This window comes from Hevea brasiliensis, chromosome 14 (assembly GCF_030052815.1).
Source record: "Hevea brasiliensis isolate MT/VB/25A 57/8 chromosome 14, ASM3005281v1, whole genome shotgun sequence".
Taxonomy (NCBI): domain Eukaryota; kingdom Viridiplantae; phylum Streptophyta; class Magnoliopsida; order Malpighiales; family Euphorbiaceae; genus Hevea; species Hevea brasiliensis.
This window is the reverse complement of record NC_079506.1, coordinates 11,361,712-11,420,473: the sequence shown is the minus strand read 5'-3', so window position 1 is coordinate 11,420,473 and position 58,762 is coordinate 11,361,712. Positions and strand designations below refer to the sequence as shown.

Below are 58,762 nucleotides of genomic sequence, written 5' to 3'. Positions count from 1 at the left end.
GTGTACTCCACAAGTATACGGATCATTCAACTAGTAAAAAAAAAATTATCATCCCACAGGGATTTGCTATTTGAGTACCAAACTATAAAAGTCACGGTTATTTAGGCTATCGATAATGTATGCCAAAGAGTAAAATAAGAGATGCAACAAATTAAATTGCGAAAGTAAGGAAATTATAATAAAATAAGCAATCAAATCTCTAAAAACTATACTAATTTACTAAAATTTCAGCAAGTAACTAAAGATTTAATTAATTAATGGCAAAATTGATTCTAGAGTTGAGGTTCATGAAGTAAATTTCATTGGGATTTGGATAGGTAATACCAAAATTAAGAGAAATACAAGTTTGAAGGAAGTTGATTTTGATTTCTTTTAATTTCTCTTTCAAGCAAACTAAAGAGTGTTTCAAAGGAAACTAAACCCCATTCTCATTCGATGTTTAATTACCCAAAACCCTTTAAGCTCTTTAATCAACTGGAAATTCCTCTTAACCCACTAGTTTATTTCTAACACTAGGTGATTAAGTTCATTATCTTGATTATCTATCATAAATTTTTACCTCTCGGTCCTTCAATTTAAGATTAAGAACAAAACCCAAATGGTACCAATAATGGGTATGTAAATAAGCACACAAGATAAGAATAAAAACTTATATATTAAAATCTGGCTAAAACCAGTCCAAATCCACAAATAAAATGCAAATCATTACACCCAACTCTAAAATCTTAAGTATCTACTTACTCATGCTTATATTTATAAGTAGAAAATATAAAATAGAGCAAGAAAACATGAAAATAAGACTAAAAATAAAAGAACCTAGAAGAAGAGAATCTTAATATCTGAAAATAGAAGCTGGAAACGTCACTTTGCAGGTGTCCTTCCTTCAAAAATGGCGTGGTTTCTTCTTTCCTTCTTCCTTTGAGTTTTCTCTCTCTTTCTCCTCCTAGTAAAAATGAGAATATGATGCTTATATATCCCCCCAAGCTTTGCCCTAAAAATGGTCTCTAAAGGGATAAAGACAAAAGGTGTAAAAGGTATGAAAAGAGAAAATTTTTCTATATTAGCAAATCTGCCAACGTCATCCCACATGCCTCATGTTGATTTAAGTTATTTTCAACATGCCTCATGTTGATTCGAAGAAGGAGCCTTTAGATTCTGCACGACCAGCTACACGAGGCATGTTGAAGTCTTTGAAACTTTTGGCAAGTTTTGTTCTAAAATCTCTGTCTACACGATCCAGTGTTGAATCTACATGCCTTATGTGGATTCCTACTGGCTGACTCTTATCTTCACACGACCTTCAACATGGGCATGTTGAAGCCCTTGAAAATCTTAGCTGGTCTTCTTCCTTAGGCAAATTTTCTTCATTTTTTACACTACTTTAAGCTTCCAAATCACTTTGAATTTCTTCTATATCAACCTTTTTGTCCTTAAACCTTATTAAAACCTATCAAAAATATTAAAATTCTAAAAATCAAATATAATGAAACTAAAATTAACAAATTAAATAAAATAAGCACAAAAAGCGTAAAATTACTAAACTAAAAAGGGCAAAATGGATGCAAAATTACTCTAAAATACCTATATAAAATGATTTTATCAAATTCCTCCAAACTCAAACTTTTACTTGTCCTCAAGCAAATTAAAAACAATTATATGTAACTGGGTAACTTTTTCTTAGATTCATGAAAATCACTCATCCAACCTTTGAAACTTACCTCTAGCCACTGATAAACCGTATAACCACCTTCAAGGTATGAAGAATTTAATTCTCACCAAAGTTATCACTGCTTAGCCTCGGGTCAATTATTCATTCCATCAAACCCAAACCAATCAATTACATAGAGAAATTATGCTCAAATAGGCTCTAAAACAATCCATACGCCTCAAATAATGATAGAAATAGTTAAATGGATGAATAATGTGCCAATCCCATAGGCAAACCAACTAATCTAAATCTTCACTAATGTAGCAAAACACAATCAAGAGATCAAAATGACTTTTAATGGTTGCAATGGGGATAAGGGGTAATAATGTGGTTAACAAAGAAAAGGTATAAGGGAAGTAAAACATGAGAATAATTAAATTGTTGAAAAGATCAAGATACACTTTTTCTTTTCTTTTTTTTATTTTTACTTTTATTATTATAATTATTATTTTGAATCAAATGGAAGGAAGAGCTTTACAATAAATCACCAATGCTAGCATACAATTTTTGAAATTCTTTTAGGGAATACATAAATAACATTGAATTTTATATTGCAATTGTCCCTTTTTGATCCATCCCCAAACTCATTTCTTTGTATACTTGGGTGGTAAATAATTTTGCGCAACATGATATGATTGCTAGCTAATTTTACTTTAGTACTTCTCCCACTTGATTGTTATATGTCATTCTTTTTTTTTTTTTAGCGCATCTATCACTTAAACAAATTATTCTTACGAATGGTAGGTAAGTGTTTAGGTTTATGGCTAGGTAAGTTATGGGTACCAAGGAAATAAATGGTATAAATGAAGGATAAAATTGGTTTCAAAAGGAAATTTTAAAGCAAGGTTGGTTAAGGCTAAAAATATGGGTTTAAAATTCAAAAAATGCCTTGATCATTTCTCTTTCCAGTGAATGCTAGGATTTCACCTCAAAAGGTTTAGAAGGCTTGTTCTAGGATTGGTGAAACACAATTAGTTATTTCATACTCTAGAGTTTTCTCTAAACACTCAAAACTCAATGTAATTAATTGGGTGGCCCTTGGCTAAGAAGATATAAACTTAGATAAGAATCTTATAACCTTATACCAATCCAAAACTTTCAATCCATCAAACCCATCTAGAGGCAAGCTCAATCGTTTTTCAAAATGATTATCAACCTTCTAAGAATTAGGTAAAAATTTATTTTTTAATGTATGCATGATTCCTAAAATGAATGCAAGAATTAAATAAAAATAAAAAAATGAAATAAAAACTATACATAATCTATATGATATCTATATGCAAGTGTATATATTTAAATGGTGTAGGTGTATGGTGTTTGTGAACTAAGTATAAATGAAATGCAATGAGATGCAATTTAATTAATGCAATGAATTTATGAATATGCTTAAAAAAATAAAATTTTTGTAAAAATTTTACAAAAAATTTGCCCCTCTCCCAAATTCAAATGAGACATTGTCCTTAATGTCTAAAATGAATGCAAAGATGGACAAATAATGAATAAACTAATCGGCTCATACAACATGTACAATTGGGAATTAAAGCTAAATAAGAACAATTAATTCAAAATTAAGCTCAAAATAATATGAACAATGTAGCTCAAAGAAAATATGTGAAAAAGTATCCCAATTATATCAAATTAAATAGAAGTGAGTGAGGTGAAAAAAAGGAAAAGTGAATTGGAAAATTTTAGATTTTAGGTTTTTAGGTGAACATGTGTGCTGATTGAGTAGCATGAGGCATGTTGAAGTAAAGGTAAATTGGCACGCCCTGTGCTAAATGTTGATCAGCTGACATTGGGTACTAGCATGGGGCATGTCATGCCCCTTAAAAATTTCAGTGGGTTTCAAAAATTTTGCAATTTTCAGCAATTCAAATAGCTCACATGATAGCATAACCCTTAGTATGAGACATGTCATACTCATTGCTATCAAACCTGATATAAAACTCAAGATTTCACTCTAAAAACCCAAAATTCTAAAAATACTCTACCAAAGAATAACCAAATCAGTATGAATTAGAGGGGGATGTGGAATCAAGGAATGATAATAAGGAAAGAAGTGATCCAATTATTCTCCAACCCTGTAGAGAAGCAAAGCAAGGCAACTGTGAATTAGAGGAGAAGGAAAATCGAATATTTGGGAACAGAACTTGAACGTTCCAAATTCACAAAGCTTCAATAAAATTCAACATGTGGAGGCTGCCATTAAGGTCTGTTGAGCCTCTTATTTTCATCACCATCACTAGATAGTCTATTTGTTGGAGATAGGCAAAGCACACACACCAGCAATAACCAGGTTATATTTCTTTCTTGTATTTTTCCCTTTTCATTTGTTGAATCAACAGTTAAACTAGATTAGGGTGTTGATGCCCGAGTGTAATAGCTCTGAATTAAATTAATAAGTCATTAGAATTGTTACTCATTCTTTCATGCTATTGAAATGTTAAAAAGATGACATGATTTGTGTCTAACTAATAAAAAATTAGTAGAGTATGAAATTTTAGTATGAGAAATTGGGGATTGATGATTTTTTTTTTTAAAACAAAACTTGTTACTCTGCTGATAATGCAATAGCTATCAATGACCTATATGTGAAGAGTTAGCTAGGTGGAGGAATTTATGCATTAAAAGAGACTTTGAGGTGGAACAAGATTTATTTTCTAAGCCTGTTTAATCTGCCACTTCCTAATAATAAAAAAATGATTTAACAAGTACTTGCATTTGTTTATATATATATATATATATATATATATATATATATATATATATATATATATATATATATATTTTTTAATTTTTCCAATTCATTCAGCTTTGTATCTTCATAGGACCTTCAAGATTAAATACTTCAACAATTTAAATTTCATCTATTTGCTAAGCTCAACTAGGGGACTTGTGTCTTGTTTACGAGCTTACCTAAATTATGTTTGCTAAAACTAGGTAAAATTTGAGTATTTAAATATAACAATAATCTGAGCCTTATTTCTCCAAGGGTAAGTGAAATATAATTAAAATTTTATTCTTGAATATTGCTTTGTGATTTTCTTTTTGGGCTGTTTATATGAAATTCTAGTTAATTGAATGATACATAAAATTCTTGAAATTGGTGTTATTATAGTTGTTGCATATGTAATCATTCTGGATTTGGAGTCAAATATCTATTTTATTATTATTAAATCAACTTTGGCTGTGAGGTTGGAATTGAGGTTGATTAAATACACACTACCATATTCATAATTTAGAAATTACGATGTGGTAGGTCGAACCATATGCTAATATTTTAGGCATTCTTTGTGATGCTAGAGGGGAAAATAAAATAAAATGAGTTAGAGAATGGATTTTACCTATCTATCTTTGTATTATTATTATTATTATTATTATTATTATTATTATTATTATTATTATTATTATTATTATTATTATGTGTGTGAAACTTTGGATGGGCGCTTGTCTCAATTGAAAATTGTTTGTTGAAATTTGCGTTTGAATAAGGAAAATGTCCATTTTACAACAAGGAAGATGTTGTTGAATTTTTGGCAAGAATTGGAAATGGTTAAAATTTTTGCAGTAGAATTGATAATAAGAAAGTATAAAGTAGAAATGTCAATTATAAGTGATTTGAGAGCAGTGTGGACCTGATCCTCCATTTTGTAATGGAGGTACGTAGGCAGCCTTCGGGTGCAGTCCAAAGTAGGTTAATTTTAGTTTTCTTTATTTTCAAAGTTTTCTTTCTATTTCTTTAAATTTTAGATCTGGAATAATATTGATGAATTTTCCTTGTTAATTATTTATGTATCTCAAGAGAGTTAAGATATTACAATATAAATTAAATAGATTTTCCTTGTTAGTTATATAACATGAAATGGTGGATTGGTTATGACAAACTTAATATCTATTTGATCAACGAAGTTTGAACATGGACACCATTCATTAGTAAAAAAATATAGACACACCTCTTGCTTCAACTCATGAGCATGTTTGTTATCACCGCCTCCAATCTTTACTGCTAGCAAGTCCAGCATTCTCCTCACGCTCTCTTCTACGGCGCTTTAGAACACACACGGAGCATAGGCAATCAAGTTATGGCGCTTTCTGCAAATTAGAACTAGCTATGTCATTTAAAGCAAAGAAAGATTATGATACAACATTTTGTGCAATCTAAGACACTGCCTAACATGTGAGAACAAAGCAAAAGCAGGGTGCACTGACACATGGGCCACATGGAGTCTGTTTGATGTTTACATTAGATTTTATCCAAGTTTATTAACACCAGTTAACAACTGGACTACCCTGAATAAATTTCACAACTATAAGATTTAATCATCCAAAATATCTCACAGGACCAGCAGAAAATTGAGCATGAAAACAACAAAAGAAAGATGAAAAAATTGTCCTCTGCTACTTGTATGACCATTCATCATTTCCTGCTGGATTCATCTGCTGCCAATGTAGATTTACCAAATAACCTCAATGAGACGTCTAAAAGTTGGATATTCAGAATCCGGGAATTACCATTTAATTTCAAGAATTCCCAAAATATGTCTAGAACAGTGGAGGAAAATTTCATATACTTCGCATTAACAGAAAAACAATTAACCCGTACAGAGACATACCCATCACGCCTTTTTGTCTTCTGTTTCGATTGACCGTTTTTACCATGTCCTTGACTTGATGCTCCAATGTCCTACTCCCCTTGAGGGCCTTCAGCACCTGGCACAATGAAAATGAATGATGCTCAGGCTACCATGGTAAAATGAAGCCAGACAGCCTTAAACCAGTGGAGCACAGCATTTAACAATAAACAACAAGAAGAAAAAAAACTTTCCTAAACTATCTAACATAGACAAACCATGAACATATGAATCAGCTGTTTCAGCTGTCCACACAAATCCCACTATGAACAAATTGCTGTACTTACCAATTGATAAAGGATCAGAATGAATCATGGTTGACTTATGATGTTTTGGGATGAAAGAAGGGTTACTTTGTGGTAGCAATCGTGAACTTTTCCTCTGATAGCATATATGATTTGGCACTAAAAAATATCTTATGGCAATGTTTCATCCGATTTGCTGCCATATATATTGCCCTGCCACATTAGTTATTTCTCGGCATAGTTTGGCCCCAACAACTCCTGCTTAAGACCCATGCAAGCAAGCTAATGATAATTTTGAAGGAAAACTAATGGAGGATATAATTATGTCACAAATTAAAATTTATATATTTTCATAAAAAAAGTACTGATATATTGCCTAAAGCACTGAAATTCATTTTTTTATAGTGTTATCAAGTCCTAAAATAATAGCTATTCCTCCATTTTTGACGCTATGATTTATAACAACAAAAAAAGACCTAGGATAAGTAAGACCTGGTATTTGTGTGGTGGCAATGTTTCCGCGTGCCAACCAATAAAAGGCTATATTAGTGTCAAAATGGTAAAAATGATAAAAAAGGAAAGGCAAGTTTACCAAATGAGCCTTAGCAGACAAATAAAAAAGATTTGATTGGGAAAGAACACTATCATAAAACGCATACCACTCGAACCTCTTGATTGTTCAGCGAATAAACCAGCTGCAGCTCATGAGGTCCAATGCATAGTCACCTTTACTACCATACTTATAACAGTTGTCCCAAATGAATTGAACATCTTTATAGACATCTTCAATATATTTATAACCTTTTTCAAGATTTCTGCATATTGTTACAAAGTCCGTTGGTGTATCAATTATTTCAAAATAATCCTTGTTTTAAATGATCCCACAAAAAAAAAAAAGCCAGTTGGACAATTGAAATTACCTTACAGGAATGCTACAGCTATTGAATTTTGTGCCTTAACAACTATAATAGATATAAGAATGAGTTTAATATGTTATTGACATTATGGAACTTAAGGTGAAAAGCGTATGATGTGAGAATCAACCAGGCTAATAGTCCATTAAATCATTAAACATTTAAACTTCTTATCAAGAAATTGCTAAAAATTATAACATCTAGTATTCTTCACCTCATGGACTGAATAGATATGCAAGTCTAGGAATAGGAATAACAGGGCCTTTACTTGACACTGCATGGAAGATTGGAGAAGCTTTGCCCAATTTGCTTTCCGACAATCAAATGAAATTTGCATTATTAAACCTGAAGGCAGGAAAAATTGAAGAAATTGGGGCTGTTCACATGAAACCCGAAGAGCTGCCAGTCTTTTTTTATTATTTATTTTTTATTTTTTACTCAACACGTTCAAAATGGCCTAATGAAGATTTCATGGTGTAGATAAGGTTCCAGTGACCTCTGTGACCACCTTCTTCTCTGCTGATGTTTTGTCGAGTTCGTGTATTAGCTGTAGACTTAGTTTCCCCAAAACTTTTGATTCTTCTTTCTTTCCAATTATTGGCTAATAACGGAGGCTTGGGAGAGTTTTATAGTGGCTAAATTATGGAAGGAAACTGCATGCAGGCACCATTGGCATCAAAAACGTCATGTTAAGAGATGGACAGTGCGACACTTTCTCTCCACTTCTTCAATTTTGGGTACTTGGGTGAAAGTGTACAGCAACTTACTTCTTCAAGGTGAGAACATTCTGTGGTGATAAAAAAAATGGCTTGAGAAAATGGAGTTTGGTTAAAAAATTGGCTGGATTGGGTTCGGCACCACTATTTTTCTCCCTCCCCCTCTTTCTCTAACCCGTAGATGCTCCCCCTGTTTCTCCCCAAATTCTCGACTCTTTTTTTTTTTTTCTTATTTTGCCCCTTTCTATTACAGCTTGAAGCTTGGAGAAATCTCTAGACTTCTTTCTTCCTTTTATTTTTTTATTAATTTTTCAAAAATTCAAAACTTAACAATTTATTAATTTATTTAATTTACTTTTTTTTTCAAATTCTGTTGTCACTAGAATTAGGGCGTTACTGTTCCTTATTAGTTCTCATTTCTTTCTCTTCTCACCTCCATATAGCCTATTTAATAAAAATCATTTCAATTAAAAAAAATTAATATAATTATGATTCTCCTAATGTTAGAACCAGGATGTTAGCAATATAGTTTTGTCACCAATTCAGGTTTTGACGTTGCTTCTTCTGAGGAGTTGCATTTTTCCTCTAAAATTTGCTATTGTTAAACTCATGATCTTAATGTTGTATTCACTTTCTCCAATCGGTTTTGGACTAGTCGCTGAATTCTATGAATTTCGTTGTGCCATGTTAGGGATCTTGCCTAGATACAACAACAAAGCCTTTAGCCTTGCCTAGATACTTAAATATAAAATTGAATACTGCTGTGAATTGTATTATAGCTCCCATTTTAAATTTTCCGACTGCTATGGAAGTTAGCTGAATTCTGCTTAATGTTTGTTCATTTTTAGTTGCTAATTTTGCAACTCTATTTTTATTGTGCAGAAGCATACAAAAGCAGGAGGTGGGAAATGTGCTGATGATTTGCGGATCAAGAAAACTACTAATCCCATGATTGTTATCAATCTAAAAAAGAATCTCTCTCCACGGCTACAATCCAATGAGTAATTCTGTAAAGAAGCCAATAGAAAATTCAATTCCTGTTGTTCCTACACCATAGGCATTTGACAGCCTTTTTAGTTATTTACAATGTTTATTCTACTAGAGAGGTTTTCCTCTAATGTGATGTTGTTTTTCCTCCTCCTTATTTTATCATTTCTTTAGCTTTCCATTTTAAGCCTGTTATAACTATAAAGGCTATTTATTCTTCAGGTTAGAGAGTTGTAGTTTATTTGCAATGTTTATGTTAGTTGATTTGGAAGTGAAGAAGGTTCAGTTTCAGTCAATCATTAGATTTGGAAGTTAATGTAGTAGTGTGGATGACAGAATAGATTATATGTTCACATAACAACATAGTATATTGCAATATTGATTACATTACGTATAACGAAAATAGTATTTATCATTTCACATGTTTTTTCCCCCTGATTTGAGCTCAATTATTCTCCTGTATAGTCATCCTTCTCTTTCTAAAATATGGAGCGGCAGGTTGTTAAGAACCAAATGAGGAGATGATAGAGCTGCAAAAGATTGCAAGTATTTGTAATAAGAGTAAAGCAATTAAGAGTAACAGCAAACTAGAAATGAGTTATACCTGTAGTGAACGTGAGTAGGGTTTGGCTAAGAGGAAGCGAGAAGAGATAGAGAGATTTTGATCGAGTGAAGAAGAAGAAGCCTCCTCTTCCTCTTCTTCTTCCTCATTATTTATTCTTCTTCTCTTCAAGTTGTTTTCCAATATTCCCCGTCATCCTGATGCCCTTGATTTCTGCTTCCCCTTTTATTTCTACTATATATAGGATGTACCCCACACTTCATAGTATACTCCTCGTCATCGTCAGTGGTGAAGCAAAATGAGGCCTTAACGAAACACTCTTCATCAAAACGTGTCCTCAATCCATTGAATGAAAGCAACAAGTGTGATGAGTTCCAACACCACGGACCTTCATAATAACCATCAGAATTCATAAATAAGATGAATTTATTGTGTCCTTGTCTATTTCCAGAGTCATATATGAAATCCACTCTACATTTAATTCTTCACTTTTATCTGCTTTTTCATTTTCATCTTCATGTTCTAAGAAATGGAAAGAAATTGATGCAGATTCCAGAGAGGGGCAACACTTGCAATTAAGTATTTTAAGCATGATGGAAGCTCTGGTAAACTTTGAAGACTCTCAGATCTGGTTAAAACAAGCATGGCACAATGTCACGCAATTCACTCAAAAATGCCAACGTTCCTGTCATATGATGGGAAGCTCCTGTGTCAATAATTCAAGGAAATATCCTCTGCGTACCTGTCAGCCTCTCATTGCCACCATTCTAACAAGAATTCAACATGCCCAGCAAAGCAGCCCACTGCTCTTCATTTAATCCACTAAGACCCTTTCGATTTGAATCTGTCACAATTCCACGCCCACCATCAACTCCAGTTGCTTGTGTGGCGTTGACACGAGCAAGTCCTCCCTTGCTACGTCCTGCTCCATTGCCACGCTTTTGACCACCTCCTCATCCAGTAGAAGTTCCACGTGGTCTATTACTGGTAGTGTGTAATCCGCAAGTGCACGGGTCACAGTAGTATAGTTTTAAAAAATGATATCGATCCCACAGGGAATTGTGCTTAAATTAGAAATAAAAGAATAAGCTAATTAGAATAGCAAAATTTAAAGATATTAAAAATGAAATTTAAAAATTAAAATTAGTATTTGAGGAATTTAAACTAAATCAAACAATTAACTAAATTAATTAAACTAGATTACCAAAATTTAATTTGAAATTTCTATTTATGAAATTGGGAGGAATTAAATCTAAATTCAATAAAAATTAAAGTAATTCTAGAGATTGGATTTTCAATATTGTTTGCATGTGGTTTATCCCTAATTTAGCCAAACATATGAGTATTGCAATTTTGAGGGAAATCAATTCTTAAATTTTTTTTTTTGAAACCTTTTTCAAGCATTTCAAAGTTGGTTTTCATTAAATCAAACCCTGTTTTCACGGTATTTCAAACCTAACAAAAACCCTATTAAAGCTCTAATTGATTTTTAGAAAGTTCCCCTTAATCCTCTTAGCTTATCTCTAACACCAAGAAAATAAAGTTTATTGCAAGATTATCTATCCCTAATATTCACTTTTCAGTCCATCTATTAAGGATTAAAGCTTAACTTAATGAGGGCCCATTCATCAAGCAAGGCAACAAGCTCACAAGCAATAAATCAAAATGTAACAAACCTCATTTAAATGACTAAATTAGTTCAAAACCACAATACAAAACAATACTTACAAACCCATCTCTAGAATCTCCAACAACTACTCACTAATCATAGTTTCAAGACAAACCCAAATGTATAAATGAAGAAATAATGGAAATCTAAGTTAAGGAACAGAAAAACCCAAAAAATTGCAGAAGAATCTGCTGCAGAAAAGTGCAGAACGAGCCCCTGCTACTGCTGGAAAATGACTGCCCGTGCTCCTCTCTCTCTCTCCTTCTTTCTTGCCAAAATTGCCTCCCTTCCTCCTTATGGAAAGAAAATGATAAAGGAGACTTTATATGAGTTAAGGGTCTGCCCTAGAATGGGTAAAAAGGAGGAAGGTTCCAGAAAAAGTGAGGTATAAAGTCAGAGTAACGAAAATGCCACGTCAGCCATTTCCAGTAAAAACGACATAAGCTGAATCGGTTGTGTCGCGGGTTGTGTCGCAGGTTGTGTAACTCTCGGCCTGAATATCTGACGATCGACACAACCGTTTACAACCTGCGACATAAGCTAAAACGGTTGTGTCACAGGTTGTGTAACTCTCGGCCATTTTTTTACTCAACTTCAAAAATTTTTGCAATTCAACTCCAATCTCCTCCAAATGGCTACTCTGATCAAAATACATCAAATTTCTCCAAATTTAACCTACAAAACAAATAAATTTCAAAAATTAAACTAAGAAGTGTGAAAATTGTAAAATTGACTAAATATATGCTAATATCTATAATAATAGCTATGAACAAGGGTAAATTATGTGCAAAAATTACCCCTAAATGATGATCTAAAATGCATGCATCAAATTCCCCCATACTCAAACTCTTGCTTGTCCCCAAGCAAAATTTCATTAAAATTCATTTGAAAGGGAATAGAATCAGTATTTGAAAACACAAAATTCACTAATCCAAACCACCAACTTACCTCTAGCCACCAACATTCCAAATTCCCACCAGCAAAGCACAAAGAATGAAGCAATCACTCTCAACAATTACAAAATAGCTAAGAATTAACCATTCAACCCAAGCAACAAATACCAACCAGCTACAAGAGTCAATTGTGCCAAAACAAACCTAAATGAAATAGATAGCCAATGTGTCTCAAATAGATGGTGAGTAATGTATGGAAGATTATATTGCCAAACCCATATGCAAGCATAAAAGATCTAACTCTACTAATGTAACAAGCATTTTTCAAAGAATCATTAGGTATTTTTAAGGGTTGTAATGGGGTCCAATAGGGTAAAGTTTTGGTTAACAAAGAAAGGGAATAAGGAAAACAAAATATGAGAATAATATTAATCATGAAACTCAAAGTGCATCCAATATTCTTTTTTTTTTTTTTTTATCAAGAGGAAAGAAATTCACAATGAATCTTAAGTGCTATCACAATGATTATACAAAGGGACTACTTTTTATACTTATTTTATTTTATTTTATTTTATTTTGATTTTGTATGTCCCTATTTCATGTCACACCCAAAATTACCTTTGGGATATTTTGGTGACCCTTTTTTTTTTATCAACTTTTCATAATTACTCTAGCACTTTTCAAGATGTTTCAATCCTCCGAGTTTTTTTTTATGCACTTAATTGCTAAAATATTATTCTCATAAATAGGTGGTAGCGTTTAGGTTTAATGGCTAGGTGAATGATTTGAGTTCCAAAGAAGTTAGGGAATTAAGGTTCAAGGGGGTTTGCAAGGGTTGAAATGAGATTAAGGTAGGTTAAGGCTAAATGTGAGGTTTAAAATATGAAGGAATGCCTAAATCATATTCTTATCAAATGCAAGTCAAAAATTTCGCTTTGAAAGATCTAAGATGCTTGTTTTAGGAATGGTGAGACGACAAGGACCATTTTCTTCCTTAAAGGCTTATCCAAACACTCAAAAACTCAAAATAACTAATCAGAATATGCATACCTAGATAAATATATTAATTTTCAGCTATTAAGTAAGCGAAAGAATAATGCTTAAGACTTTGTACCCAGCTGGAACTTTCATTCCACTAACCATCTAAAGGCAAGTTGGATTGCTCGAATAAGCGGCTTCTGGAATTCAAAGACTAGTTTAAAAATCCAAAAATTTTAAATGAATAAATGAAATGCATGAGTGTATAAATGTATAGTCAACCTATATGTAACTAAGTATGCATGACTAAGTGTATGAAGCTATATGCAAGTGTATATATGTGAATATGTACAAGTATGAAGTAATGAATGAGTATGTCACTATATGCAAATGAAAAAAGAAAAAGTAATTTTTTGCAAAAAATTTACCCTCTCCCCCATACTCAGAATGAACATTGTCCTCAATGTTAAAAGAGTGCAAGGAATGGGATAATTTGGCTATATGTGCATAAAGAATTATTACCCTGTTTCATAAGTGATAGCACAACCTGTGTTGAAAGTGACACAAGCTGAGATGAGAATTGTTACCTCATTGAAGTGCAGCCAATTTAATTAGATAAAATTTGGACAGCTGCTGCACTCATTGCAAAAGAAACAGTGCGATGGAATCCATTAAATCAATTAAACTCAAAAAGTTGAAATAGGGAAGTTAAGCTCAAAAATGTAACCATCAATTGTAAATCCGAAGTAGCACATAAAAGCAAGTGAGCAAAGGAAAAATGTACTGTATGAGGAACTAAGCAATGTTTCAAGTAAAAGAAAAAAACAACACAAGCAAAATATTATCTAAACAAGTTAAAAACACTAATTAATTAAGCAACTAAAAATAAAGACATGAAATGTAAATTGAAAATAAAAGCTGGTCAGTCATGTATGAGAATGTCTTTGCCCTTGCCATCTTGTGGAGGTGGTGGTGCTTTTGGTGGCTGCTGTGGAGAAAGGATGCTCAAAATGGTTACTTGGTTAGTTTCGATTTGCTCTAGCTTAGCTCGCATGACTTTCAACTCGTCTTGCATTTCAACATTTCTATCCAAATATATATCAGCTAAATCCCTTAATGTTTGAAAAGAGACATCAGTCATTTGCCGAAAAGAGTAGATCTCATCATTGAGATTCTCCATGAATGTCAGAAGGGTGGCCATGGATGATCCAGAAGCTGTTGATGAAGCAGGTTGGGCAGCTGGTATTCTAGAGATTGGATTTTCAATATTGTTTGCATGTGGTTTATCCCTAATTTAGCCAAACATATGAGTATTGCAATTTTGAGGGAAATCAATTCTTAAATTTTTTTTTTTTTTGAAACCTTTTTCAAGCATTTCAAAGTTGGTTTTCATTAAATCAAACCCTGTTTTCACGATATTTCAAACCTAACAAAAACCCAATTAAAGCTCTAATTGATTTTTAGAAAGTTCCCCTTAATCCTCTTAGCTTATCTCTAACACTAAGAAAATAAAGTTTATTGCAAGATTATCTATCCCTAATATTCACTTTTCAGTCCATCTATTAAGGATTAAAGCTTAACTTAATAAGAGCCCATTCATCAAGCAAGGCAATAAGCTCACAAGCAATAAATCAAAATGTAACAAACCTCATTTAAATGACTAAATTAGTTCAAAACCACAATACAAAACAATACTTACAAACCCATCTCTAGAATCTCCAACAACTACTCACAAATCATAGTTTCAAGACAAACCCAAATGTATAAATGAAGAAATAATGGAAATCTAAGTTAAGGAACAGAAAAACCCAAAAAATTGCAGAAGAATCTGCTGCAGAAAAGTGCAGAACGAGCCCCTGCTGCTGCTGGAAAATGACTGCCTGTGCTCCTCTCTCTCTCTCCTTCTTTCTTGCCAAAATTGCCTCCCTTCCTCCTTATGGAAAGAAAATGATAAAGGAGACTTTATATGGGTTAAGGGTCTGCCCTAGAATGGGTAAAAAGGAGGAAGGTTCCAGAAAAAGTGAGGTATAAAGTCAGAGTAACGAAAATGCCACGTCAGCCATTTCCAGTAAAAACGATATAAGCTGAATCGGTTGTGTCGCGGGTTGTGTCGCAGGTTGTGTAACTCTTGGCCTGAATATCTGACGATCGACACAACCTGCGACATAAGCTAAAACAGTTGTGTCGCAGGTTGTGTAACTCTCGGCCATTTTTTTACTCAACTTCAAAAATTTTTGCAATTCATGTAATGGCCCGGCCCACTAGTGATATTGTCCGCTCTGGGCTGAAGCCCTCACGGTTTTAAAACGCGTCAATAGGGGTTACGAACCACCAACTTATAAACCCAGCATCTCTCCCGTGTTTTGTCGATGTGGGATTTGCCTAGGGTGTTACAATCCACCCCCCTTATGGGACTCAGCGTCCTCGCGGAGGTTTGCCCCACCATCGTTCAAGGTTGCACGCAGAGAGGCTCTGATACCACAAATGTAATGGCCCGACCCACTAGTGATATTGTCCGCTCTGGGTTGAAGCCCTCACGGTTTTAAAACGCATCAATAGGGGTTACGAACCACCAACTTATAAACCCAGCATCTCTCCCGTGTTTTGTCGATGTGGGATTTGCCTAGGGTGTTACAATTCAACTCCAATCTCGTCCAAATGGCTACTCTGATCAAAATACATCAAATTTCTCCAAATTTAACCTACAAAACAAATAAATTCCAAAAATTAAACTAAAAAGTGTGAAAATTGTAAAATTGACTAAATATATGCTAATATCTATAATAATAGCTATGAACAAGGGTAAATTATGTGCAAAAATTACCCCTAAATGATGATCTAAAATGCATGCATCAATTACCCCACCATTTTGGATAACCTATCAGTTGGAAACAGCTTTCAGCATCATGTCCCTCTCGGTTGCAATTAGAACAAATTGAGGATTTGTCTTTATCCCCTCCTGAATTTCGACTACCTGCTCGAATTGCAAAACTCATAGGATTGCCTCTTTCTTCCTTGGTTCGTGTCATAGTTTGCACCCGCTCTTGCTGAACAACCATAGCATAGGCACGATTCAAATTGGGCAAGGGTTCAGTGCTCAAAATATTAGAGCGCACTGTTCCGTATCCTTCTTCATCCAAGCCTATCAAAAACTGATGAACTCTCTCTTCTTCACACTTTCTTTCCAATTCAATGGTAAGATTGCATCTGCAGCCTGCACAGATACACACTGGTATCTGATCATAGTTGTTTATTTCATCCCATAACGTTTTGAGTCTTCCGAAATAGGACACGATCGGTTGACCTTCCTGCCTACAATTCGCCAGATCCGATCTCAGTTGCTGCATTCGTGGACCATTCCCAATCGAGAACCTCTGTTTAATATCCTCCCACAGATCCTTTACATTCTCCATGTGAGAGATGGTCGAGCGAAGCGTCGGTTCAATGGTGTTAAACACCCAAGAAACCAGCATAGAGTTAACCGTCCACCAATCTTCGAGTTCCAGTGAGTCATCTGCTGGTTGCTTGACAGATCCATCAATAAAACCATATTTCTTTTTGGCCCGCAATGCAGTCCGCATAGCTCGCGCCCATTCTTCGCAATTCTCGCCCTTCAACTGAACTTGCGTAATCAAGTTACCTGGGTTGTCATTCGAATTCAGTGTGTAAGAACTAGAAGTTTTCTTCCCTAATCCAGAACTCTCATTTTTCTTTTCATCAACTATGGCTCTGATACCATGTAAAAGAACTAAGAAATTTTGGAATAAGAATTCTGATGTTTATTGCCTCAGAAATTAAAGATATATATAAAAAATTACAGCTAACAAATAAGTTCCTAATCAAGCTAAACTACCAAAATTATATCAGAATCATACAACAAAAGGTAAGAACAGATATGCACACAAAAATTCCTAAACAAATGTCCTAAATAAATGCAAAATAAGTGACAGCTAATAGCTGTCTTTCCTATACTATCTTTCTTATAGTTGTGCCAACTTTCACTTTGCGGTTTGGTGTATGGTATGCATTGGAGTACTGAGAATTATAAAACACTAAAAGGTCAAGGAAATATGTTTTTGGTCATTATAACATAAGTTCAAGAATATGATGTATTTGTGTGAGTACCATGAGATCCATTCTTCTTGTTTAAAAGGATTGCTAGTGTTTTATTTAAATTTTTTGGATCTTAGATTTTTGTGGCTCTGTATGTGTATCTTTAGGCATCCACATTGCACAAATTTATTCTGTGCATGGTAGATGGTTATTTTAACAACAAACTTAATGCTTAGTAGAACAAGATTAGATGGTTATTTTAACAACAAACTTACTTAATGCTTAGTAGAACAAGATTATCTTTTTATTATCTTATTTTCCTTTGTATGTCTTTGTTTTCAGGCTTCTGGAAAAGATGGATTACCATGTGGCTCAACATCATTCAGTTGCTTTTCACGGGATGCTACTTCTAATACCAAAGGGGAAGTAGATGGTAATTCTAGTATCAAAGGGGAGACTGACCAAGAGTCTGTTGGAGACCTTGGTATTTACAATCCACCGACTAGTAGTTACAGTTATTACTACCCAGGTGGGATATTGAGACGGTTATATATTCTTCTTGTATATAATCTTTTGGAGTTGTGATAAAGTCAATTAAATGGAATGCCATAATCTTAGTTAAAAGTACTCATATAATAGGTTTTCAGTAAAGTTGAGACTTGAGATGTCTGGTAATATACTCCTCAATGTATTGCATAGGATGATGTTAATCGGCCTTGTGATTAAGTACTCATATTTTGTAGTTGACTTCCATATAGTCAGAATCATTTTTTAGGCTAATGGTGCAATAATGTGAAAAATGAAAAGATAATACTTTAGCACGTCTTCAAGCATGATAATTTTGAAAATATTAAGTTACTTTACTTTGCTTCAATTAAAGATTTTTTTTTTCAGTTTGATTTGCAGCTCTGAAGTTTATAATTTGAGAATTAGATTAATTTATGGTATATTATTTCTTAAACTTACTCTTTGTTGCAGAGTATAATGGATCCTTCACACAAATGGATGATCATGGTTATTTTCAAGCAGATGGATCTCATAGGTTATGTTCTTCTGACGTATACTTTCATTTCTATTTGCAAAAATTAGGCAAAACTATGTCTCGTTCTGCTTGGCTGATAAGGGTAGTTTTGTATAATTGTGTCTTGTTGATAATTGATACTAGTGTATCGGTTGATCACATCAGGGATGCAATCAGACAATGGATCACTAGTCTATTATTTACCGGCTATAATCCATATGCTTCTGGGGCAGTGGTTGGGGTAGATGGGCAAAGTGTTGGTCAACAAGCATATTTTTCTTCACCTGGATACCTTCCACATCCTGTTTTCTATGGATCAGAAGCCATGCCTTGCTATTCATGGGATTCAGCATATTTTAGTGATGTCTCAAATGGCAATACTGGTTCTCAAAATGGAAAATATGGATCAGCTTCTACTTTTGCCAAGTCCAGTGGTTTTAACTCTATGAAGTCTAATGACAATACTGCTGGCAAATCCTCTAAGTCTACAAATACACAAGCAATCAGACCTTTAAACAAGGTATGAAATATTCTTACTTTTTATGTCTATATCTTTAAACTTTCCCAAAAAGAATTGATTTTGAAGTTTGTTGTGCTTGTTGGTCATCACTAGTTTCAGTTTTGAGTGTTTTTGCTGATTTAACTCTTTTTGTTACAGGTGTCTGCATTGGGTTCTGATTTCTCAGCAGGTCTCTTGAAAGGATACCATCCTGTTGGAAATTTGCCTCCTTTTGCTATCCAAAAACATGGTCCATTCCCGCATAATTGTCCTATGAACTATAGACAGAACGGAAGGATATGGAATGGAAATGATAGAAATAAATCTGGAGACAGATTCTATAAAAACAGTGATTTTGAAACCTCAAATGAACTAACTTCTGGTCCTAGGGGCTCTAACAAATTTCCTTCTCTGGAGACTGCTGTCAAGGAAGACTTGGGAATCACTGTACAAAGAGATCAGTATAACAAACCAGATTTTGAAACTAAGTACGCAGATGCTAAGTTCTATGTTATCAAATCTTACAATGAAGATGAAATTCATAAGAGCATTAAATATGATGTATGAGCAAGCACTCCAAATGGCAATAAGAAGTTAGATGCAGCATTCTGTGAAGCAGAACAGAGATCTTGAAAATAATGGTAGGCGGCCGGTAACTTTTAGCAGAGACACTCAAGAGGTATCTCCTTTGCTTTAGAACTCAATTGTCTTCTGATGTTTCTGTTGTGAAAGCCAGTCTGCTCTACATTTACATCTTCTAATTTGTTATATTATATTTTAAGAAATATGGCTAGAACTAAATACATATTGATTGTCGAAAATTGTGTTTACTTCATGGTAGTACTGCTTTACAATGAATATTTGTTATACCTGACCTTGTCATGTTGGGAATGGAGCAGAAATATTTTTAAGTTCATGTTAACCTCAAAAAAAAAAAAAAAAAAAAAAAAAACTACTCTCTATTTTTGAAGTTCGTGGTTTTGAGAAAAGACCTGTTCTCTTACACAACAGCTTCTATTTGTGGAAGTCTTCTGCAATATGCTGTGCATATGGTTCCCCTGCATTAAAAACTCAACTTAGCAGAGTATGTTGCCATTTTTCTGTTATTTTCAGTGGTTGTACTATACAATTTAGGCTTGATATTTCAATATATCTGGCAAAAGATGCTGCTAGAATAGAAACTTGTGCATGGTGGCCTCTGTTCTTGTTGAATATATTAAAGGTTGGATTGACACGATTTGTGATAATAATTTGCAGATTGGACTTTAGCAAGGTTTGGAAATGCTGAATATATTTAAGAGTTATTCAGCTAAGACCTCATAATGTTAGATGACTTCAATTTCTATGAAAATCGAGAGAAATCTCTACACACTAAAAAGAACAATAAGCCTGCAACTTTGCAAATGGAGATACAAGAAAATGGTGAGTTTCTGCAAGTTCACTCTCGAAAACTAGCCTTATAGTTTTGTCAACAATTCAGGTTTGACCATTGCATCTTCTGAGAAGATGCATTTATTCCCTAAAATTTGCTATTGTTAAAATCATGATCTTATTGTTATCAGTTTGGACTAGTAGCTGAATTCTATGAATTTTGCTGTGCAATGTTAGGGATCTTGCCTAGATACAACAACAACTAAACCTTAAGTCTTGCCTAGACACTTTAACTAAAATTGAATGACTGCTGTGAATTATATTAGTGCTCCATTTTAAATTTGCCGACTGCTATGGAAGTTAGCTGAATTCTGCTTAATTTTTGTTCATTTTTAGTTGTTGTTCCTCGTCCTTATTTTATCATTTCTTTAGCTTTCCATTATAAGCCTGTTATAATTATAAAGGCTATTTGTTCTTCAGGTTAGAGAGTTGTAGTTTATTTGCAATGTGTATCTTAGTTGATTTGGAAGTGAAGTGGGGTTCAGTTTCAGTCAATCGTTAGATTTGGAAGCTAATGTTGTAATGTGGATGACAGAATAGATTATATGTTCACATAACAACATATTATATTGTAATATTGTTCACATTACATATAACGAAGATACTATTTATCATTTCACCTGTTGTTTTTCCCCTGATTTGAGCTTAATTATTCTCCTGTATAGTCTTCCCTCTCTCAAATGACAATAGAGCGGCAGATGATAGAGCTGCAAAAGATTGCAGGTATTTGTAAGAGTAAAGCAATTAAGAATGCTAAAAAGTAATGGCAAACTAGAAATGAGTTATACCTGTTGTGAAAGTGAGTGGGGTTTGGTTAAGAGGAAGCAGGAAGAGATAGAGAGAGATTTCGATCGAGTGAAGAAGAAGAAGAAGCTTCCTCCTCATTATTTATTCTTCTTCTCTTCGATTTGTCTTCCAATATTTGAAGAAGTGATTGGCATTCCTCGTCATCTTGATGCTTTTCATTTCTGCTTCTCCTTTTATCTCTACTATATATAGGATGGACCCCACACTCCATAATTCTCTGCAGATGCACGAAACGGTCAGCTTTGAAGCAAAATGAGGCCTCAACGAAACACTCTTCATCAAAACGTGTCCTCAATCCATTGAATGAAAGCAACACGTGTGATAAGTACGAATGATACAGACCTACATAATAACCATTCCAATTCGCAACGTCCTTATCGCTAAATAAGTTGAACGCATTACGTTCCCGCCTATTTCCAGATTCACATATGAAATCCACTTTAAATCCACGAAAATGAATAAAACCGCTGGGACGAAGAACAACGCAGAAAGAAAAGGCAATTAAGTGACGAAGGTCAAGTTTGAAGGAAAGCGAGGATCCTTTATTCTTATACCTCATCCTTTCTGGCACTTCACCTCCTGCCATCAATAATGTAACTTTCTGACCCAACAGGTGCGCTTCAAAAACATCCTCCATTACTTTCTTATTCAATTTGACGCAATTACAAAAATCAAGAAATTTGCAATCTTCAGATTCACTTTTATGTGCTTCTTCATTTTCATGTTCACTTTTATCTGCTTCTTCATTTTCATCTTCATGTTCTAAGAAATTGAAAGAAATTGATGCAGATTCCAGAGAGTGGCAATCAATTGCTTTTAATAATTTTAAGCATGATGGAAGCCCTGGTAAACTTTTAAGTCTCTCGCAACTTCTTAAATTAAGCAGTTTCAACTTCGAAAGTTGTTTGATGCTTTCAGGAAGACTTGCTAAATTTGAGCAATGCTGGAGAAATAACTTTTCAAGACATTTCAACTCGCCTATGCTGCTTGGAATAGTCACGAGTCTTGAACATTCAGCTAGATGAAGTTCTTCAAGACGTTTCAAATTGCCAATGCTGCTTGGAAGACTCTCGAGTGCTGTACACCGATCCAAGGACAATATGACAAGTTGAGACAGATGCTTAATTGATGAGGGCAGTTGTTCTATTCCAGTGTAATTTAAAGTTAGAATCCTTATATTACACGGAATCTCTGGACAATCTTTGATTTTGCAGCAACCACGTAGATGAAGTTCAGTAAGCTTGGTCAGATTTTGAAGAGAGGGAATTTCAACCAAGCTCTTACATCCTTCCAAATATAAAAACTCGAGATTTGGGGCAATACTTTCGGAATCCTGATCAGGTCATCAGAGTTGTTGAGGTCCATTAATTTCAAATATCCAAGAGGCTGTAATTAAATAGAAAAATATCAATAAATTAGAAGATACAAATTAACTTCTATAAAATGTATCTAAAATTTATAAACTGTACCTTATCTCCTCCATTCCATAGTTGTATGAGTTTGCTCCAAGGCATACGAAATTCTACAAGATTCTTTGGCCAAAAATTTAACGGCAAAGATTCCAGAGGATAAAAATCCCAGTAAAGACATCTTAGTGCTTGTGCACAAAATTCAAAGTTCTTAGGAAGGAGCACTTTGTTCCACATTGTACATACTTCGATGAATCTAAGATTGCACATCTTCGCAAAGGCCGTGGCACTTAGATTCAAAAGCTTCAAAATAACTCTCTCACCCGGACGAAACGATATGGCCTCAACATTTTCGGTTCCCTAGTAAAATAACAGCAAAAAGGATTATTGATTAATACTTAATTCGTCACGAGATCTACAATTCTTACAAAATTCAAATATGATAATGATAAAAGCTTCATTGATTAATTTGGTCCTTACCTTCTCTCTTGTCAATACATCATCAATATCTTTATAATTCCACAACCTGCTGCGTCCGCCAGGCTGTTTGCATTCCTCATTAACAATATCCTTGCCCATTTGCTCTAGCAAGTCATGCATATCTACCTTATTGTATGAAATAGTTATCAGAGACTTCTCAATTAGACGAGGTATTCCATTTTCTGGATAGAAACCAAATGCTTTTAATTTTCTCTCAACCTTATCTTTATGAAGCCCTTTGAAGAAACATGCAATATCAAGAAATATTTCCTGTTCATTCTTTTCTAGCCCATCATAACTTCTTTTCAAAACATCTTCAATTTTTTTAAGAGATTTGCCTTTCAATTTTTCCAATTCGCTTTCCCATTCTTCTATCGTCCTACGAAATAAATGAGATCCCAAAACTTTAAGAGCTAGTGGATGGCCTCCAACATAGATTGTCGCCTTCTTTGATAGCTCCTTATATTCTTCCTTGGGACGATTTTGCTCGAAGGCATGTAAGCTAAAGAGTTCCAGAGCTTGAGAATCAATTAACTCCCCAACCTCATATATGCCTTCTTTTGACAAACCAAGTGAATTTCTACTAGTTATGATGATTCTACTTCCCTCACCATACAAATGACACTCTCCTGCTAAATCTTTTAAATGGTTTCGATCCTCTATATCATAAAAAACAATCAATACCTTCATACTCTTGAGCCTTTTGCAAACATGATCATTCAAATCATCTATATGTTTGTCCCTTAATAATTCACAAATTATTTTTTTTCGTGCTGATTTTGATGATTTCTTTATCATTGTTTCCCTGACATTTTCAACAAAGTAATGACCATTAAATTGATTTTTGTTTCGACGAAATACTTCTAGTGCAATAGTTGTTTTACCAACGCCTCCGATCCCCAAAATTCCTACAACTTGCTTATCTTTCAACAAGCATTCCACTTTTTCCACACGCGATTTAATTCCAATCAATTTGGGATCATAAGAATCATCACTTTTAGACATATCACTAAATTTTTTCAACACATCATTGACGATTTTCTCTACTAATTCGGCCTCATCCCTAGTCACATATAAACAACAAACACTGATAAGTAAGATAGACTCACACTTGTAAGTAAATACTAATATATATATATATATATATACACGCTCAGCCTTAAAATGACTTTACATGTGTGTGCTGCCTAGAAAAGGGCACATGAGGCACAACCTTTTTATTTTTGTTTTTATATTTTGTTATATCATAACTAGTTGTATCACATGAAAAATTAACTTTTTATCCAAAAATTTTAGAATTTCGACCATTAAAATACAAAAATATTAATAACTATTTAAAATTCATTTTCCTATTTTTTTAAAAAAAAATTTAAAATTTTTGAACTACTACTGATCATAATATTTTTAAAAATTAACCATTTTTAAATTCATTTAAAATTATATTAATATATACATATTTATATCTAAATAATTATTTGCTAAAAAATTATTTATAAAATTTAAGTAACTATTTTTAAAGACATTTCTTATTATATTTAAAATTGAAAAAATTTAAAAATAATATTTAAAATATTGCTACGTTTAAAAATAAGAAAAACTAATATATTAATCAATTTATTTATACGTTAGCACTTGAAATAAAATTATAATTAATTAAAAATTGTATTATTAACATTTTATAATATGATTATAAAAATAAAAAATATAGAAAAATACACATTGAATTATTTTATTAAATACATATTATTGATATAATTTTTTTAAAATAATTCATTGTTTTTCTAAGTTAATAAAAATGAAATTAAAAACAATTTGTTCACTAAAAATTATTTATAAAATTCAGGCATTTATTTTAAAAATATTTTTTATTATATTTAAAATTTTAAAAATTTAATAATGGTGTTTTAAAAATTATCACCTGTCATCCAATTTTTCTTATTTTATTTATTATTTTACTTATATATGTCAGAAAACTTAAAAATAACAAAAATTAATATATTAATCAATTTATTTACTTATTAACACTTGAGATAAAATTATAATTAATTAAAAATTTTATTATTAACATTTTATAATATAATTATGAAAATATAAAAAATATAGAAAAATACACATTAAATTATGTTATTAAATAAAAAAATAAACAATATGCTCAACATAAGGCAAAACGATTAGTATATAATTAATATGTTTTGATTTTAGAATAAGTTAACAAATATCGATTTTCATATTAGTGCTGCCTATATTCGAATTAGGTATTAAGATTAATGTAATCTATTAAAAGTTTCTATATTTTGATTCTCTTTCCTTAAAATGAAAAACTAAAAAAAAAAACCTATAATTAACTTACTTGATATTCTGTGAATCCCATCCTGATAAGTTGCTTACTTCCATCATAGCACGCTTCCAGTTGTCGACCTTTTGTGGACTGCCTTTTTCTCCATGCGTAGCAATAGCAAATGCCTTCCCAAAATTCCCCGTAAGCTTTTGAACGTCAGTTGGATCTACCTTGTAAAAAACTGGTAGAACTATTTGTCCTGATTCTTCCTTGCATTTAAGCATTTCAACAAGCTCATCCAAACACCATGGAGAATCTGCATAATTTTCAGAAAAAATGACTATTGAGACGCTTGATTCTCGAATTATTTTCAAGAGCTCTGGTGATATCATTTCCCCTTTATGAAGCTCTTCGTCCGTAAAAGTCTTGATTTGTTTGTCCTTCAAGGCTTTAGAGAGATGGGAGAGAATACCACGACGCGTATCGTCGCCTCTAAAACTAATAAAAACATTCCATTTCTTCCACTGATTGGGAGGAGTGGAAGAAGTAGAAGCCATGATAAGTGATAAAAGAAGGATCTTGTGCAACTGAGTTTGAAGAAGGTAGAGAAAGCAAAATACTAGAGATGAATATTTGGGTAGACTAGTCTGATGCAAGAAATTTATGAACAAATGAAGAGGTAAAGGAAGAATAAAAAAAGAAAGAAGATGAAGATGACCAGAAACACCATAATATTCTTCTAGGAAGGATCATATTACTAATGGACAAAAAGAACAACTGGAATTTTAGTCAACATCAGATTTGCCTTCCAGGAAGGATCATATAGCTCTATATAGTCCATACAAATTAAATGCAAAACGGTAGAGTGGGTCTAATAATGTGGGATTGAAGCGTTGCAGCTTTAGCAAAAGCTTTGTGGAAATTTAATATTTTACCTATTTATTTATTTATTTTAATTAATTAATAATGATTTAATATAATTATTAAAAATAAATAAAAAAAATATTTTATTAAATGATGATTTATCTATTTATATATATATATATATATATATATATATATATATATATATATATATATTATTTTTAAAATTAAATATATATATATTATTTAAATAATTCAATTTAATAATAATTTTTATTTTATTATATACCTAATATAATTCTTGAAATATATATATTATAATCATCTTTTTTTGCTAAATTTTACTCTCAAAGCTTGTTTATCACCTCCTTCTTCTACCAAATACTCTCAACAAGTATTTTTATCACCCTTTATTTATTGTTATATATATATATATATATATATATATATATATATATATATATATAAATATATATATATATATATATATATATATATATATATATATATATATATATTTACGATTTATAATATGATGAGTGCAAAGAATTCATGAATTTTTATTTCTTTATTGATCACCTTAGATTCTATTTTCAAGGTAAAAATTCCCTTTCTTTGTTCAATAATGAGTGAATTTAATTTTATTTTCTTTTCTTGAATTGTTACAACTACTCTAGAAATTCATTTTTTTTTCTTTGACTATTGATATTTATTTGCGTTGATCATGATTACTGTGAGACAATAACTTTAAATTTAGATTTTATATATATATATATATATATATATATATATATATATATATATATATATATTAAAGTTATTTAATTTTATTATTATTTGATATTTTTCTTTTATATTTTGAGTGTGTAGGAGATTCGAATATTCAATCTGTCAGTTGAAATTGTCTCTCTTTTATTGAATCTAGCTATTGTCTTGGAGGTTCCAGGTGAGTGGTAATTATAATACATGACACCGTTTTAGTCCCTTTTAAAATTTCTTAGCATTAAAATTGTTATTAAATGAAATTTTAAATCAGTATTTTAACAATTATTTTATATGTGAGGTTCTAGAGTTTTATTTTATTATTGAATTTTATTCTGATTTTGATTAAATAATTGATTTTGTCAATTATCTCTACATTAGAAATATTAGGATCCCGGGAACAGGCCTTTAATGTCTTTATATTGATTGATATCTTAATATAAAATTTATCGATGTGTTACACTGAATTTATTTGAGATTAATTTGATCTTATTGACTCTCTGAATTTATTGAAATAAACTGTTGAAATTGCACTATCAGTTATTATTTGCTATCTGAAATTTTTCATGGATTTTGATTGATTTGTACAATTTGATTTTCTATTTTGAATTGGTACCTGTGCTCAGTATCTGTATCTGCTATCTGGCCCCGCCGTGTGGACTATCATGGTATTAGGATGCATTGTTGAGTCATGCATCATTGCCCTTTATGGTTTGCATTAGTATCATATGCATTAATATCTGTGAAGGAGGATGAAGGTATCTAATATCTGGTAGCGCGCTTACCATCTAGCCTTTGGTGAAGTGGGGTATCATCACCCTGATGCACTGTACCATAAAATTTTTATTGAATGAATTTCTTTTATATATATGTTTTATGAAATTATTTTATTAATGATTTGATAGCATGAGCATTATTTTATTGAATAAAAAATTTATTGTGAAATTAATCAAGCGTCTGTCTGTTCCTATTCCGTTGTGTGCTATAATTACTATTCACTGAGCATTAGCTCAAACCACATTTTCTTTGTCTATTATCTGTTTCATATCAGTAGAATTCTGCAGCTGATCCAAATATTCAATCTATTTTCTGGATAGGGACAATATTTGATTTGTTCTCATAGTATGCCCGAATTCATATTCCCTCGGGCTAATAATTAGTTTAGTTTATTGAATAGTTTAAGTTTTTATTTGAAATCTATAGAAACTCCGTAGTTTACTCATGGGATATTTATGATGTTTATTCAGTATTTTTTTTATTTGGATTTTGTCTATTTTTTTAGAATTAGTAAGTGACAATATATTTATTCAAGATACTCTGATAAGGCTTGCATAATTTAAGTATTACTTAAATTATGCGTCGGTCACAGCTCAGAATTTTGGGTCGCGATAAAGTTGGTATCAGAGCCCGGTTGAGGTCTAGTAAACTTGCAAAGCATAGGATCCTGTAAGAGGGGGCGGACGTGAGGCGAAATATCATCCACTAGAATTATATAAAATGGACCAGATAATGCCCAGAAAAGATGGTGAAGTCACAATGGTCTCACTTAAGTACCACCTCCTTAGACAACATTTTCTAGACGTGCACTTCATACAATCCTAATAGAATCGAACCACTGGTAAGTACCGCCTTCCCATAACACTACCACGATACTAAGGATTTATGTCACAAAGACATAGATAGACAGAAGTCGCCACCGGGTAATAACCGGGACATATTCAGTGTTTCTTCCGAGGGTCATGGATGGCAACTTACTCCTTGCAGAGTTTCCTCAACCGTCATTACCATAGCCCAATATCTAGGTTCGGGATAGTGGGCACGTAAGGGGAAGGTGTTAGGCACCCCTTACGCTTGGTCTAACCTCGTTAATTCGAGTGCCAGTCATCTACTAATGTTTCTAGAAGTCTTATTTATTATTCATTTATTAAACTTTATCCTAAAAATGCAATTCTAATCCTACACACGCAAGTAATTCACAAAAGGGTTGTTGTTTAAAAACAATTTTCATTCACAAATAATTCCTATCTATGGGGTTGCTAATTATTTAAATGATATTTATCAGATTACTAAAATTAATTTATTATTGAGAATTTAATTTACATACAAATTCAATTTCAAATAACACTAAGTTTATATTTAATCTAATTAATTAATTTTCACCAAGTTACCCTAAGGATAATTGAACTAATTTAATTATGTACATGCGTAATTTATTCTAATATCACATAAGGCCCAAACAATCGCAACCTAATAAATATTTCTAACATGCAAATTTATTTTACAATTACCAAGTATTAAATTAAATTTATATGCCAATGTTAGTTTAATTTATAAATAAGATTAATTTTAATTTACAAAGTATTTATTTAAATTAATTACATACAAATGTCAGTTAAATTAAAAACAAAGTTAATTTTAATTTATCAAATAAAAATCCTATTATTACTATAATTTTATGCCAATAGTTATTCTAGGAATTTATGATTACTTACTTGTCAGTAATTGCAGTTGCCATTGGGGTAAGCTACCCTTAAAAATGGGTATTATCTTCTAGTATGACAATGATATCCCTGGATTACTCCCATTTAGCTCTATGTAAGCTCTACGTAAATGCCCTCTTTGGTACTTATCTTAGGGCTACTTACCAATTTTATTTGTAATAAAAAATAAAGAAACTAAAGAAAATAAAAGAAATAAAGAAAATAAGAAAATATTAATAACTATTTATATTGGATTCTAACTCTAATCTCCTAAAGGGTTAAGATTCCTAATTAGTTACAACTACCTAAGGGTCCACATCTTCTAACATATTCCAAACACTTCATAATACTTCTTGAATTAAAAAAGCACAAAAAAATAGATCAAATATCAATTGAAACCCAAGAAAATACAATAACATGCATAAACATATAATTTTCAAATTCTAGCAGATTGACAATAGCAAGAAATTTAATTTTTGAAAAATAGTTAGACAAGCCTAAAAATTATGAAAAAATTACATAAGATAGCCAAAATATCATACAACATCATAAAATTTATAAACCAAAACAAAACTCTAACTGAATGGTCTACACAAATAATAACTTTTTCCAATAACAGAATCGCACTACTTTTTTGTAAAATTTATAACTCACCAACCATAACAGATATGAATGCGAAACTAATTGGAAAAGATTCATAAGATTCCAAACTTAATTTTAGACACTAGACTTACAAAAAAATATTAAGAAACAAGGGATATATGGGCTCCAAAATTCGGATATCCTATAAATTAGATTTTACGGGAACCCTAACTTCAAACAGCCATAACTTACAAAATATTAAAGCTTTTTTAGTGATTATTAAGCCTAAAATTAATAGAATTTTGCGTTGAATATGAATATAATTTTTACAAATTTTTTACAGATTCAAAAAATAATGAAAAATAATAAAAATGAGAGACAGAAAACTGAATATGTACAGAGTTGTGTATCCCCTCAAATTAAACATGATTACATGATTTAAATGAACATATAAAATAAATCAAAAATAAGGAACATAAAATTAAATATTACATGGTATAGATCTTGAAAAGAAAATAAGAGAACTAACCTTTAAGAAATATCACTAGAAAGAAAGAAGAACTAAAAGAATTTTGGCTATTCCTCTCTTTAATTTTTTTTCCTTTTTTTTATTAATTTTTTTCTCCTCCACCTCCTTTTTTTTTTTAATTTTTTGTCAGTGGGGTATTTATAGGGTTTTAGGAGAGAGGTGTGATAGGGTTTGGAGTCCTAGAGTGATAAAGTTAAGATAACTTAAACAACTAAGATTATAGAATTTGGGTGAGACTGAGATATAGATGAGGTGTTTTAACCAATAGGAAGAGAGGGGAAGGGGAAGGCACCAATAGGGAGTGAGGAAGAGGTGTGGTAGGATTTGAAGTCCTAGTGTGATAAGGTTCAGAAAACTTAAACAACTGGGATTGAGGAATTTGGGTGAGACTAGGATATGGGTGAGGTATTCCAACCAATAGGAAGAGAGGGAAAGAGGAAGGCACCAATAGGGAATGAGAAAGATGTGTGGTAGGATTTGAGGTTCTAGTCTTATAAGGTTCAGATAACTGATTGAAGAATTTGGGTGAGACTAAGATATGAGTGAGGTATTCCAACCAATAGGAAGAGAGGGAAAGGGGGTGGCACCAATAAGGAGTGAGAAAGAGAGTGGGGCCAAAGGGGGAGAGAGAGTTTATATGGAAAAGGAATAGAGAAAAAGATATTTTCTTATTTAAATTTTTAAAAAATAAATTAAATGGGTCATATTTAAAATTCTTAACTAGGCTTTCTTAGGCCCATGGGGCCCAATTAAACTTAATTAGGTCTATTTAAGAACTACCCATATCAAATTTAAACAAAATAAAATTTTATTTAAATTGAATTAATTTCCCAAAAAACATATTATTTTTTTTTCAAGATCATGCCACGGAATTAATAATTTAGTTCCATGTATCTAATGATATCTTACAGTCATATAATTTTTCATTATCGGGTTTTCCACGGCCTTAATGCACATACTCATCACAAAATAAGGGTCTACAAATCCTTAACGTCTTTTCAGTTTATTATTGCTTTAGATATCTGCATCCTTCGTACTTTTTCACCTGTCTTAATTTGGCTTACATTTTCAGATTTAATGCTTTTCTATTAAAATGAATAAGTGTCTGGGTCTGTTAAACGTAAGAGGAGAGCTAGGGCCAAGGGTCTTAATAGTGCAAACCTTGATCCAACAGGAGAGGTACCACCTCAAACTATTAATCAGACATCTTAACAGATGCCTATAGCTAAGACAGGGGCACAACCATTCCAATTAGCTACTGCAGCTCAAGCACCTAGAGCTTATCAGGTTACTATGGCAGATCTGGCAGTGAGATTGCATGCAGTGAATTATGCTGTTAATACTATAACCGAGTACCTTACAACTCAACAACAGCAACCTGTGGTTGGCCCTATTTCAGTACTAGCTCAGGATAGGGCTCGATTTTTTGACTCTACAAACTTTCTCAAGCTAAAACTAAAGGAGTTCACTGGAGAAGATGCATTAACTGATCCCTTAGATTTTCTAGATGACATGGAGAGGTGTTACGACACTATGGGTTGCAGTAATGCTAGGATGGTGATGTTGGCAGGAAATCAGCTTAAGGGAGTTGCTCGTGAGTGGTATATCTCTAAGAAGAATGGTCGACCCGAAGGTTCTATCCTCTGGCCTGAGTTTCACTCTATCTTCTTAGAGCAATTTCTCCCTCCTAGTGTTTAAGAGGCTAAGGCTTTGGAGTTTGAAACCTTGAAGCAAGGCAACATTACAGTTATAGAGTATGAGATGAAGTTTATCAAATTATCTCGCTTTGGTAAACACTTGCTTTCAAATGAGGAGAAGAAGGCACGCAGGTTTGAAAGGGGCTTACAAGACAAGCTAATGGATCATGTAGCTCCTTTACGACTACCTAAATATGAAAAGGTGCTTGATCGGGCTAGATAGATGGAGATGTATGATGATGAACATTGGGCTTGTGAGCAGCATAAGCAGTTTAAGAAAGATTTTCAGGGTAATCAGTTTAATAGAGAATAGAGTCATTAGGGCTCTTATCAGGGTAATAAGCAGGGTTCTCAGTCTACAGTTGGTAATAGGGCACATCAATCTGGAGTTGATCAGGGAAGTAAGTAGAGGACTCATGCAGCGAATGCTCGGTATAGTCAGATTAGCACTGGGCTTGTTTCCACTCCTTGTCAGCATTGTGGTAAGCCATATAAGGGCACTTGCCATTGGGTCACTGGAGCATGCTTTAGTTGTGGACAGCTGGGACACCGTAGACAGGATTGTCCTACTAGTGGGATAACTCAGGGTGCTAGTCAGACAACACATTCTACTCCCTCTTAGGTCCAGCCAATTTCACAGTATAGTAGTAGAAGTCATGGTTCTGGTGGTCAGGACAAGGTGGTAGAGGTTCTGGTGGTAGAGGATCTGCTCAAACTCAGAGACAAACATCTGGTGGTAGAGGTCAAGCTAGGGTTTTTGCTTTGACTCAGCAGGATGCTCAGGCATCTAATGCAGTAGTGATAGGTACACTTCCTATTTGCTCATTTGATGCTAAAGTACTATTTGATCCTGGTTCCAATCATTCCTTTGTTTCTCCATATTTTTCCATGAGATTTAGTACACCACCTACTTTGTTAGAGTATCCTTTATCTGTATTAACACCTATGGGGAATGCAATAGACATTGATATGGTGTATAGGGGATGTATAATTCACATTGGAGATAAGGAATTAGCTGCAGACCTTGGTTCTTTGGATATGTTTGAGTTTGATGTGCTTTTAGGCATGGATTGGTTAGCCACTTATCACGTTTCATTGGATTGTCATAATAAAGTTGTACTCTTTAAAATTCCTGGGGAGGCAGAATTTCAATTTCAAGGAGATCGCAGTATAGCCTCTAGTAATCTTATCTCAGTAGTGAGTGCTAGTCGATTATTGCGAAAGAGGTGTAAGGGGTATCTAGCTTATGTTAGAGACGTCCAGGTAGAAGTTGCAGGTTTGGAGAAAGTTGCAGTAGTTAAGGAGTTTCATGATATGTTTTCAGAAGATTTATCAGGTTTACCCTCGGAGCGAGAGGTAGAGTTTGGTATAGTCTTAATTCCTAAAACTGAGCCCATATCTATGCCACCTTATCGTATGACACCCGCAGAACTTAAGGAGTTGAAGGAGCAGCTATAGGACCTACTAGATAAGGGGTTTATTCGCCCTAGTGTTTCTCCATGGGGTGCTTCTGTATTATTTATGCGAAAGAAGGATGGGTCTTTGAGAATGTGCATTAATTATAGGCAATTGAATAAGGTGACTGTGCGTAACAAGTATCCTTTTCCACGCATAGATGACCTGTTTGACCAACTTCAAGGTGCAAAGTGTTTTTCCAAGATTGATCTTCGATCTGGGTATCATCAATTGAGAGTCAAGAAAGAAGATATACTCAACACGGCCTTTAGGACTAGGTATGGACACTATGAATTTCTTGCAATGTCTTTTGGTCTTACTAATGCTTCAACCGCTTTTATGGATCTTATGAATAGAGTTTTCAAGCCTTTCTTAGATCAATTTGTTTATAGTGTTCATCGATGACATTCTAGTGTACTCAAAGAGTAAAGAGGAGCATGAGCAGCATTTGAAAATTGTCCTTCAGACCTTACGGGAACACAAGCTATATGCCAAGTTCTCCAAATGTGAGTTCTGGTTAGATAGTGTGGCTTTCCTAGGCCATATAGTGTCTAAGGATAGGGTGTGTATTGATAAAAAGAAAGTTGAGGCAGTGCTTCATTGGCCTAAACCCACAACTATGTCAGAGATTCATAGTTTCTTGGGTTTAGCAGGGTATCATAGACGGTTTGTTCAAGAATTCTCTCGTATTGCAGCACCTTTAACTAAGTTGACACAGAAGAATGTGAAATTTCAGTGGTCTAAGGCTTGTGAAAAAAGTTTTCAGGAGCTTAAGACTTGTTTAACTACAACACCAATGTTAGCCCTTCCGTCTGGATCAGGGGGTTATACAATGTATTATGATGCTTCTAGGATTGGTTTAGGATGTGTTTTGATGCAGTATGGACAGGTTATTGCATATGCTTCTTGTCAGTTGAAAAGGCATGAGCAGAATTATCCAACTCATGATTTGGAAATGGCTGTAGTAATTTTTGCTTTGAAAATCTGGAGGCACTATCTGAATGGTGAGACTTGTGAAATCTTCACTGACCACAAAAGTCTCAAATACATCTTTGACCAACGTGATCTTATTCTTAGGCAAAGGAGATTGGTAAAATTACTGAAGGATTATGATTGCACCATACAGTATCACCCTGAAAAAGCTAATGTGGTGGCTGATGCTCTAAGCAGGAAGTCTTCTAGTAGTTTAGCCCATATATCTACCAAGAGGAGGCCTCTGATTGGTGAATTACATGAGTTGTTAGATCAGATATTAGAGTTTGAAATCGTAGTTGGATCATTCTTAGCACATTTTCGAGTTAGGCCTATCTTGATTGATCGAATTAAGGCTACTCAAAAGAGAGATTCTGATAGTATTCATCAAGGCCAAGCTCAAGGGTTCATGTTAAATGATGATGGAGTTCTTTGTTATGGCACTAGACTTTGTGTCCCCAATGTTGATGAGTTGAGAAGAGAAATCATGGAGGAGGTGCACCATTCTGCTTACACAGTACATCCAGGTTCAACTAAGATGTACCATGATTTAAGGGAGCATTATTGGTGGGGTGGCATGAAGAGGGATGTTACAGACTTTGTTGCTAAATGTTTGACTTGTCAACAAGTAAAGGCTGAACATCAGAGACCATCTGGGTTACTTCAGCCATTGCCTATTCTCGAGTGGAAGTGGAAGCACATTGTTATGGACTTTGTTGTGGGTTTACCTAGTACACGAGGTGGTTACAATGCAATCTGGGTGATAGTGGACAGATTGACAAAATTTGCTCATTTTCTTCCTGTGAAGACTACATATAACTTTGCTAAACTTGCACAGTTATATATAAACAAGAATGTTAGTCTTCATGGTGTTCCAGTTTTCATTGTCTCTGATCATGGTACTCAATTTACTTCTCAATTTTGGAAAAAATTCCAAGAAGCTTTGGGAACACGAGTAGACTTTAGTACTGCTTTTCACCCTCAGACAGATGGACTATCAGAAAGGACTATACAGACATTAGAGGACATGCTTCGTGCATGTGTTATGGATTTTGGTGATTGTTGGGATCATCATTTACCTTTAGTAGAGTTTGCTTATAATAATAGTTATCAAGCAAGTATAGAGATGGCTCCATATGAGGCATTATATGGTCAAAAGTGTAGTTCATCGATTTGTTGGGATGAAGTTGGAGAAAGAAGGCTTACTAAACCAGAATTGATAAAGTTAACTTCAGAGAAGGTTCGACTAATTCGTGATAGACTTTTGACTGCTCAAAGTCGATAGAGAAGTTATGCTGACCCTAAGTGTAAAGATGTAGAGTTTATGGTTGGTGATCATATATTTCTGAGAGTTTCACCTATGAAAGGAATCATGAGGTTTGGAAAGAAAGGGAAGCTTAGCCCTCATTTTGTTGGTCCATTTGAAATTTTGGAGAGAATTGGAGCAGTTGCTTACCGTTTAGCCCTTCCACCTGGTTTTACACTTGTACATCCAGTTTTCCATATTTCTATGCTTAGGAAGTATATACCAGATTCATCTCATGTTTTACAACCTCAGACCATACAATTTAAGGATGATATGTCATATGAGGAGCGACCAGTAAAGATTTTAGATCGACAAATTAGGAAACTCCGGTTTAAAGAAGTGGCTTTGGTCAAAGTCTTGTGGCATAATCACTCAAGTAGTGAGGCCACATGGGAGGCAAAATCTGAAATGCAAGCCAAATATCCTCACTTATTTGATTCTTCAGGTTAAAATTTTGTTTGTTTAAATTCGGGGACCGAATTTCTTTCAAGGGGGGAAGTATATAAAAATCTAATATTTTATCTATTTATTTATTTTAATTAGCTAAGAATAATTTAATATAATTATCTAAAAAAAAAGAATATTTTATTGGATGACCTGCTTATTTATATATATATATATATATATATATATATATATATATATATATATATATATATATATATATATTATTTTTGAAATTAAATATATATCTATAATCTGAATAACCCAGTTCAATAATAACTCTTATTTCATTCTACACTTAATAGAACTCTTAAAATATATATACCCTAATCATCTCTTTCTGCTAAATTTCGCTCTCAAAACCTGTTTATCACCTTCTTCTTCTACCAAATACTCTCAACAGGTATTTTTATCATCTTTTATATATATATATATATATATATATATATATATATATAACTCTTATTTCATTCTACACTTAATAGAACTCTTAAAATATATATACCCTAATCATCTCTTTCTGCTAAATTTCGCTCTCAAAACCTGTTTATCACCTTCTTCTTCTACCAAATACTCTCAACAGGTATTTTTATCATCTTTTATATATATATATATATATATATATATATATATATATATATATATATATATATATATATATATATATATATATACGATTTATAATATGATGTGCGCAGAGAATACATAAATTCTTACTTCTCTATTCATCACCTTGGATTCTATTTTCAAGGTAAAAATTCCCTCTCTTTGTTCAATAATGGGTGAATTTGATTTTTTTTTCCTTGAATTGTTACAACTACTCTAAAAAATCATTTTTTTATTTGACCATTGATATTTAATTGGGTTGATCATGATCACTGTGAGACAATAACTTTGAATTTAGATTTTATATATATATATATATATATTAAAGTTATTTTGTTTTATTATTATTTGATATTTTTTTTTTATATTTTGGGTGTGTAGGAGATTCGAATATTCAATTTGTCAGTTAAAATTGTCTCTCTTTTATTGAATCTAGCTATTGTCTTGGAGGTTCCAGGTGAGTGGTAATTATAGTAGATGGCACCGTTTTAGTCCCTTTTAAAATTCCTTAGCATTAAAATTGTTATTAAATGAAATTTTAAATCAGTATTTTAACAATTATTTTACATGTGAAGTTTTAGAGTTTTATTTTATTATTGAATTTTATTCCGATTTTGATTAAATAATTGATTTTGTCAATTATCTCTGCATTAGAGATATTAGGACCCCGAGAACAGGTCTTTAATGTCTTTATATTAATTGATATCTGAATATAAAATTTATCGATGTGTTACACTGAATTTATTTGAGATTAATTTGATCTTATCGACTCTATGAAATTATTGAAATAAACTGTTGAAATTGCACTATCAATTATTATTTACTATCTGAAATTTTACGTGGATTTTGATTAATTTGTACAATTTGATTTTCTGTTTTGAATTGGTACCAGTGCCCAGTATCTGTATCTGCTATCTGGCCCTGCCGTGTGGACTATCATGATATTAGGTTGCATTGTTGAGTCATGCATCATTGCACTTTATGGTTTGCATTAGTATCATATGCATTGATATCTGTAAAGGAGGAGGAAGGTATCTAATATCTGGTAGCACGCTTACCATCTGGCCTTTGGTGATATGGGGTATCATCACCCTGGTGCACTGTACCATAAAAATTTTATTGAATGAATTTCTTTTATATATATGTTTTATGAAATTATTTTATTAATGATTTGATAGCATGAGCATGATTTTATTGAATAGAAAATTTATTGTGAAATTAATCAAGCGTCTGCCTATTCCTATTCCGTTGTGTGCTATAATTATCATTCATTGAGCATTAGCTCAAACCACGTTTTCTTTGTCTGTTATCCGTTTCAGATCAATAGAATTCTGCAGTTGATCCAAATATTCAGTTTATTTTCTAGAGAGGGACAATATTTGATTTGTTCTCATGATATGCCCGAATTCATATTCCCTCGGGCTAATAATTAGTTTAGTTTATTGAATAGTTTAAGTTTTTATTTGAAATCTGTAGAGACTCAGCAATTTACTTATGGAATATTTATGATGTTTATTCAGTATTTTATTTATTTAAATTTTATCTATTTTTTTGGAATTAGTAAGTGACAATATATTTATTCAATATACTTTGATAAGGCTTGCATGATTTAAGAATACTTAAATTATGCGCCGGTCACGGCTCAGAATTTTGGGTCATGACAAAGAAGGTCCCTTAGGCAAATCCCACATCCGCAAAGCACGAAGATGGTCTTGGGTTCAAAAAGTAATGATATATGAAATTGGAGAATTAATCACTAGAGGCACCTTTTGGTGGATGGCCTGTAGAGTTGGAAGAACTCTAGCGTTAACCGTGCTCACTTGAGAAAAATCCTAAGATGGGTGACCTCATGGGAAGTTCTTCATTACACCTATGGGACAAAACCGTGAGGCTTATGGCCAAAGCGAATAATTCCTCTAGTAGTTGTAGCCCGACCGTTACAATTGGTATTAGAGTGGGGAGAAAGGTCCCTTAGGCAAATTCTACATCGGCAAAGCACGGAGATGGTCTTGGGTTCAAAAAGTAATGATATATAAAATAGGAGAACTAATCACTAGAGGCATTTTTTGGTGGAATGGCCTGGAGATTTGAAAGAACTCTAGGGTTAAGCGTGCTCGCTTGAGAGAAATCCTAGGATGTGTGACCTTCTGGGAAGTTCTCCATTCCACCTATGGGACAAAACCGTGAGACTTATTGCCAAAGCGAACAATTCCTCTAGTGGTTGGAGCCCGACCGTTACAATTGGTATCAAAGCTGCTTGCGTGTCCTCTTGGGCGATGGTAGGGCAAACCTCAGCGAGGACGCTGAGTCCCGAAAGAGGGGGAGAAAGGTCCCTTAGGCAAATCTCACATCGGCAAAGCACGGAGATGGTCTTGGATTCAAAAAGTAATGATATATAAAATGAGAGAACTAATCACTAGAGGCGCCTTTTGGTGGAATGGCTTGAAGAGTTTGAAGAACTTCAAGGTTAAGCGTGCTTGCTTGAGAGAAATCTTAGGATGGGCGACCTCCTGAGAAATTCTCCATTTCACTTATGGGATAAAACCGTAAGGCTTATACCCAAAGCGGATAATTTCTCTAGTGGTTGGAGCCCGACCGTTACACCTTTGCTTTCCACTCTTCCACTGTGCTCCTTCCCGCCCATATGGAGTCTTCACCAACTCAATATTTCATTGAGGTCATTTCTTTTATTTTATTTTAAATATCTGTCATTTCTTTTAGGCTTTAAAATTCAAATTTTACGTTTTTAAAAAAAAATTAAATTTTAAATTTCTTAATTTTAATATAATTACGTAATTTAATTCAAATTTTTAGACAAAAATATCATAGGATATACGTAGACTTAAGAAAATTATAATTATAACCCTAGAACATGATTGAGACTATTAATTTTGACTTGACACTTTATGAAATTCATAATTTTATAGTTTTAAAAATAAAAATATTATTAGATTAATTATCACCTATCATAAAGTACTCACACAAAAATAGTAGAAAATTAGCTAAATTTTTATTGGCCTTTTTATTAATAAAATTTTTACTTATATAAAAAAAAAAAAGAAAAATAATGCATGTTCAGCTCAAAGAAAAATAGTCGTAATTTGAAATTCAAAAATTTAATTAAAAAAAGGTATTTTGACAAGCTTTACAGCAAAGTGAAAATGAATTTATTAAGGAGGTAGAAATACCTTTTTACTATTTAGTCTCTATTTATTTTGTATAAAATAAGTTATATATAAAATATTTTTTATAAAAATTATTTTTAAATAAAAATATTTTATATTATTTGATTGTGATGTCAAATTAATGATGTGTTTATATATATATATATATATATATATATATATATATATATATATATATATATATATATATATATTACAGTTTAATAAGATTGTTATTTTCTCTAAAAAGTTTTTTTTTTTTTTTTTTCCTTTGATGGAAAAAAGTATTTTTCGTTGAATACGAAATCATTTTGTCCAAAAGTGTCTTTTCTTTTCAATGGTCTGCCTGTAATCTTTTGTTCTCTATGGCTGGCATTAATCAGAAATTTCAATTTCATATTTAATGCCAAGGCACCTGATTGGGGCTCTTAGTGTGTGGGGTTCAACCAGCTTCTTTCATCTTTGCTAAGCGGATGGCAACTAAAAAGCTTGTGGGGTCTCTATACAGAAACTATCAAAAGCTTTGCCCCTTATTTCCCTTTCTTCCCTCTAGAAAAACTTGGGCCCTGTTTTGTAGTTGGCGAAAGGAAAGTGAGAGGAAAAGCAATTACCTTATTTTATCGGAAGGAAAATGCTTAGAGAGTATTTTGTGACATTTTATTTTCTACTTAAATTGGATGAAAAAGAAAAGAAAAGAAGATTAATTTTTCTGTTTTTTCTTTATTTTTTTTTCTTTAATAATTATTTTTAATATATTTATTTATTTAATATGAGTATAATAACAAAAATATAATAATTTTCTCTATTTACCTTTTTTTTTTCGAAACAAGGAAGATAAACATTACACTGTTTTTCAATTAATTTTCCTACGGATAAAATTTATAGTAATTTTAAAAGAAATTTATGAAACGAGAAATAATGTATTAATTTGTAGTTTAATTAATTAAAAATAATGTATTTATTTTTTAATTCATAAATTAATTGTAACTTCAATAATTTTTTGAATAAATGATAGTTTCTATAATTAATATATAAAAAATATAGTATAATTAATTTATTTGCAAAAATAATTAAAAATTTATTGATTTTATTGGAAAAAAAAAATAATTTGATCACGCTGAATTACTTTTTGATCCGATAAGGTTATAAATTTAAACTATTTTGATTTATCATTCCAATAGGTATTTTAAATTTAATAACAATGATATTTATTATTAAAAACAATAAAATTGTCTGTACTTTTGTACATGTAATTTTAATATATAAATAATTTTAGTTTATGTATTTATTTTTTTAATTTTAATATATAAAAAATAATATTTTAAATTTATCATTAATTATTCTGCATTTACTTTTCATTATTATTTTATAGTTTTTTTTAATGAAAATTTTATAATATTACAAAAATTATTAATAAAAAAATATAACAATAGAATAAAAATACAGATTAACGATATTAAATATTTTAAGATTAATTAAATTATATGATGATTGTCATGATTTTAAAATATTAATTTTTTTTTATATCTACTTAATATAGTAAAGAGATATAACATATTAAATGTTATCTTTAATAAATCCTATTAATATTATTCTAAAAAAAGAATATCAATAATTTAAAAAGTATAAATATAGTATAAAAGGAACATATAGATATATGTTTGTACCATATAAAGTGATAATTATATAAAATAAATATATTTTAATATGTATTAATAGTATTAAAGAGTTGATTAGCTTATATGAAATAAACTCTACGAGATAAATTGCATTATTATTATTATGGGTTGTATTTTTTTTTTAAAAAAATCACTAAATAGATTTTAGTATGAAAAATGCTAATTTTTTTCATAAATTTAAAATATAAATTATTTTATTACCTTATTAGATTGAGCAAGCATTTTTTTCCTTGAAATTTTATTACCTTATTAACTTTTTTAATCAAGTTAACGTTATCATTTTTAATTTTCATTGAAAAATTAGTACTCAATTTTGCCTTTGTTAAATTTATGATTTATTTTTTATTGACTTTAATTAGTCAGCTAAGCAAGCAATTAGTGTAGACTCTATATGGTAGCTTCAAACTTGTTACCTCTATTTAGAGCTGTCATGTGTAGCCATTTAGGAAAGTTTCACCTACATTACACATATAATAACATATAGATAGATTATATAGATTACAATATATATTGATCTTAATAAAGGGATTTTAGACAAAGAAATCAATTTACAATGCCAAATAGCGATTCTGGAGTAAATAAAACTTGGATAATTTAAGGAAAATATAAATACTAATATAATAATATTAAAAAAATATATATTTTTATTACTTTATGTATAGAATGAATTAAATAAGCTTATTTTTATTGATTACCCTTAAATTAATTAAAAATAAAAATTTAATTTTAACAAATTAAATAATATTTTAATAAATTTAATTAATTTTTAAGATAAATAAAAGTAGAACCTAAAATTTATTAAATACATAAAAAGAAGAGAGAATGCTAAACTTTTAAGTACTTTATGCAATAAATTATGTATATATTAAATGCATATTAAAACAAGATCAATAAAATAAAATGGTATTAAAGTAAATTAAATTATTACAAATAAAAAAATTAATTTGAACAAATTAAACAATATTTTAATAAAAATAATTATTTTTAAGATAAATAAAAATAAAATAACATTTAAAATTTATTAAATACATAAAAAAGAGAGAGAATGCTAAACTTTTAAGTACTCCGTACAGTAAATTATGTCTCTATTAAATGCATATTAAAATAAAATTAATAAAATAAGTAAATTAAAATTTATTAAAGACATAAAAGGGAGAGAGAGGGTTAAACCTATTTAGAGCCATCTTGGAGTTGCATTTCCTTTTCTGTTTGTATTTTGTAAAAGGCTACTACACTTAACCGAGATAAGTTCATTTTACTAATTGTGGTCGTGGAACTATGTTAGTCATGGTTATCGATCAAATTTTAATCAACTTTTTGGTAAATTTATCTTTAAATTTTTAAATAAGTTATATAATTAATTTAAAAATAAAAATGTAATGAGAATGAAAATAAATATTTCTATATTATACAATAATAAGTATAAGAAATATCTTATTAAAAATAATAATTATTAAAGGATTTTCAGTAAAATATTAAATTATATTAAATTTATTAATTAGCAATCTAGTTACTTTTGTCTAAAGAGAACAGAGTAAACAAGGGCTTGTTTATTTGTAAAAATTATTTTTTTTATTTTTTTTAAGAAAATTTTAATTTTTATTTTCATAAAAAACAAGGAAAAATATGTTTTTTATAATAAAAAATATTATAAAATATATTAAAAAATTTATTTTACTTTTAATTTTTTAATACGCATTATTCATTTATTTCATAATGACAATTTTTAAAATTCACAAATTATTATTTTTTTAAATAAATATTTAATTGTAGTTATGAAAATGTTATAGTATGAATTTAGTTAACAGTTAAAAATATTTTAAAGTTATTTTTTAAATTTTCATTAAATTTTTAAAAATTAGAAAACTATATTTTTTTTAATTCTTTATTTAAAAAATTAGCTGTTAATATTTAGTGAAGTATGTTGCCATTTTTCTGTTATTTACCATATGCAAGTTATATTTGATATTTTGATCCAACATATCTGAAAAAAGATTCTGCTGGAATAGAATTTTGTGCCTAATAGCCTCTGTTATATTAAAGGTTGGATTGACACGATTTGTTATGATAATTCGCAGCTTGGAGTGGAGCAAGGTTTGTAAATGCTGAATATATTTAAGAGTTATTCAGCTAAGACCTCATTGTTAGATGACTTCAATTTATATGAAAATCGAAAGAAATCTCTACACCTAAAAAGAGCAATAAGCCTGCAACTCTGAGAACAAAGAATATACGAAAATGGTGATTTTCTGGTAAGTTCACCCTCAAAAACTAGCAATATAGTTTTGCGACAAATTCAGGTTTCGCCGTTGCATCTTCTGAGGAGATGCATTTTTTTTCCCCCTAAAATTTGCTATTGTTAAACTCATGATCTTATTGTTGTATTCACTTTCTCCAATCGGTTTTGGACTAGTCGCTGAATTCTATGGATTTTGCTGTGCCATGTTAGAGATCCTGACAAGACACAACAACAACAACCATGTCACACCATCTCCTCTAACTAGGAGACGAAATAAAATTAAACACAGCTAATAGTTTCCTTTAAAAAATTCTCAAAGTAAACATAAAGGCCTTCAATAAGATATAGATTCATCAAACAATCAATTGAACTAGAATAAATCAACTTCTATTAGGGACACTAACAATTTTTATTTTGGTATTAACTAGTGAAAGATCAAAATTCACCTTCAAACATGTTGTTAGTCACATATTGTATTCTATGGAAGATCAGGTTCCCGTAGCTCTTACATGATTAAAATAGAACCATAACTAATAATAATAATAAAAAAAAATGATAGCATTTCAATATCAATTCAAACCTATCTTTCCTTCAAAATAATTTAAGAAAACATGACTCTCTAGATATCATAAATATCAACAAATACAAATTTTGGTAATATCCGATTCAAACTTCCACTATTATATTTCCTCTCCTTTCAAATCATAATTTCAAATTTCATAAATGTGGATATGAATAGAAATAAAGTTAAAAACTTCATTAAACCATTTCCATTTCCATTTCCATTCAACAATTATTTGGAGTCCAAACTAAATCATCCACATAATCAAATATAACTATATCACAATCATTTATAATTTCAATTCCACTTGTAACATTATAATAAACCAATAACTTTAATCAATAAATGGCAGCACCAACAAGTTTATAAAAATGTATTTATACTTAACCCGCACACTGAAAAAAAAAAAAACAATTATAAAGAGTGGATGTGCTCCAAAACTCCCAATCAAGCATAAAGAGCTGCTTTGGCAGGAGCAGAAACTGAATACTAATAGAATATCATTGAAAGAAACCTGTCATGATAATAATCTCTGCTGTGAACATAATTTATACAGCCCAATGTAATGGAACTATAGACCTCTCAATACATAATGAAAAATACCCTGTAGTCATGATTTATAGAATGACGATTATGATGTGTTTTATTCTCATTCATTTTGTTTCTGTCAATAAAAAACAGACCATTCTTAAAATTTCAATTTATGTGACACTTATTAGGATCCTTTTACAATGATACTTAACAATATAGCACAAACAACAAGAAAATAACTGATGAAATAGTGGCTCTCTACACTTATTATTCATTCAATTTGTTTCTTGCTACTTCAATATAAACATCAGTAATTTTTCCACAAGACAATATAGCATTGGTTTGAAATAAAGCCCTTTCAAAAGATAATGAAAAAAAAACTTTGCAACAGATAGAATTCAGTCTAGTATAAGAATATACTCTGTGGTCGTTTACCCAAGGTTAAACAAAGAAGTGCTCACTTTAATGGCATTTTCTTTTACAATTCAAGGTCCCATGCAAGTCTTAAAATTTATCATCTTGATGATAATATATATATATATATATATATATATATTTTTTTTTTTTTTTTTTCTTTTCCTAAAGCAAGATTACATATTTTGGTGTTAAGAGTATAATAGTCAATTGGCAATAACATATTAGGATATATTAACCGTAATTAACCAAACCCAATACAGTGTCATCCGAGGAATAAGAAATAACTAGCATAGCCAACATCAATTTGGAATCTAAGATGATTAAAAGAAATGAAATCAAATAAATCAGAATTTCATCAATGGCTTGTGAGCAGTTACCCGGCACTGCTGTGCGTGTCCTCCACTCATCAATATTAAAATCAACCATTTAGAGATGGAAAAAGAAGTTTAAGGTCCTGGTGACCTTTATTGCAGCCTTTGCACATCTAAATGTAGATGCTGATTTACTAAATCATTCACAAGAAGCTCCGGGAAACAAATCCCTTTCTCTTCGTCGATTTCTCACTAAAACTAAGAGTTGCAGGGGTCATTTGGCATTCCAAAGAGGTGGAGGAGGGTCAGATTTTCTGTAGTTCCAAAAAAAATAAACTAATTTGGTGAGGGATAGCCATGGCTCTTCCTCTCTTTCCGTTGGTTTTTCTGTTTCCAGGTGAAAGAAAATAACACTATAAAGCCTAATCAAAGAAGGGAAGGGATTTGACGTGCTAGCTGGCTTGCACTCCGAAAAGTTACCCAAGGATAATTTCTTCGTTGCAACTCTCCCCTACCCCTCTCACCCGATCTCCTCTTCCCCTCATCAATCGTTCCTTTCCTCTTTTATCTCTATTAGATTCTAGAGAAATTTCATATTAGTCCTCACTTCCTTTTTTTCCCATTTTGTCAAAGAAAGTAATCAAAGAAAGTAATCAGAAATTTCATATTATTATTATTATTATTATTAGGACATAGGGTATTATAATTCTTTTCCCCTAAAAAGAATTTCTTCTTTGAAATTTCATAACTTAAGGAATCATAAAATCTAATTTATTACCACTAAGCTTCTGCTGAAATTAAATTCCTTTTCCCCATATATAGATACTAAATCGATCACTAACTATACTAAATTTACAGTTTTACCTTTTCTCTATCTCTACATTTAACATGAAAGACACACTCTCACTACTAACTAGTTCTTAAAATCCAAATATCAGATATTTATTCTCAATCTTAGTAGAGCTAGCAACAATTCATCTTATATATTTTAGCTAGCAACAATTCATCTTATATATTTATCTATTTATATCTAATAGAATTATCTTCTCCATAACCTTTATAAATAAAAAACTCACCTACCTTAATCTTCAAATAATTAACCACCGATTTATCCAAAACCCTTAAACTATAGTCTACTTTATGCAATGAAAACAACTAACTGATCATTATTTTTTTATAACGTCTATTACTATTTCACCATTAGTATAACACATTTATAGCATGCTATTTTTATAATCTTATGCTCTTCACTTTATATAACTAGCACAATTGAGTCATTCCAATAACTAATTGTACATCGTTGTTATCAAACATCAAAATTCATTATTGAAGTTAACATTGGCTATACAAAGCTATACAATAGTCTCATAATCCCCAAAGTATGCAGCTTCCTCTTTAATTCAGATACCATTATCTCCATGATACTTGTCAAATTATGATTGATACACCATTTGAAAATTCTATCAATTTCATTATTCTTCACTCTAAAATTGGCATACATCAAATAAGTTGGTCAAGCAATGAGTACCCATCAACATGAACAGAGTAATTGGAAGAAATTGAGGTCCAATATTGTAAAATTTAGGATTTATAAATAGAATATGGAGCAACAGATTGTGTAATGTCTAACCTTGAAGCAGTTAAGAAGCAAGCGTGCTGAGGGGGAATGTTGAAATTAAGAATGCTAAAACAGCAAATAGGAAATAGATTTACCTTTTGCTTTTCCTTTTCCTCTTCCTTTCCGTTCTCTCATGATTCAAAATGTCATTTTGGTTTTCAGACTCCTCCCGATTTAATGAGTCATCATGTTCCTTATCCTCAGGTTCGCCTTCGTCGTCTTCCTCATTTTTTTTTTCAATGCTTATTATTGAATTTTGATGTCCAATTTTGCTCCTGTAACAAGAAATTGAAACCAATAGTAGGAAGCTCATCTTCAAAATAAAATTTATACAAGTTTGGAAAAGAGAAAAAAGAGAAAATGGCTAACTACTGATTTGGGAATTTCACAAAGTCTAATTGGCAATTGCTTGTATTGCTTGTATTTCACAAATGCGTGTATTGCTTCTATGAAAATTTATTGTAGATTGAGAATGAACGTAGTTCTGCTTGCCAAGGCACAAGGCATCTATTGGCAATTGATTGCCATTACATACGCAAGGAACTTGAGTGAATCTACCTTTTTTTTTTTTTCTTTTAACAAAATAATATTTGAATAGTTCTAAATGCAGCAGATTGTGTGATGTCTAACCTTGGAGCAGTTAAGAAGCAAGTGTACTGACGAAGAATATTAAAATTAAGATTGCTAAAACAGCAAATAAAAAATGAATTTACCTTTTCCTTTTCCTCCTCTCATGATTCAAAACGTCATTTTGCTCTTGAATTTGTTCCAATCTTCGAAGAGAAGGTTCGCCTTTCTCGTCATCCTGATGATGATGGGGTTGCTCTTCATTTCTGCTTCGCTTTTCATTTGTACTATATATATAGGATGGACCCCACACTCAGTAATTATTGGCCCCCATTAATCGTCAATGTGAAAAGAGGCCTCAATGAAATACTCTTCATCAACACGTGTTCTAAATCCATTGAGCGAAAGCAACACGTGTTCTGATTTAATCGGACGATACTTTGTACTGTACTCGTCCTCCCAAGGCCCGTCCCCATAGAAGTATAAAATGAAAAGAAAGCTGCGCCTATATCCAGATCCATCCATGAAATTCAGACTACATCAATGCTTTCAGGAATAAGACCATAATCTGGATCACGAGAATAAAGTGTGGGATGAAGAACAACGCAGAAAGAGAAGGCAACTAAGTGATGGAGGTCAAGTCCGACTAATGAAAGCGAAGATCCTTTATTCTTATATTTCATCCCTTCTGGCTCTTCACCTCCTTCCACATATAATCTAACTTTCTCACCATACTAATGTGCTTTAAAAACATCCTCCATTACTTTCTTATTCAAATTGACGCAATCACCAAAGTCAAGAAATTTGCAAACTTCGAAACATAATTCATGTTTACCTTTATATGCTTCTTCACTTTTATATGCTTCTTTATTATCATCTTCACTTTCACTTTTATCTGCTTTTGCATTTTCATCTTCATCTTCTAAGAAAAGGAAAGAAGTTGATGCAGATTTGAGAGAGGTGCAATCTGAAGCATCTAAGTATTCCAAGCATGATGGAAGCTCTGGTAAACATTTAAGTCTCTTGCAATAATTTAAATCAAGCCGTTTCAACTTCGAAAGTTGTTCAATGCTTTTTGGAAGACTTCGTAAATTTTAACAAAAAGTGAGATCAAGTTGTTCAAGACTTCTTAATTTGCCAATGCTGCTCGGAAGACTTACGAGTCTTGTACACTCAAACAAGGACAATTTGACAAGTTGAGACAGATGCTCAATTGATGAGGGAAGTAGTTCTATTGCATTTTGATGTAAGTATAGAATCCTTATATTACAAGGAATCTCTGGACAATGAGTGAACTTATCAAACCCACCTAGACTTAGTTCAGTAAGCTTGCTCAGATTTTGAAGAGAGGGAAATTCAACCAAACCTGGACATCCATTCAAATATAAAAACTCGAGATTTGGGGCAATACTAGACAAGTCTGGAATCCTGGTTAAGCGTATAGAGCTGCTGAGGTCCATTAATCTCAATTTTCTAAGAGGCTGAAATTAAATAGAAAAATACCAATAAATTAGAAGATACAAATGAACTTTATAAATGCAGCTAAAATTTGTAAATGGTACCTTATCTCCATTCCACAGTTGTGTGAGATTGCTAAAAGACATGTGAAGTTCTACAAGATTCTTTGGACAAAAATTTAATGGCAAAGATTCTAGACCCCAGTCAAGATATCTTAGCGTTTGTGGAAGAAATTCAAGCTTGTTATTAGCAACTAGCACTTCAGTACTCCTGATTTTGAGGAATCTAAGATTGCGCAACTTCATGAAGGACGTTGGACGTTCCAAATTATATGTCCCACCTATATCAAGCAATAGCCTTTCAACTTTTTCAGTTCCCCAATGAAATAACAGCAAAAATGGATTATCGATTAATACTTAATTGGTGATGAGAGCTACAATTCTTACAAAATTCAAAAATGATAGTGAAAGAAGCTCCAATGACTAATTTGGACCTTACACGGTAAATATCTTCAAAATTCCACAGCCTGCTGCGTCCTCCAGGCTGGTCGCATTCCTTATTAACAATATCCTTGCCCATTTGCTCTATCAAGTAATGCATATGAATCTTATTGACTGATGAAACAGTTATGAGACATTTATTAATTAGACGACGTATTTCACTTTTTGGATGGAAACCAAGTGCTTCTGGTGTGCTCTCAATCATCTTTATTTTGCCCTTTGAAGAAACATGCAATATCAAGAAATATTTTCTTTTCATTCCTCCCTAGCCCATCATAACTTATTTGTAAAACTTTTCGAATTTCTGGAAAAGATTGGCCTTTCAAATTTTCCAATTCACTTTCCCATTCTTCTATACTCATATCAGATAAGTGAGATCCCAAAACTCTTAAGAGCTAATGGATTGCCTCTAGAATAGTTTGCCACCAGCTCTGAGAGCTCCTTATATTCTTGCTTGGGAAGATTTTGGCCGAAGGCATGCAAGCTAAAGAGTTTCAGACCTTGAGAATCAGTTAATTTCTCCACCTCATATATGCCTTCCTCTGAACAAACATATTTAAGTAATTGCAAATCTCGACTAGTTACAATGATTCTACTTCTCTCACAGTACAAATTACACTCTCTTACTAAATCTTTTAAATCGTCTCGATTATCTACATCATAAAAAACAATCAATACCTTCTTACTCTTGAGCTTTCTCCTATTAAAATCACTCAAATCGCCTACATGTTTCTTCTATAATAATTGATGAATGATTTTCTTTTGCACGTCATTTGATATTTGGCTTTTCTTTTTTGCCTTAACATCTACGACAAAGTGATGACCATCAAATTCATTCTTGTTTCGACGATATACTTCTTTTGCAATAGTTGTTTTGCCAATGCCTCCCATTCCATTAATTCCTACAACATTTTCATCAATTAACAACTATTCTATTTTTTCCACATGTGATTTAATTCCAATTAATTTGCAATCATAAGAATCATCACTTCTAGACATTTCATTGAATTTCTCCAACACATCATTGACGATTTTTTCAACTAATTCGGCCTCATCCCTAGTCACATATAAACAACAAACACCAGTAAGAGGCAATAGGCTGACACTTTTAAGTAAATACCAATATATAATTAATATGTTTTTTTTTTATTTTAGATTATGGTAACAAATGTCGATTTCCACATTAGTGCTGCCTATATTTGGTTTTAGTGCTTTGTATTGTATTAGAAGTTTCTATATTTTGATTCTCTTTCTTCAAATTGAAACTTAGAAAACTACAATAAAGAGTAATTAAAATAGTAACTTACTTGATAACCCGTGAATCCCATCCTCCTAAGTTGCTTACTTCTATCAAAGCACGCTTCCAATTGCCCACCTTTTGTGAACTGTCTTTATCTAGTACTTCTTCAAGCACAGCAATAGCAAATGCCTTCCTAAAATTCCCTGTTAGCTTTTGAACATCAGTTGGATTTACTCTGTAAAAAAATGGTATGATTGTTTGTTTTGATTCTTTGTTGCATTTAAGTATCTCAACAGGCTCATCCAAGCACCATGGAGAATCTGTTATGATCCAAGACCAAGTCAAGCATAAATCTGCAGTAGCTCCACAATATCTGCAGAATCTGCAGTAGTTCCATAACTTTAGAAAAATTGTTTAAGAATAATATCTTTAAAGTATTGTTTTTCTGTTCCTATTTTATAGCCTTATTTGCCTATAAATAGTTTTGTATTGGTTCATTAATAAAAACAAGCCTGATATTGAATATCAAATTTCTTTCTCTTCTATATACATTCCTATGTATTTTATAAGTTAATAGTGGTATCAGAGCTAAAAAAACCACACAACCCACAGACCTCAAAACCTTCTTACCTTCAATTGCTAAACACCTCTCTACTACTAAAATGTCTGACCCTCCAACAACTCTTCCAATCCTTAAAGGTGACAACTATCCCTTTTGGTCTGTCAAAATGAAGACCATGCTTGGATCTTATGATCTATGGGAGCTAGTAAAAAATGGCTACACAACCCCCTGAAGAGTCAGAAAGATTGACATAAGCTCAACGGAATGAGCTAAAAGAAAAGCAGAAAAAGGATGCAAGAGCTCTAGCTATGATTCAACAAGGAGTGGATGATGTGTTGTTTCCACGAATTATGAGAGCACAAATAGCACAGGAAGCCTGGGACATTTTGCAGAAGGAGTTCCAAGGATCCAACCAAGCCACTATAGTGAAGATTCAAGCCTTGAGAAGAGACTTTAAGAACCTGTCAATGAAGAGCACATAAAATATTATGGAGTTCATGAGCAGAGTTCAAAGTGTTATTAACCAACTCAAAGCATGTGGATAGGGCATGGAAGATCGACAAGTGGAAGAGAAAGTCTTGAGAGTATTACCATCAAAATATGACTCAGTTGCAATAGCAATTGAAAATTCACAGGACTTGAGTAATTATTCAATACATGATCTAACAGGATCCCTTCAATCTCATGAACATAGGTTGAAGAGGTCTAAAGAAAATACTAGTGTGGAACAAGCATTTCAAATGAAACTCAAAGTCCATGGTCAGGGAAGAGGAGCAATAAGCAACCGAGGGAGAGGAAGAGGAGCCCGAGGAAGAGGAAGCGGCAGAGGTCAATCATACAAGAAGCAAGGAGAATCAAAGGATTTTCCACAATGCCGATTTTGTAAGAAAAAGAATGATGCTGAAGAGGACTGCTGGTACAAAGATGACTTGTAATGCTATAACTGCAAGAAGTACGCTCATTTGGCAAAGAATTGCAGAGCAAAAGGAGAAGTAGCAAACTTCCAAGAAGAAATTAATGAAAAAACAGAGGAGAAATTATTACATTCATGCTTCATATTAAAGGATGAACACAAGGATGAAGTCTGGTATCTTGATAGTGGCTGCATTAACCACATGACAGGAAATAAAAATTTATTTCTTGATTTGGATGAAACAAAGAAGACACCTATCACTTTGGAAGACAATAACACAATTATTGCTGTCGGAAAAGGAAGTATTTCAGTTGCAACTCTAGCTAGAAAGAGGACAATCACTGGTGTGCTCTATGTTCCTGAAATGCAACAAAGTTTGTTAAGCTTAGGTCAAATTATTCAAGCTGGATATAAGGTTTCCTGAAATGCAACAAAGTTTGTTAAGCTTAGGTCAAATTATTCAAGTTGGATATAAGGTGCTATTTGAAGAAGAAAATTATAGGATATATGACAATCAAGGGAATCAAATTGTTGATGTCAAAATGACATCAAATAAGATGTTTCCTTTGAATTTTCCAAATTCAAATTTTTGTCTCTACACTTCTGTATCAGAATCATCAAGAAGATGGCACAAGAGGTTCTCTCACCTTAATTATGAGGAACTCAAGCACATGAGTCAAGCAAAAGTTGTTGAAGGACTCTGGACACTACATACTAAACCTGGATTGTGTGAAGCCTGTATTAAAGGGAAGCAACATAGAGAGAAGTTTTTTAAAGGAAAAACAGTTAGAGCCCAACAACCGCTTGCCTTGATTCATGCTGATATATGCGGACCAATGCATGAGCAGTCGCTAAATGGAAGTAAGTATTTTTTACTGTTGGTTGATGATTATTCAAGGATGCAATGGGTGTTTTTCCTGAAACAGAAGAATGAAGCTCTTGAAAGAATTAGAGAATTCAAGACAGAGTTGAAAATCAAAAGGGACTCACCATTCAAGCACTAAGAATAGATCGAGGGGGAGAGTTCAACTCTATACTATTCGAAGACTTTTGCAAACAATATGGAATCAGAAGGCAATTGACAACGAGTTACACTCCACAACAAAACGGAGTAGTGGAGTGAAGGAATAGAACTATAGTAGAAGCTGCAAGGTGCCTACTCAATCAGGCTCACTTACCAACAAAATTCTGGGCAGAAGCTGTTGCAACTGCTGTGTATACCCTCAATCGAAGTACATCTACAACTAACAGGTTTAAAACACCTTATGAACTCTGGTATGGAAAATTGCCTCAAGTGAGTCATTTAAAGATTTTTGGCTCTATTGCTTATACTTGTATTCCTAATGAAATGACAAGAAAGTTAGATGATAAAAGTGTGAAATGTATTCTCATTGGATTTGCAAAGCATGAAAAAGCTTATAAACTTTTTGATCCTATAAACCATAGAGTTTTTGCGAGCAGAGATGTAATTGTTGATGAAGAGAATGTGTGAAATTGGAAAACACAACAAAAGGAAATAGTCACTGTGACACTTGTAGACAATGTGACACAGCTAGAAGAAGAGCAGCTTGTGGATTCTCCTAACTCATCTCCCAGGAGGACAAGAAGCATAGCAGATATTTATGAAGCAACGCAAGCCATGTTCATATCAGAACTAGAAACTTTTGAAGAAGTAAAGCATGAAAAGAAGTGGATTCAAGCTATGGAGGAGGAGATCAAGGCTATCGAGAAAAACAAAACATGGTTCCTTACTGATCTACCAGTAGGAAAAGAAGCTATAGGACTGAAGTGGATATATAAAACCAAGTTGAATCCTGATGGGAGTGTTCTAAAAGATAAGGCACGTCTGGTGGCAAAAGGGTATGCTCAAGTCTATGGAGTGGATGTGTTTGAGACCTTTGCTCCAGTTGCAAGGTTCGAGGCAATTAGAACTCTCATAAGTGTCGCTGCAATGAAGGGTTGGAAGCTTTTCCAACTTGATGTCAAAACAGCTTTCCTAAACAGTGTTCTTGAAGAAGATGTGTATATAGAGCAACCTGCAGGCTTTGAATGGAAGGATTGCAAAGGTAAAGTGTATAAACTAAAACGAGGCCTTTATGGACTGAAACAGGCTCCCAGAGCTTGGTACAAGCCTATTGATGATCATTTTGCAAAGAATGGTTACAACAGGAGCTTGTACGAACCTACCTTATACACAAAAAAGGTAGGAAATCAGGTCATTTTCATATGTTTGTATATGGATGACATAGTTTATATAGGGAATTCAATCGATTTGCTCGAAGAGTTCAAGGATTCCATGAAGAGTGAATTTGAAATGACTGAGCTGGGAATGATGAGGTATTTTCTTGGCATAGAAGTGGAGCAGCATGAGGATGGAATTTTTATCAATCAGTAAAATTATACCCAAGAATTATTGAAGAAATTTGGCATGGTAGAATGCAAGTCAATCTTAACTCCTATGTGTACCAAGGAGAAGCTGAAGCTGGATGAAGAATCAAGAAAAGTAAGTGAGAAAACTTTCAGAAGTTTGGTGGGAGGATTGATGTTTCTCACCAACACACGTCCAACCGTGTTTGCAACAAATTGCATCTCAAGGTTTATGCACAAGCCAACACAACAACATTGGAGTGCAGCTAAGAGGATCTTAAGGTATGTTAAAGGAACAATTGATCTTGGACTACTGTACAAGAAGGGAGAAAATGCAGGATTGGTGGCTTTCTCAGACAGTGATTGGGCTGAATGTTTGATAAGTGCATAATTTATTAATTTTACTCCCATCACATTTAGTGTTTCTAGGGTATCTTTATGCCTAATTCAGTTAATTGAAGTATAATTATCTATTAGGCATATGTTTAGAGAGTTGTTGAAATAATTGTGTTAAATGGAGAAATTTTTAGCATTTGCATTAATCTGACTCTTTCTGTATTTTTCAGGGTTTTGGTGAAGTTCCAGAGCATAGAAGTGTGGAAGGAAGCTTGAAAAGGGTGAAGAATTGAGAAGCGTTGTTGATACAAAGTACACGGTAAGCATAATCACAGACCAGTGTAACATTCTACTAGAAGAAATCCAGAGAACCGAGGAAGAAACAAAGTACACGGGCCGTGTAACTTGACCCGTGTAAATCCTGGAGACCCGTGTAACCTTCTGTGCCAATATAAAACATACCCACTCAGCTCCAGTAAGTTACACGGCCCTGGGCCGTGTAGTGATACACAGGTTGTGTATCCGTCGACAATCAGTTTCCTGATTTTGCTCCAGTTGCAGTTTTTGACAGAGAGAAAGACTCTTAAACCTAATCCTAGGCCATTTATTATAAATAGAGGAGATTCAGCAGCCTCTCGACAGAGGAGGATCAGAATTTTGTTCTCCATTCACATTCTATATTTCTTCAATTTTCTTCTTTAATTTTCTGTAAGCCATGAACATGAGTGGCTAAGTTTTTAATTCAGTTCAAGGGATTTAAGTTCTTTTGCATGATTTGTGAGATCAGGTTCTTAATTTAATTTATGTCTTTTTGAATATCTATTGTTTTCTGATTTCATTGTCTTTGATCTATTGAATGATTTGCTAAAAAGGCCTATTAGTTAATTGTTTGATGTGATCAATTGCTAGTTCATCTTCATAATCCGTAATTGTTGTGTAAGATTGAACATGAGTAGCAATTAGGTTTTATTGATTATGATCCCAGTTTTTGATAATAACCTAAGAAAACAATAGGGTGAATTAAATGATTTATGCTTCATAAATTATTGTTCAGCTTAACTACTTCCTATTCTTAAAGCAATTATGAATTTGATGATGATTGCTTAATACCAATTCAGTTAATAATTAGAGTCAACAAGAGTGCTGGGCTCAAATTGATTAGTATAGGGAAGTTAGGGGTTTACCTCGCTGTTTGGTAAATCTACGTTAAGTATTCAATAAGATATAATTGTATTTCTTTTGTCTATGATCAAATTAATGCATTGGAATACGAATTACCTTGGACTGAAGTCTGTTTAATTTGAGAGTTTCATATTTAATTTTAGTTCTTAATTTTTGATTTCTTCTTTGGGTTGTGAATTACGCCCCTCCCCCTCCCTCCCCCCCCCCCCCTTCCAAACCTTTATTTCTTTTTCCATTACACAAGTGCACAAAATTTAGTAATTCAGTCTTTAGGGTTCTACCTGGACTTAACACTTATTGCAGAAAATATTTCATTACTGGTAATTTCAGTTAATTTAATTTCTGGTGGAATCGACAACCATCAATGTTTAGAGGATAGACGAAGCACCACAGGATATGCCTTTCTACACAGTAAGGGAGCAATAGCATGGGCAACAAAGAAGCAAGAATGCACTGCACTCTCCACAACAGAAGCAGAATATGTAGCACTTGCAACCACAACTATGCAGGCAATTTCGATGTAAAAATTATTAGAAGAATTCAAAGGCAAATGCTCAGATCCATGTGCTATTAAGTGTGACAACAAGTCAGCAATAGCCTTGTCACAAAATCCCATTCAGTAAGGGAGGTCCAAACATATAGATATAAAGTATCATTTTATCCGAGAGAAGATTGAGAGGAATGAAGTTAGCTTGGAATATGTTTGTACAAAAGAGTAAGTGGCAGATATCTTCACCAAACCTTTACCAGCAGATCAATTCAAGAAGTTAAGAGCACAGCTAGGAATGCAATCCAAGACTTGGATCAAGGGGAAGAATTGTTATGATCCAAGACCAAGTCAAGCATAAATCATAGAGCTCCACAATATCTGCAGTAGTTCCATAACTTTAGGAAAATTGTTTAAGAATAATATCTTTAAAGTATTGCTTTTCTGTTCCTATTTTATAGCCTTATTTGCCAGTAAATAGTTTTGTATTAGTTCATTAATAAAAACAAGCTTGATATTGAATGTCAAATTTCTTTCTCTTCTATATACATTCCTTTGTGTTTTATAAGTTAACAGAATCTGCATAATTTTCAGAGAAAATGACTATTGAGATACTTGATTCTCGGATTATTTTCAAGAGCTCTGATGAGATCTCTTCTCCTTTACGAAGCTCTTCATCCTTAAACACCTTGATTTGTTTTTCCTCAAAGGCTTGACGGAGATGGGAGAGAATAGTATAACGGGTATCATCGCCTCTAAAACTAATAAAAACATCCCATGGCTTCCACTGATTGGGAGGAGTGGAAGAAGTAGAAACCATGATAAGTGATAAAAGAAGGGTCTTGTGCAACTGAGTTTGAACAAGGTAGAAAGAGCAAAATAGACTTAGAGATGAATATTTTGTGGGCGTGTGGTAAACTATTCTGTGACACGAAATTTATAAACAACAGATATAGAAATTAAGAGGAATGAAAGAAGGAAGGCAAGTGGAAACACCACATTGGCCTTCTACGAAGAAATCATTTAGTGCGAATGAAATTATAAAGAGTTTAAGCAAAACAATAAGAAATCATTTCATCAAAAGCAAGTTTTCGATGGTCTCTGTCTCATCTTTTGCTCTTTATGGCTGGCATTAATGTATTGTACTTCCATGTGTACGTATTTTTCTTTTATTCAATTAATTATATTTTTTTTATCAAATTATTGATTTAATTAAATTGGTACATTATAACTAACTAGAAAAAAGAATTTGTATTGATTTAATTAAATTGATTTAATAAGCCAAGCTTTTAATTAAATTGCTTGCAATTCTTGATTATATCAATGTTCTTTTCTCTCTCTCTCTATATATATATATATATATATTGACACCAAGGTGGTTTCTTTTATTTATTTATTTTTTTCATTGTTTGTATTTGGCGGACGGCAGTAATCTCAAGTTCTATTCTATAACGTGGTAAATCCTAAGGAAATAAAAATTTATAGATTATAAATTAACCGCGATAATACATTTTTTAGTGCACTTGCAGGGTAATATAATTTTTTAATAAAATATATATATATATATATATATATATATATATATATATAATTTTCTACAATAACAGTAATAATAAATACAAAATATAAAATATTATCTCCCTAACGTAAT

At 32.3% G+C, this 58,762-nt stretch overlaps 6 protein-coding genes and 1 long non-coding RNA gene across 7 annotated transcripts; 1 reads left to right on the top strand and 6 right to left on the bottom strand.

The window, feature by feature from the left end:
* Positions 1-5,708: 5,708 nt before the first annotated feature.
* On the bottom strand, positions 5,709-7,421 carry LOC131173407 (uncharacterized). Its single transcript, XR_009143721.1, has 3 exons — positions 6,627-7,421; positions 6,322-6,418; positions 5,709-5,800 (listed from the first exon to the last, which is right to left on the bottom strand). It is a non-coding gene; the product is annotated as an uncharacterized LOC131173407 (long non-coding RNA).
* A 9,989-nt stretch (positions 7,422-17,410) lies between these two features.
* On the top strand, positions 17,411-19,443 carry LOC131172726 (YTH domain-containing protein ECT4-like). The gene is made up of 5 exons (XM_058134246.1): positions 17,411-17,420; positions 17,524-17,549; positions 17,699-17,885; positions 18,335-18,897; positions 19,036-19,443. The coding sequence occupies exons 1-5, from the start codon at positions 17,411-17,413 to the stop codon at positions 19,441-19,443; spliced, it is 1,194 nt and encodes a 397-aa protein (XP_057990229.1).
* Positions 19,444-20,918: 1,475 nt separating this feature from the next.
* LOC131172725 (disease resistance protein TAO1-like) lies at positions 20,919-22,793 on the bottom strand. The gene is made up of 3 exons (XM_058134245.1): positions 22,584-22,793; positions 21,314-22,447; positions 20,919-21,014 (listed from the first exon to the last, which is right to left on the bottom strand). Exons 1-3 carry the CDS (start codon positions 22,791-22,793, stop codon positions 20,919-20,921), a joined length of 1,440 nt encoding a protein of 479 aa, XP_057990228.1.
* Positions 22,794-22,889: 96 nt separating this feature from the next.
* Positions 22,890-26,000, bottom strand: LOC131173399 (disease resistance protein RUN1-like). Its single transcript, XM_058135728.1, has 2 exons — positions 25,354-26,000; positions 22,890-24,066 (listed from the first exon to the last, which is right to left on the bottom strand). The coding sequence occupies exons 1-2, from the start codon at positions 25,836-25,838 to the stop codon at positions 22,908-22,910; spliced, it is 1,644 nt and encodes a 547-aa protein (XP_057991711.1). The 5' UTR covers positions 25,839-26,000; the 3' UTR covers positions 22,890-22,907.
* Positions 26,001-48,596: 22,596 nt separating this feature from the next.
* On the bottom strand, positions 48,597-50,229 carry LOC131172724 (disease resistance protein RML1B-like). The gene is made up of 5 exons (XM_058134244.1): positions 49,971-50,229; positions 49,629-49,864; positions 49,246-49,547; positions 48,902-49,149; positions 48,597-48,769 (listed from the first exon to the last, which is right to left on the bottom strand). The coding sequence occupies exons 1-5, from the start codon at positions 50,227-50,229 to the stop codon at positions 48,597-48,599; spliced, it is 1,218 nt and encodes a 405-aa protein (XP_057990227.1).
* Positions 50,230-50,387: 158 nt separating this feature from the next.
* LOC131172723 (disease resistance protein RPV1-like) lies at positions 50,388-52,211 on the bottom strand. Its single transcript, XM_058134243.1, has 5 exons — positions 52,145-52,211; positions 51,332-51,584; positions 51,014-51,081; positions 50,849-50,926; positions 50,388-50,677 (listed from the first exon to the last, which is right to left on the bottom strand). Exons 1-5 carry the CDS (start codon positions 52,209-52,211, stop codon positions 50,388-50,390), a joined length of 756 nt encoding a protein of 251 aa, XP_057990226.1.
* Positions 52,212-56,985: 4,774 nt separating this feature from the next.
* On the bottom strand, positions 56,986-57,931 carry LOC110646273 (uncharacterized). The gene is made up of 2 exons (XM_021799670.2): positions 57,727-57,931; positions 56,986-57,191 (listed from the first exon to the last, which is right to left on the bottom strand). The coding sequence occupies exons 1-2, from the start codon at positions 57,929-57,931 to the stop codon at positions 56,986-56,988; spliced, it is 411 nt and encodes a 136-aa protein (XP_021655362.2).
* Between the last annotated feature and the right edge of the window lie 831 nt (positions 57,932-58,762).

Coding starts and splice junctions, on each gene's coding strand:
- LOC131172723 (XM_058134243.1), bottom strand. CDS start 52,211: ATGTCCCAGGCTTCCTGTGCTATTTGTGCTCTCATAATTCGTGGAAAC. Junction 51,585..52,144: donor CAACACATCATCCACTCCTT/GTTGAATCATAG, acceptor GGATCATAACAG/ATTCTCCATGGTGCTTGGAT. Junction 50,678..50,848: donor AAACAAGAATGAATTTGATG/GTCATCACTTTG, acceptor TTTATGATGTAG/ATAATCGAGACGATTTAAAA.
- LOC131172726 (XM_058134246.1), top strand. Junction 17,886..18,334: donor TTACAGTTATTACTACCCAG/GTGGGATATTGA, acceptor TCTTTGTTGCAG/AGTATAATGGATCCTTCACA. Junction 18,898..19,035: donor CAATCAGACCTTTAAACAAG/GTATGAAATATT, acceptor TTTTTGTTACAG/GTGTCTGCATTGGGTTCTGA.
- LOC131172724 (XM_058134244.1), bottom strand. CDS start 50,229: ATGATTGAGAGCACACCAGAAGCACTTGGTTTCCATCCAAAAAGTGAA. Junction 49,865..49,970: donor CACTATCATTTTTGAATTTT/GTAAGAATTGTA, acceptor TGCTTGATATAG/GTGGGACATATAATTTGGAA. Junction 49,548..49,628: donor AACTGTGGAATGGAGATAAG/GTACCATTTACA, acceptor ATTTAATTTCAG/CCTCTTAGAAAATTGAGATT.
- LOC131172725 (XM_058134245.1), bottom strand. CDS start 22,793: ATGTGCAATCTTAGATTCATCGAAGTATGTACAATGTGGAACAAAGTG. Junction 22,448..22,583: donor TATGGAATGGAGGAGATAAG/GTACAGTTTATA, acceptor TGACCTGATCAG/GATTCCGAAAGTATTGCCCC. Junction 21,015..21,313: donor AGAGAATTATGGAGTGTGGG/GTCCATCCTATA, acceptor AATCTTTTGCAG/CTCTATCATCTGCCGCTCTA.
- LOC131173399 (XM_058135728.1), bottom strand. CDS start 25,838: ATGGCTTCTACTTCTTCCACTCCTCCCAATCAGTGGAAGAAATGGAAT. Junction 24,067..25,353: donor TGGGATTCACAGAATATCAA/GTAAGTTAATTA, acceptor ATATGTGACTAG/GGATGAGGCCGAATTAGTAG.
- LOC110646273 (XM_021799670.2), bottom strand. CDS start 57,931: ATGGTTTCTACTTCTTCCACTCCTCCCAATCAGTGGAAGCCATGGGAT. Junction 57,192..57,726: donor GAAAATAATCCGAGAATCAA/GTATCTCAATAG, acceptor CACACTTAATAG/CACATGGATCTGAGCATTTG.